Source organism: Apium graveolens, chromosome 10, assembly GCF_009905375.1.
Source record: "Apium graveolens cultivar Ventura chromosome 10, ASM990537v1, whole genome shotgun sequence".
Lineage (NCBI taxonomy): Eukaryota > Viridiplantae > Streptophyta > Magnoliopsida > Apiales > Apiaceae > Apium > Apium graveolens.
Window position 1 is genome coordinate 102015671 of NC_133656.1, and position 72089 is coordinate 102087759.

At 35.9% G+C, this 72089-nt stretch overlaps 3 protein-coding genes and 1 non-coding gene across 5 annotated transcripts; 2 read left to right on the forward strand and 2 right to left on the reverse strand.

Moving 5' to 3' along the window:
• Positions 1-25057: 25057 nt before the first annotated feature.
• Positions 25058-25164, forward strand: LOC141694901 (small nucleolar RNA R71). The gene has a single exon (XR_012564180.1). It is a non-coding gene; the product is annotated as a small nucleolar RNA R71 (small nucleolar RNA).
• Positions 25165-29859: 4695 nt separating this feature from the next.
• On the reverse strand, positions 29860-31633 carry LOC141693732 (tetraketide alpha-pyrone reductase 1). The gene is made up of 5 exons (XM_074498893.1): positions 31455-31633; positions 31113-31285; positions 30589-30940; positions 30293-30485; positions 29860-30212 (listed from the first exon to the last, which is right to left on the reverse strand). Exons 1-5 carry the CDS (start codon positions 31564-31566, stop codon positions 30071-30073), a joined length of 972 nt encoding a protein of 323 aa, XP_074354994.1. The 5' UTR covers positions 31567-31633; the 3' UTR covers positions 29860-30070.
• A 1503-nt stretch (positions 31634-33136) lies between these two features.
• On the forward strand, positions 33137-40842 carry LOC141693731 (calcium-dependent protein kinase 26). The gene is made up of 8 exons (XM_074498892.1): positions 33137-33349; positions 33677-34507; positions 34639-34782; positions 34863-35015; positions 35651-35766; positions 36053-36220; positions 39932-40156; positions 40432-40842. The coding sequence occupies exons 2-8, from the start codon at positions 33727-33729 to the stop codon at positions 40555-40557; spliced, it is 1713 nt and encodes a 570-aa protein (XP_074354993.1). The 5' UTR covers positions 33137-33349; positions 33677-33726; the 3' UTR covers positions 40558-40842.
• A 1153-nt stretch (positions 40843-41995) lies between these two features.
• On the reverse strand, positions 41996-50487 carry LOC141693733 (ACT domain-containing protein ACR12). Of its 2 annotated transcripts, none has more exons than XM_074498895.1 (10): positions 50224-50487; positions 50058-50112; positions 49304-49423; positions 47758-47852; positions 46969-47053; positions 46780-46839; positions 44057-44112; positions 43720-43825; positions 43048-43116; positions 41996-42391 (listed from the first exon to the last, which is right to left on the reverse strand). In XM_074498895.1, the coding sequence occupies exons 1-10, from the start codon at positions 50355-50357 to the stop codon at positions 42329-42331; spliced, it is 843 nt and encodes a 280-aa protein (XP_074354996.1). In that variant the 5' UTR covers positions 50358-50487; the 3' UTR covers positions 41996-42328. The 2 variants fall into 2 exon arrangements, with proteins under 2 accessions (XP_074354996.1, XP_074354995.1); XM_074498894.1 differs by having other exon boundaries at positions 49304-49426; positions 50224-50485.
• Between the last annotated feature and the right edge of the window lie 21602 nt (positions 50488-72089).

Below are 72089 nucleotides of genomic sequence, written 5' to 3' on the forward strand. Positions count from 1 at the left end.
TACAGTTCTAGTAGACATAAATAGGGGGAGATTGTTAGGAATATGTGTATTAGTTTGATGATAAGTTAAGCAAAATACTTAAGTAGAAATCTAGTGTTTGTAGCCTCAACGGATAAGACCATCTTGGCTATCCGTTGAAGGAGTAGCTTTACTTAGCAATAAGTTTAGTATTGTAGCACATTTCACTCTCTGGTTTCAAGCTGTAATTCTTAGATGTTGTTAGGAAATAATTAGTCATGTTGACTACTAATGGATGTACAAATAGGAGGGCTAATTGTAAATATTTCATGCCTTATAATTTTGTATAAGTGAAGAAGTGTCAACGGATATTGAAGACCTTCAAAGGATAAGAAACAATGCTTCAACGGATGTCTCTAATGCTTCAACGGATAATATCCATCAATGGATAAGTACTTCAACGGATAAAGACTTCAACTGATAATGCATCAACGGATAAAGCTTCAACGGATAAAGCCTCAACGGATAAGGCATCAACGGATGAAAGCTTCAACGGATGCTTAGTTCATTAACAGTTGATAGTGATAATTCACAAGCTGACAGAGGCACATGGGTTGACAGAGACATACTGGAATGTGGAAGCCTCTAGGAGGAATCAAGAAAATGCAGCATTTCCATTCTGATGCAAACAAGGAAGTATTCAAAGATTTACAGATTATCCTAGATTGCATTGGATAGAGAAATGAAGAAGAAACATGTGAAGAATCTTTTCAATTGTATTTTTACAGTTTGTCTTCACTTGTAAACTTGGTGATATATAAACCAAGTAGCAGCTAGTAATTAGACATGAATTTTCCTGAGCTGTTTAGAAAATATCAAAAGAGAAAATCATCTAGTTTGTACTAGGAAGCAGCTGTGATTTAATTCTTTGAATCACAGATTTTCTGAAATAACACATCTCTGGTGGAACAACAAATCCACCAGAAAAGTTTTTAAGTTCTTTGTGCTCATTACATTTGTGTTTGAATATATATCTGTCTGCATCAGCTTCAAGCAATTCACATACATTTGATCACTCAAACACTTAGCCTTAGAAACTGCTCAAAACTTGAAAAAGTTTTGAGATTTACATTCAACCCCCCTTCTGTAAATCTCATTGTTAGTCCACTGGGAATAACAGTTCTTCCTCTCAACAACACCATTTTGCTGAGGTGTACCAGGAGCTGAGAATTGTTGCTCTATGCCTTTGTACTTGCAGAATTCCTCCATCTTTGAGTTCTTGAATTCAGTGCCATTATCACTTCTCAGGATTTTCACTTTGAGAGTACATCCATTTTCAATTTGCCTTATGTGGTCCAGAAGAATTTCTGGAGTTTCATCCTTCTTGTGTAGAAAATAAACCCATGTATATCTAGTGAAATCATCAACAATTACAAGTGTGTACCTTTTCTTGTTGATAGACATTATGTTCACTGGTCCAAAAAGGCCCAGGTGCAGTATGTGATATGGCTCAGAGATAGAGAATTATGTTTTTCTTTTGAAAGATACTCTTATTTGTTTTGACTTTTGGCAAGCATCACAAAGACCATCACTTGAGTACAGCATGTTTGGTAATCCTCTTACAAGCTCCTTCTTGGCAAGTTTATTGATTGAGCTGAAATTGAGATGTGAGAGCTTCTTATGCCAGTTCCAGCTCTCATCTACTGATGCCTTAGAGATAAGGCAAGTAGCTTCCTTTTCAAGACTTTCATGTAGCCTTGCTTCATAAATGTTACCATGTTTGTATCCTATCAAGACAATTTTCTTTGACTTGTTATGAACAACTTCGCAGTGTGAATCATAGAATACAACATGATAACCTCTGTCAGTGATTTGACTGATGCTCAGAAGATTATGCTTCAGTCCTTCCACCAGAGCTACATTTTCTATTGCTACCTTTCCAATTATCAAGTTGCCATATCCCAGAGTATGTCCAACATTTCCATCTCCATAAGATACATCTGGGCCAGCCTTCTTCTCAAATTCTGACAGCAGGGATTTATTTCCAGTCAAGTATATTTTTCTTGTTACCTTGCAATCAGAAGAATAATTAATTAGAAGGATTTTTAAGGATCCACACTTGTTGGGTCCTCTTTTTGGACAACTTAAGCCTTTGTGTGTCAGGAGTATTTTTTACAGTCTTTCCTTTGTCAGGATTTATCTTGTCAGAAGCAAGTTTAGTAAAATCAACAGAAGTAATCACACAAGCAACTTTATTAAACTTAGGCAAAGGTTCATAGTAATTGTGATACAACTTATGAGAAGAACTACAAGTATAAATTGAATGCCAACTACTACCACAATGAAAACAAGGATTTTGTGGTTTATAAAATACTGATCTACCCCTAACATCAGACTCAGGAATAGCAGTTTTCCTTTTCTTATTCCTCCTGCAATCAATAGAAAGATGATTAGTATTTCCACAGTTAAAACAAGTTTTCCTAGGAGTATTGGGAACAACCTTGTAATTTGAATCCTTAGAAATACCTTGCTTACCATTCATGTTTCTTTTAGGACTCTTTACTTGAGGTTTGTCAGTAACCTCAGATATTTTCTTTTTCAATTGTATTGCTGACAAAAGTCCTATGTTCTTTTCTTTCTTAACAAACTTAATGGTTTCCTTGCTTTTCTTTCTTTGAGTTTTATCATTTACTAGTTTTTCTTGTGATATTGATGTTGAACCCTTTTCAAAAGTGGATTTGGGTTCATCATCTTCTGATGAAATAAACTTAACAGGAGTTTTAAGGGAAATTTTATTTTCAATGTCAACATCCTTAATTCCATCTTTATAGCCTAGGCATTCTTTCCCGTTTTTCTTTGAGATCATCTCACGAACCTTTTTTCCTGAATCAGTCCAGGATTTAAGGGTTTTTCTCTCATTTTCTAGATCATTTCCTAACATACTGTATCTAGACTCAAGAATATTAACTGTATGTTTAGCTCTCTCACATTCTTTCTTCAAATCTAACTGATGAATTAAGTCAGACTCTAACTGATCATTCCTAGATTTCAAGGTCTTAATTTCAGTTATAAGTCTATCATTTTCTAAAGTCTTATTCTTAAAACTACCATGCAAAGATTTAAGAATAGATTTCAATTCAGATATATTTTCAATATCAAAAGAGAAGAAATGAGTTTGTACCTTAGGCTCAGATGCAGCAGGATCATCAAGACCGGCCATCAGTGCATAACATGTGTTTTCATCTTCAGAGTCTGAGGAGTCCATCCAATTCTTTCTTGAAGTGATCAGGGCTTTGCTCTTCCCTTTATCATGCTTTATTTTCTTGCACTCTGAGGCAAAGTGACCAGGTTCATCACAGTTGTAACACTTGATCTTTGTCCTGTCTAGCTTCCCAGCTTCAGAGTCATTTCCATCTTTTCTCCCAGTTGACTTCTTTTCACCTCCAGTTAACTTCATCCTGAAGCTTCTGTTGTTCCTAGACTTCCTGAATTGCATTCTCGTGAAGCCCTTAACCAGCAATGCGACCATTTGCATGACATCAGAATCTGTCATGTTCTCATCCATTTCAGAATCAGTATCATCATCAGGAATTGATGATGAATCATCAATATCTGATTCTGGAAAATTGTTCTTCTTTCGTACAACTCCAACAGACTTTTTTTTTGAAGCTTTATCATTAACTTTTAAAGCAACAGATTTCCCTTTGCTGCTTTTCCTCTCTCTCCTTTGCTGAACCTCCAAATCATGAGTTCTCAACATGCCATAGACTTCATCCAGAGTAATTACATCTAGATCATACTGATGATATGATTGAAGTCTGAGTCTCCCATTCTTCACTCAAAGCTCTCAAGAACTTGTTGTTTGAATCCTCTCGATCATACACATTTCCCACCAAAGACAGATTGTTTAGCAGAGTCAGAAATCTGTCATAGATGTCAGTGAGATTTTCATCAGGTTTGGCCTCAAAGTATTCATATTCTTGAATCAGAATAGCCCTTCTGTTCTTCTTGATGGCCATGGTTCCTTGTTATTGAGTTTCAAGAGCATCCCAGATTTCTTTGGCAGTCTTGTAGGCTATGACCCTGTTTGACATCACAGAATCAAGACTGTTATGTAAAATGTTTCTTACCTTCACATTTTCAGCACAGCTACTTTCTCTTCTGGTGTTCATTCTGTCTTCTCCTTCAGTTGATAGTGTTCAGCAACAGTTGGAGTTGCAGGCACCAGTTTTGTTGGCATGAAGGGTCCATCATTGATTACGTCTAGATAATCTGGATCTGTAGCTTCCAGGTACATGAGCATCTTCACCTTCCATGTTGGATATTCAGTCTTTTTCAGAATGGGAATTTTAATGCTTTCATACTTGTTCAGAGACATGTTTAGATCGTTTCTGATTATAAATTTATCAGTGTAGCTCTGATACCAATTATTACCCAGTAAAGATTCAATTGTTTAAGGGGGTTGGATACAATTGTATAAATATTTCGAACAAGTAATAAAATATAACAGCTTTTTATATATCTGATAAAAACTGTTACAAAATCCTCTCAAGAAATACTGATGTTCTTGAGAGCTACTAGGTCGAATGATCCTCGAGTGTTGTTTACAAAGTGATGGCCTAAACTGTGTTTATATACTACACAGCTACAACGGATTAATCTAAGATATGCATTATCAAAAACTAACTGAAACTGATACATATCTTAAACTAAACAGACAAAGTCCTATCTCTCAGACGTAACAGATATCTGCTCCACATTATAAGGAACAAAACAAATCCTCTAATGCTGACTGTCTTCAAATACTGATGTCATACAAATCCTGATGACATACCAAATTCTGACGGTACATCAGATCCTGATGACATCCGAACAGACAGATCCTGAGCTTCTTCTGATCATTGAGAATTCAATATGTAACAGGCAAGATGAAGATGTAAATGACATATTTTACATTTGACATAATAATGTAACACCTTCATCGGTCCCACTTCCTTATAGTACTAAAGCCTTCTTTTTTGTTGTTGTGTGTAGATGAAAATTGAATGCTTAGATGTTACACGATTCATCACTATTCTCGATCCATATTAAGATGATAATAATATTATAGTACGCCTATATGTACATCTAAGAAATATCTATATGTTAAACAAATGTATAAGAAATCCCATAATATAATGCCCGAGAAATATGATCTCGTACTATGTCAAATGAACTTTTTTAAGTACCGTTGAAATAAAATATTTAAGTTATATATATATAATTTCTATGGAGACCACCTTTGTTCTACAATCAAAATACTATAAAATTTATTATTTTGTAAAGTATGTTCTACGAATATCCCCAATTCATTAAAATTATATATATATATATATATATATATATATATATCTTAATATGTATATTTGAAGTACTAAAATATGTATATTTAACAAAAAGATATGAATTAAAAAATAATACAAAATTTTGCAATTCACAATTTCGATCATTACATTTTATAAAAATCAGATCATGTCAATTTTTTGCTTATTATTTTTTTTTAAATAATTTTAAAATTTGACTAAAATCAAAATCAGATAGTTATTGATAATTACTGGTCTCGTCTTCGACGACGCCTCGTATTTTGTCACTAAAAGGGTATAATAGAGGATACACAATAATCTTAAAATTGGAATAAGTCAATATACGATATGTATTAACAGTTTCTCCGCATCGTTGGTCGGCGCCTTATATTCTGTAACTAAAATGGATTAAAAGAGGAATTACAATAATTTAGAAATTGGAATCAAAATATGTTATTAATTGAGTATTTTTCGACTTCGTTTTCAAGGACGCCTCATATTCTATAAATAAAAGTATAGTAGAGGATATACAATAATTTTAAAATTAGAATAACATCAAAATAAGAAATTTATTGATAGTTTCTCGGGATCGTCAAATACGACGCCTCGTATTATTCATCAACTAAAAAGGTATAAAAGAGTACATACAGTAATTTTAAAATTGGAATAAATTCAAAATAAGATATTAATTGACGGTACTCAACTTCCTTTTTGATGATACTTCATATTCTATCACTAAAAAGTATAACAGAGGATATACAATAATTTTGAAATTATTAATAAAATCAAGATAAGATATTTAATGATAGTTTCTCAGATGAAGACAATGCCACATGTTCAACAACTAAAAAAGTATAAAAGTGGATTTACAATAATTTTAAATTGGAATAAAATCAAAAGAAGATATTAATTAATTTTTTCTCATCCTCGTATTCGACGATGCTTCGTAATCAATAATTTAAAAGTATAATAGAGGATATACAATAATTTTAAAATTGAAATAATATCAAAATAAGATATTTATTGATAGTTTCTCGATATCGTCGAAAATGACGCCTCGTATTCTGTAATTAAAAAGGTATAAAGGGGATATACAATAAATTTGATATTGGAATAAAACCAAAATAAAATATTCATTGAATATTTCTCGGTTTTGTTTTCGACGATGCCTCGTATTCTATAACTAAAAGTTATAATCTAGTATATACAATAATTTTAAAATTAGAGTAAAATCAAAATAAGATATTTATTAATAGTTTCTTAGCTCGTATTCTGCAACTAAAGATATATAAAAAAAGATATAAAATAATTTTGAAATTGGAATAAAACTAAAATAAAATATTAATTTACGGTTTCTCAACTTTCTTTTCAACGCCGCCTCATTTTCTATCACTAAATATTTTAAGTGTAGTGCTAAGTACCCAAAATTGGTTTCAAAAATAAGTTCCAAAATGATGTGTCATTGGTGATGTGGCAATTTAGGCTATTATAATTGATATGATTGATATGAATGCATGAGGTCCATCTTATTTAATTATGTCATGTCATGACCAATAAACACGTGACACGTGAAATTTTGGAATGGTTTTGGGATTCAATTTTGGGTACCTGCATTTCTAATATTATATCAAAGGATATACAATAATTTTGAAATTGGAATAAAATCAAAATAAGATATTTATTGATAGTATCTCGGCGTCATTTTTGACGACGTCTCATATTCTGCAACTAAAACGGTATAAAAGAGGATATATAATAATTTTTTCATTAAAATAAAATTAAAATAATATATTAATTGATTGTTTCTCGTCTTCGAATTCGACGACGCCTCATATTCTATAACTAAAAAGTATAATAGAGGATATACAATAATACTGAAATTGGAATAAAATAAAATTAAGATATAAGACGCCTCTTATTATGCAACTAAAAGGATTTTTTTTTAATTTCAAAGTTATTAAATTAAAAATATAGCAAGTTGAATTCTATTTATGAATATTTAACAAAAAACATGAATTAAAAAAGAATGTAAAACTAATGATGCACAATTTCGGTCGTTATATTTTACAAAAGTCATATAAATTAATTGTTTGCTTAAATATATATTTATTTCTCAATATGTGTGCTTAAAGTAGAAAAATGCATATTTTATGAAAAAATATGAATAAAAAAAGGATGTGAAATTAATGTTATAGAGTTTCATTTATTGTATTTTACAAAAATTAAATCAGACTAGTTTTTTGCCTAAATATATTTCTAAATAATTTTAAATTAGAACAAAATTAAAATAAGATATTTTATTGGCGGTTTCTCGGTGTCGTCTTCGACAACCCCTCGTAGTTTATAACTAAAATGGTGTAATAAAAAATATGTATATATTATACTTCGTTGCATTATATAAACAATACTCTAATATTAAAGAACATAACAGAACGGAGTTACTGTAATCTCGTAGTATGTCAAATAAAAAATTATAATTATCGATGAAATACATATTAAGTTATAAAGAATCAAAATTAGTTGTTTCCCCTAATATATGTATTTATTTCTCAATCTGTATATTCAAAGTAGAGAAATATGTATAATAATGAAAAAGTATCAATTGGAAAGGATGTTAAAATAATAGTGCATAGTATCATATGTTAAATTTTATAAAAAAACGGATCAAAGTAATTTGTTGCTTAAATTTATTTCTCAATAATTTAGAAATTTAAATCAAGTCAAAATAATATTTTTTAGTGACAGTTTCTATTATGTAATTAAAAAGGTATATTAGAGAGATGTCAATTTAAGTTTCTCTCTACTTCCTCTTCTCTTTCTCAAATATAGCCGCCTTGGTTTTGGCCGTCTATTTGTTTTCTTAGTCTTATTATTAGATCCGGATTTATATCGTTTTTTTCAAAAATAGTTAAAAATATAAACATTTCAATTTCTATTATATATATATACATAGGTTTATATTAATATTAGTTTATTTTTATTAAACTATATGTAATATAATTGTAATATTTGACGGAAGCAAAAAAATTGAAAATGTTGTAAAAGGTGGCCTTACAACATATAAAAGAGAACATCAAACTACTTGATAACAATATTTTGATCCATTTATATTAGTATTGTTTAAAAAATTTACACTCAAATATGTGTTAAGAAATTTAATATGTACCGAGGATAAGCCCTATCTGAAATGAAATATTTATTATTTTTAAAAATAATTATTGAATTTGATGTATATTTTTTTATAGATAAATTTAAAATAATATTATTATTTCCTAATTCACTTCACAAATACTCAATTTTTTTATATGTATTAGTATGCAAAAAATGTGTGTTAAATAATAGAAAAGTACATTCAAGATATCAAGACCCCGGTTTTAGCTTATACTGGAAGAAATACATGTAAAAATAAAGCTAATGTTGATCTATGTATTAGTATCCAATAGTTACGAATTCTAAGATAACATAAAAATTAGGATAATGCACTTATACACTGTAATCATGTGTTATAATTTAGGTGATTAACAGGTTCAACTTAAATCATTAATATTGATATAAATATTGGCGATCAATAGAAAGTTTGGTGCTCATGCCATGGCCAGAAATAGGGTACTGATCGATGCCATTAAACATGCTGACAAAGATATGGTCCAAAATTGTTTGATTGAGTCTTTGATATGCATGCAAAAGGTCTGGTGTAGATGATAAATTTTGGAGTAATACTTGAGGTAGACATGACATATATGATAATCTTAACTTTACATTAATATTATAGTCTTGTAATACTCAATTTTAAGTTATTAGATCTATTAACTGAGAAATGTATATTATGAATGTTGGAATTTGTGAACGAAATATCCTTACAGAAATCAGAATTATAGTACTTTAATTTGAATAATTTTAGTACTTGTAGTAGCTAGTGTTGACATCACTACTATTTTCATTTCCGTTACCCCAAGGACCTTTATGAGTTTCTTTGTTGAGGTTGATAGTCATATTCTCATGGTATAAAATGGGACAATTTCATTAAGATTAATTTATTAAGAGTAGAATTTAATATTATCAATATATAAAGTTTCTTTCCTACACAATTATAGAAAATTATTACTTGTAAAATTATACCTCTCCGTCCAGTTTCTTGTTCTTAGACAAAAAAAGAATCATTATCAGCCCTAAGAGCATCATATTTTGTCTTGAGAATATTCAAGTCTCTCTCTAATTGCTTAGTCTTCCAGCTAGCCCTCCTGTTCTCTAACCAAATAGTAATTTATCTAGATTTTAGTCCTAAAGACCTAGCCAACTACATATTTCTCTTAGATTTAATCTTGTTACCAAACTCAAAACTCTTCTCAAGTGGCTTGAAGACCAAATAGGTGCCTTCTGCGCTGAATGATCATACAAATTTCATAGTTCTGTCAGAATTTTTTAAAATAAACTAAAAATGTGTAGTATTATGACACTCCTTTTGACAAATTTGGAGATTGATGTTTTACATTTGGACTATGAATCATACACTATGTCAATATAAATAATTAAATTATACTACTTCAAACATGCTTCAGATCACCAATATATACTAATCAAATTATTTTTAAATAAATAATAGAATATCCGACCAGCTAGTGAAGACCTTGAAGGCGTAATTTGCAAGTTTGGCCTTAAAAGAGTAACATAGATGTTTTATTGGTGAGTGGAGCTTGTTGCACCCCTCAAACAAATTCAAAGATCAGTAGAATGGAAGTCAAACTCTCCAGAAGTGTAATTATTAAATAAACCAGTTATATGAATATGTTCACACAAAAATATACATCAAGTGATAGTAATTGCAAGTTTCATTTTACACAACAGAGTTTGCAGTGAGGAATGTTCTGGTCAGTATGAAATAAAAAGTTGTAATAATGTGGTCAGTTGTCTAGAAGAAAGTAAGATGCAGGTAGCGAGATAATATAGAAGACTTAGTATATAGTTCAAAACTTCTGAAAAAGATTAATTGAAGAATAAACATATAAATGGTGGGAAAGATAATTTTAAACTTGCAAACCCTCTTTTTCTCCCGTATTTAAAATCTGTTATAAAAAAATATTTTTAAAAATCATATGAAACAAACATCAGTTACAAATTTACAAATATGTTTATCTGCTAATAAATATCTAAAATACAATTCTCCCATTATACCATTAATTGCAATGATTTGTCTATCATTCCCACAACTTATCTTTTTCTTTTACTCAACGACTACCAAAATCTATATAAAAAAAAGCAACTGATTTTAGTTCTCTCTCCAATCTTTATTGGACCAATATATTCCTTACTGATTTACACCATATAGCCTGATCATTTTCATAGGCCAGTTTCAAGACTTATCGAATTTATTATATTAAACATTTTTTACCGGGCAATTTGGATTTCCATACTTTACTTTCTGATTATATTTTACTCAATATTTCTTTTCATCTCAAACTTGTCGCATGTTGTGTTATGGAGAAATAACATAAATTAACTAAAATTATTTCTTATCAGACCTACCTAATGGAATAGTTAGACACATATGTTGCGAATATAGAGATGTTAGCACTGTTATCTTCCTAGCAATCATGTTTGTGCTTATGCTGGTGCAACCTTCTAAGCTACATAAGAAGCGAAAATGTGTTATCCAAGCAAAAAAAGAAGAAGAAGAGTTTTACCTTTCCAAGCCAACATAACATCCCATTAAAATAAACTTGCAAGTTGAAACATGATAATCTAGGTAATTACTAAATGTTGCACAAATGGAGTTGTTGGCAAACATACTAAATAGTCATCCCACCAGCAATATGCTAAACTCTGGTCTCTGTTTTATACCACTGAAAGTTTATATTCCTTTAACTTCCCTTCATTTTGCTCATCTGCCTCCATCTAACTCCTGCGAGAATAGAGAAATCTATAAATTTAAATATCTAAATACTTATGAATTCTATATCTTTCATGTAAAAAACTGAAGTATTTCTTGATCAACAAAATCAAATCCTTTTCAAGGTTGTTCAACTTACAAAAAATAAGGCTTACACTTTCTGAATTTGTTTAATTTATGATGAAATATGGCGATATGTAACCATTTCTAATTTTATTGATTCGTGATGAAATAACAGTCAATAGAAAATTATGATATTGCATTATAACAACATATAACCATTTCATGTAATTTCAGTTACAAATAGAGCCGAAATACAAACATACATAATATCAATAAATCTCCACTCACTAAATTTATACCATAACCGAAATACATACAAGATTAGATCTGTACCTTATCAAATAGAGCCGAGATATCTTATTCCCTTCATCATTTTTAATATTAATACCATTTTGCAAGAAAATAAAAAAATCAAAATAGAGTTATTTAGATCTAACATCAAACAGGTTGAGTGCAAAACTTAAGTTTTTACATAATCAAAAAATTAATTGAATCATATAAGAATAAAAGGTCACTCGATTGTGCATCTCAATCGCAATCGAGATATATCAAAAGATTCACGAAAGATAATAACACAATAGTATATAAAAAAATAATGATAACATGGCATGGTTTTAAATCATTAATGAAATACAATGATTAAACGTTTCTCACTAGAAGCCATTGGTACTCATCTGCAAAATAACCATTCAAAATTGTGAAATTGTAAGTATCATATAAGTAAAGAAAACAAATACATGGATAAACATTCATGTATGTACATATTGCAGATTCACAAAGATAATAAAGAAGAAATTGTGAGAGGTAATACAGATTCATGAATTTGAATATTTTGGAAAGATAAAACTGATACAATAATATCGCTCTAGTTTTAATTCAATAAAATTTGAACGTAGTAATCGGTTGCTATAATCAGGGAGCAGTTGAAGTGTATAGATGGATATGTGAGGTTAGTTTCTATATGTGTTAAGATGGATTTAAATATGAAAGATTCATGGATATATGTATAATATAAAGTTTTATGTGTAAAAAAATAAAGTGGGTCATGGATCATGGGTCATGGGTAAATTAGTGGGTAAAAGTTATATGGACAATATAGTAGGGGTGTAAACAAGTCAAACTGTTCGTGAGCTACTCGAGCTCGACTCATAAAAAATTCAGATTCGGCTCGACTGTAAAAAATTCGAATTCGGCTCGAAAATAGTCGAGCCGAGCTCGAGCTCGAGCTTTTCTAATTTTTAACTGAGCCGAGCTCGATCTTCAAATTATTCGGCTCGTAAGGTTCGTGAGCCTTATCGAGCCTCTATTATTTTTAATTTTTTTATTATAAATATATTTTTATATAAATATTTAATATTTTTTATATATTATTTATTTTTATCGAGTCGAACTCGAGCCGAACTCGAGTCGAACCGATCATATTTTGAATTTTTGTTAATATTTAGTGAATTAATTCGAGTTTTCGAGCCGAACTCGAGCCTACCGAATCTTTTACGAGCTGAGCTTCGACCTTGAAATTAAAGGCTCGGTCGAGCTCAAGCTCGAGCCCAAACTATTTTAATCGAGCTCGAGCCGAGCCTGTCAGTATTCGGCTCGGCTCAGCTCGGCTCGGCTTGGCTCGATTACACCCCTAGACAATAGTTGTGAACTACAATATGCGATTAATACAAATAAAATATACGAATAACAGAAAAGACAATAAAAGGATATAACAAGAGAAGTTCTCGAGTCTAGCGTATACTGTCTCCTTAAAGCTATTACGGCCCTCACCGTATATGCGAGTCGTTGGCCTCCCAGGATAAAATGAGAAAGCGGCGTTGTTGCACGAACAGCGCCTTCAGCGAACAAGAACGGGCAAGAAGCTATCACCGGAAGAGAAAAGGGTTTTTGTGTAGGAGGCGGCTGTGAGATATGTTTTGAATGAATAATATAACTCTAAACCTGATAATGATAATATATAGGCTCGAGGGAAACGTGTGCGCTACTTTACACGTTGATTAATAATCAAATCCGTAATTGAATCAGAATTATTATTTCACCAAATCAATTATAATAATTCATAATAAAAAATGAATTAAGAATTTAAGAGCCCAAGCCCAGTGGAAATTAAATTTAGCAAAACTAGTCTGTAATTATTCGGACCAATTTTTTTCTACATTCGTGTCCGCACGTCGCACATGCGGGCAAGCTCGAAGGCTTCGCAAGCCTCGGATTGCCCCTCAAAAGCCCAAGATTTGCACCCGCCCCCCCGCGCACGTAGGTGTTAGGGCAATACCTAAGTAACACATTTGAACACTACATATGTGTTTTACTATATAAAGCTATGCATTCTCCTTTGCAAAATCAATGTGGGACTTTCACAAATTTCCACAACTAAGGGACTAACTTTGGATGATCATATCTCATCAATCTCTTAGTCATTTTGAGTGATTCAAAGTGCCTCAGAAAGTTCTCGCGGAGGAGAACATGTTCCAAGTGTCACTTGCCGCGCGCACGCGACATTCGTCCACTCAAACTATGGCTCAAATTGACTCGACAATGTGGGGCTACTAACCACATTTTCTAACAATCCCCCACATGGATGAGATTGACATTTCAGTAGCACACACCATATAGACAGACACGGAGTTTGACTTGGTGATAGTTTCTTCGATCAGATATAACATACGATAGGTAGAGAATGCTCATTGAACCTTCGCTCAAAAAGCATACCGACTTTACTGGTAAACAGAAGACATGCTTGTCCTTGAACTGTTCGACCGTTTGTGTAAATGATGATATACTTATCACTATATCCTTTCTGACTCGTTCAGTTCTCATGTATGTCCATTTTGGCCATGGAACATCGTCCTGGTTCTGCAGGAGTTTCTAAAGAATTGTGCCTCGCAATTCTCCTTTGAAGCAGCCCCACTTCTCTCCCACATAGGTGATCCTTTCCTTATAGAGTAACCCGCATTTACTCAACTGAATTACATGTGTTCACTCCCGAACTCCATGTATTCCCCAAAAGATCATTAAAAGCTCAAAGACTTAACCTCATACCATACGGGTCTCATTGTTTCCTCACCATAGGAACAGGCCAGGGGTTTCCCCCACAGTGATTTGGTCATCATGATTTAGTTGGCCCATTGAACCAAGTTCTTGGGATCTCCAGTCAGCATTGGTTGGGTGGCCACCATGACGTCGTTAAGTAACATGCTTAAGGCCCATCCCTCTCGATGATTTCTCAACCACTTCTCTTCATAACCCTTTAGTTAGCGGATCCGCGATATTATCCTTTGACGGTATATAGTCAATAGTGATAATTCCGGTTGAGATCAATTATCTAATGGAACTATGCCCTCATCGTATATGACGAGACTTTCCATTATACATCGTGCTCTGTGCTCTACCAATAGCGGATTGACTATCATAGTGTATCCCTATTACAGTCACAGGCTTTGGCCATCTTGGAATATCATCTAAAAATTGGCGTAGATATTCAGCCTCTTCGGCGCATTTATCTAGTGCCACGAACTCAGCTTCCATCGTGGAATGAGTTATCACAGTTTGTTTTGAGGATTTCCATGAGATTGTCGCGCCAGCTATTGTAAACACATAGCCACTTGTAGACTTTAGAGCCTTCTTACTGGATATCCAGTTCGCGTCAGTATATCCCTCTAATACTGCTGGATATCTTTTATAGTGTAGTCCATAGTCTCGAGTTCCTCTCAAGTACCTCAGTACCCTTATGATCGCTTTCCAGTGATCAGTTCCCGGATTACTCGTAAACCTACTCAACTTGCTGATTGAGTATGCAATGTCTGGTCTTGTACAACTCATTAGTTACATCAGACTTCCAATTATCCTTGAGTATTCCAACTGGGAAACCGATATACCTTTGTTCTTGGATAGATGTAAAGTCTTATCCACAAGTGTCCTGACTTTCTCAAGGTCATCCTTAAGAAACTTTTCAAGGATCTTGTCAACATAATGAGGTTGACTCAGTGTCAGTCCTTCTGATGTTCTAGAAATTTGGATTCCTAGAATCACATTTGCTAGTCCCATGTCTTTCATGTCAAACCTTTCCTTTAGCATGTCCTTTGTAGATTTGATCATTTTGTCATTGCTTCCGGCAATAAGTAGATCGTCTACATACAAAGTCATCATGACATAACCATTGTCATTGTCCTTGACATAACTGCTTTCATCATCTTTATAATAGGAACAACTATCATATTCATTGATCTTGAAGCCATTGGCCAGTACGACCTCATCAAATTTCTCATGCCATTTCATAGGCGCTTGTTTCAAGCCATACAGTGACTTCACTAATCTACAGACTTTCCTCTCTTGACCCGGGATAACGAATCCTTCAGGTTGTTCCATATAGATTTCCTCATCTATATCCCCATTTAGGAAAGCTGTTTTCACATCCATTTGATGTACTACTAAATTTCGCATTGCAACGATAACAAACATCATCCTTATAGATGTTATTCTCGTTACAGGAGAATATGTGTCAAAGTAGTCAAGACCTTTCTGTTGCTTGTATCCTTTAATTACAAGTCTTGCCTTGTACTTGTCGATAGTACCATCAGTTTTCAATTTCTTCTTGAAAACCCACTTGCTGCCAAACGGCTTACAACCGTTTGGAAACTAATTCCCAAGTGTGATTCTACAGAATTAAATCAACTTCATTTTTATTGGCCTCTTTCCACATGGGGCCATCGGGTGAGGTAACCGCTTCCTTATAGGTTTTCGGGTCACCTTTCTCGAGCAAATATGTCATAAAGTCAGACCCATAGGATTTCTCCGTACGTTGTTGTTAGGGCGGAAACAAGAGCTAAAAATACACGCAAGTATACGCGTTCGCAAGGAATATAGAATACTTTCTAGTTCGTTCCCACAGAGACTCAGACTAATTATTGTTTAATTAAACTCACGCACCAACGTATGATTACTTCTCAATGTTAAAACACTAACACTTAGAATTGTTGACTAAATATTAACTACAATTAATTACTTAGTTTATCACTTAAATAACACTTCAATTAACAATATTAAAACACTCATGAGATCACAACTTCATTACTACTTCCTTCAATAGTTATTGTTATTACCTTAGCATGTGACAGTGATGATATTAATCGAATAACACGAAACTGATAAAAGCCAACTTTCATTGTACTCATACCATTCTACCAAGCATCCACAATTAAGATAAAAGTTGAATAGGCATCAATTATGTTGAGTTCCTATATGTCTACAGAAATTGACAACATAACGATTTAAGCACAAGTTATTCCTTTTGATTACACAGGGCAAATAAAACTGTTAGAGTTACCCACTAATCATGCACATTATACATGAACCTATGCTAGCATGACAAGTTCCAAATCTCAAGATCCACCGTCGCTTCACAAGAGATTAACACCCTATATTATATGTTCGCGACACACATAAGACGAATACGCACAACCACTACTAGATATCATACAATCATCACACACTAAGGTATTAAATAATTAACTAAAGAATTCCATAGCAAATCCGTTACGACCCCATGATCACGATTAGCCCATAATAGCACTTATCGTCATCATGGGTTCATATGAAATCATGATAAACAACACAAGAAAATAATAACTAAACTAATTATATTAAATCAGAGTACGTCACAAGAGTAATTAAGTTCAAAGTAAGAAAACTAGCATCCAACGTTACAACGAAATAAGAATCACAAGAAAATATGCTTCCTCTTCGTTGTTGTGTGCTAAAACGGTCTTCTTCCTTATCTCCTACGCTCCTTGCTTAATACAACGATCTAACCTCATGAAAACGTCTCCAAATCTACTTATATAATAGTCCCATAAAACTCAGATTATATAGAAGTGGAAGCCAAACAGAAGTAGAAGTCCTAAAATAAATTATCTTTTTTCCCGACCCTGCGCGGCAGCTCAGCATAGCTGAGCGGGCGCTCAGCTTTCTGCGCGGCCGCTCAGCAGCGCTCAGGACCCTACTGGAAAAATCCTGAGTTTGCTCCGTTTCTTCGCTGTAATCTGCCCATTTCCTTCCTCTCGCAATGGTGAACACATGCCAAGGCTTATTCTTGATGATTACTCCTCCGAAATGCAACTAATACCCTGAAATGCATAAACACAAGAAAAACGCATCAAATACACAAAATACTTGATTTCAAGGCACCAATTTAAGCTATTTTAAGACGCTCTAAGTGGTATAAAATGCCACTTATCACACCCCCAAACTTAAATCGATGCTTGTCCTCAAGCGTCATAGACTGAAAAATAAATAAAAATATGCATGAATGCAATCTATATGAAATGCAGCGATCCCCCTTACTACGAACAAACCAACTAATTCACAACATCTCAACAAATGCAGTTAGGCGACTAAAGATCGATAAACTCATGCAAACGAACATACAGCCAGAAACGTGGTGTGTGCAAATGCTTAACAGATATGCTTCAGAACTAGATCAATTATTATGACTCAACCATGATTAACAGATAGGCAATCATATGATTATACAAAGAATAAAAATTCTAGGCACAAAGTAACATATAACACTACAAGAATTCTGGAGCTTATTACGGAATCATGCTTTTATTCACAACAACAATGCTTATTTGACCGTGCAATGAGTGAGGTCCACAAAAGACTTATACAATGGCATCCATGTAGCGAGTGTTAGGTTAGCGGATCCCAGACTCTAAAAACCTTAGGACACTAGGCACAAAGTCCCCTAAGAACTTAATAACTCGAATACCAAAGAGCCCACTCGTGATCAATTATGCATAAACACATACTTCTTTTTTTTCCTTCTTTTTTTTTCTTTATTTTTTCAAAATTTCTGAGCAAGTGCGTTTCGCTCCGTCTTGCTCAACCCTAGACTACTCGCATAACATACGAGCCGGCTACTAGCCAATTGACGCCTAGCCACAGCTAGCAACAAATTCCATTTTTTTACTCCATTTTTTCTTTTTCATGCCTTTATCACTAAGAACCTATTATCAAATTCTAAGCATAATAAATAGATTAACCTCGAAAACAATCAGATCATAAAAACAATCTAGCCCTTAAGCATTCTTTAAGACTTAGTGAAAATACAAGTGCTTCTAGCATGCATATCAACCTACACGACTCAATATCACTTTAATGCTATCACTACACTCGCATCAATATCACAAATCAGTCGATAAATCATCGCAAAAGGGATCATGGTATATGCATGAGCTATATGACATGATAAACGAATAAAGCTATAAATAAAAAAAACAATAAAAAAAATTATATGGCAAAAATTATGCAACTATATGAACTAAACTATCATGAATATGCAGCTATATGACACACACAAAATATTCCTTAACTACCACCCCCAAACTTAAAATCTTCACTGTCCCCAGTGAAGGTAGTAGAAAGGAATACAGGGTATACCTACTCGGAGTCATCATCATCATCACCCTCAGTGGGTGGAGTATCAGGCGGCGGATATGCAGAGTCCTCACCAAAAACTGGCCACTGGATATCAGCTCCAAGGCCCCGAAAAGCAGTCCCTAACGCAAGGGTGAGCTCCTGAGCAAACCTGCTCTATGTCTCGTTCATGGCATCCATCCGCCGTGAAAGCCTCATATACTGGGCATCAGCCATCCCAGCACCCTCCTAAGCTCTCGAAGAACCAGCCTCATCACGCCTAGGCCTAGCCATAGTAGCACCTCATGCTGGACGCCCTCCTGGAAGATGATAACCCAGCCCATGCTCCTCGGGCTCACCACCTGTCCACTCCTGCATCCCATTCAGAGTCCCAGAATCAATCGGAGCGGCCGGAAACTACAACTGCTCATGAGACGGCCAGTTTACTCCCACTGTTCGGCAAAGCTTCATGACCGTAGATGCATAAGGGATGTTCATGTGCTTAGCTCCCCTCAAAAACTTCAGAATTCCTTGGTAGATAAACTCACCAAGGTCCACAGTACTCCTCATTAAGAATTCCCCACAACAACTGTGCTCTCTCAACCGTGACCTCATGTGAATGTGAAGAAGGCAAAATATTAGCACAAATAAATGCATTCCATGCACGGGCATACCTGTTCATAGCGATCGCCGGGAAGTGATGATACTCATTAGTGCCGATCTTGAAGGTCCACACTGTGCCCGGCCTACAGAGAGTAGCATAAATCATATCCAAGTCGAAATTCTCAGCAGTCTTCTCATTCCAGTTCTCCTCCTCGGGCTTCCTCTCTCGCTGCCCAATCACACGGCGAATCACCGCTGGGTGATAATCAACCGTCAGCCCTCGGACCACAGAAAACCCATTCTTCTCGGCCTTCGCGTTCGCATAGAACTCGCGAACCACACTCATCGGCACTGCTTCGGGCGACTCATAAAAAGCTATCCACCCCTTCTCTGCAATCATAGGTAGCAACTCACCATCCCTCCCCGATGGCAAAAACCCTCTCTCATTTAGAATCGGCTTCCCCAAAAGCCTAGTGTACTCCTCCTCCGCAGCTCTGTCATTCAACCGAGGCCTCGCAGCAGTACCCCTCGTTGAATCAGCAGTAGGGACTGTGCTGCTACTATCAATAGTTCATGCTCTCTTGGGTGTCATTGAATCTTGAATAAAAGTGTTTAAGAACTGAGTATTTGTGTTTGGGAGAGAGTTTGAGTGTAGAAAGTTTGTGGGGGATATGTAGGATAGGTGTATGTATATATAGGATGTGAATTAGGTTAAAACTAGATTAGGAGTGGGGTTGAGGGATAAAATGATGGGGTAGTAGGAAAAAATCATGGGTTTATGGGCTAAAATTGATTTTTTTTATTTTTCTGATTTTTTTGATTTTTTTCTGAACTTAAAAAAAAAATTCTGGCAGTCGACCCCTGAGCGGGCGCTCAGCAGCTGAGCGGGCGCTCAGGGGGTCACTGGAAAAAAAAAATTCAGTCCCTTTTTTCTGATTTTTTTGTGTTTTTGGATAGGTTATTAACTTTTAAGGGTTTCTGTAACAACAAATCATGGGTTGCCTCCCACGCAGCGCTTCTTTTTCGTCATTAGCTTGACGTTGCGTACCTTTCTCAAGTAGTCAATAAAATGGCACTAACCACTTCTCGGTTTGCCATATCCCCATAGTAGTGCTTCAAACGCTGACCATTAACCTTGAATGCTTGGTCCGGATCATTCTCAAAAATTTCCACCGCTCCATGTGGAAACACAGTTTTGACAATAAAAGGTCCAGACCACCTTGATTTCAACTTCTCAGGAAAAAGTCAGAGACGAGAGTTGAATAAGAGAACTTGTTACCCCGTCACGAATAACTTAGGATGTAGCTTCCTATCGTGCCACCTCTTCACCTTTTCCTTGTACATTTTGTTATTCTCGTACACTTGAAGTCGGAATTCATCAAGTTCATTAAGCTGAAGCATTCTCTTCTTACCAGCTGTATTTAAATCCAGGTTCAACTTTTTCAACGCCCAGTAGGCCTTATGCTCAAGCTCCGCAGGTAAATGACATCCCTTACCTTACATCAGCTGAAACGGGGATATACCAAGTGGAGTTTTGTATGTTGTTCTGTAAGCCCAAACAGCTTCATCGAGCTTTAAAGACCAATCCTTCCTTGACGGACAAATAACCTTCTCTAGAATGCGCTTGATCTCTATGTTAGACACTTCCGCTTGACCATTTGTTTACGGATGATAGGAAGTAGCAACTCGATGATTCACATTATAACGCTGCATCATAGAAGTGAACTTACGGTTGCAGAAATGCGACCCTTCATCACTTATGATTACCCGAGGTGTTCCAAACCTTGTGAAAATCTGCTTATGAAGAAAATTCAGCACTGCCTTTGCATCATTTGTCGGTAGAGCTTTGACTTCTACCCATTTTGAGACATAATCGACTGCCATCAAGATGTACTGATTATTGCAGGATGAGACAAAAGGCCCCATGAAATCGATTCCCCAAACATCAAAGACCTCGACTTCAAGCATCACATTTAACGGCATCTCATCCTTTCTCGTCAAATTTCCCACTCTTTGGCAATTATCACACCTTAAAACAAACTGATGAGCATCCTTAAACAAAGTAGGCCAGAAAAAACCTGCTTGTAGAATACGAGCTGCCATCTTCTCACCACCATAGTGCCCACCATAAACTGTGGAGTGGCAGTCTCGTAATATCCCCTCCGTCTCACAGAACGGGATACATCTCCTCATGATCTGGTCAACTCCCTGTCTAAACAAATATGGTTCATCCCACATATACCACTTCACCTCATGCAGAAACTTCTTCTTTTGAGCTGAGGTCAAATTAGGAGGCATTATATTGCTGACAAGATAATTTACAATATCTGCAAACCATGGCTCTTCCTCCTGAACTGCGAACAACTACTCATCCGGAAAAGATTCATTGATCAATGTCTTATCTTGTGAAGTAGACTCGGGATTCTCCAACCTAGAAAGATGGTCAGCTACTTGATTCTCAGTACCTTTTCGATCCTTGATCTCTAACTCAAATTCCTGAAGTAAGAGCACCCAACGAATGAGTCTCGGCTTCGAATCCTTCTTGGAAACCAAATAGCGAATGGCCGCATAATTAGTGAATACTGTCACTTTTGTCCCAAGCAGATAAGATCAAAATTTCTCGAAATTAAAGACTATAGCCAAGAGCTCCTTCTCCGTAGTGGTGTAGTTCATTTGGGCCCCATTTAAGGTCTTACTCGCATAGTAGACCACATGAAAGAGATTCTTCTTGCGCTGTCCAAGAACTGCACCTACCGCATAATCACTTGCATCACACATCATCTCAAACGGCTCTCTCCAATCTGGTGTTGTAATAACTGGTGCAGTGATCAAACTCTTCTTGAGAGTCTCGAATGCCGACAAACAATCATCATCAAATTTGAAAGGCACATCTTTCTCAAGCAAGTTGCACAATGGCTTAGATATCTTTGAAAAGTCCTTGATGAACCGCCGATAAAAACCCGCATGACCAAGAAAACTACGGATTCCTTTCACAGAAATAGGTGGTGGAAGATTTTCAATGACTCCCACCTTGGCCTTGTCCACCTCTAGACCCTTGCTAGAGACCTTATGCCCAAGAATAATGCCTTCACGCACCATAAAATGACATTTCTCCCAATTGAGCACCAAATTAGTTTCCACGCACCTTTTGAGTACGGCACGAAGATTATTCAAACATTCATCATACGAATGTCCAAAGACGGAGAAGTCGTCCATGAACACCTCGACATTATTTCCAATCATGTCAGAGAATATCGCCATCATACATCTCTGAAAAGTGGCCGGTACACCACATAACCCAAACGAAACTCTTCGAAAAGCGAACGTGCCAAATGGACACGTGAATGTGGTCTTTTCCTGATCCTCTGGTGCAATACAAATCTGATTATACCCTGAATAGCCATCCAGAAGACAATAATACTCATGACCAGCCAACCTGTCAAGCATCAGATCAATGAATGGGAGAGGGAAGTGATCCTTCCTCGTGGCTTTGTTCAACTTTCAATAATCCATGCATACTCTCCATCCCGTAACTGTTCGAGTAGGGATGAGCTCGTTCTTATCATTTGCTACCACAATAATACCTCCTTTCTTAGGCACACATTGTACGGGGCTCACCCAAGAACTGTCAGAAATAGGATAAATGATGCCTGCATCCAGCCATTTCAGAATTTCTTTCTTCACCACCTCCTTCATGATAGGATTAAGTCTGCGCTGCTGCTCAACAGTTGGCTTACTACCTTCCTCTAGCAGAATTTTATGCATACAATATGAAGGGTTGATTCCCTTGATGTCTGTTATGGTCCATCCAATAGTTGATTTGAATTCTCTCAAAATCCTTAAGAGCTTGTCTTCCTCACTTCCTGAAAGGTCAGATGCAATAATAACAGGTAAAGTAGATGCATCACCTAAAAAAGCATACCTCGAGTATTCAGGTAATGGCTTGAGCTCCAAGGTAGGTGCTTCCTCTATTGATGGTTTGAGCTTTCCTTCAGCATTCTTGAGGTCAGCAGTACCAAGAGATTCAAACGGCATGTCCAGCTTTCGCTTCCAGGGAGAAGCATTCAGATATTGTAGTTGCTCGTTGCCATCTTCATCATCACTGTCAAAATCCCCCACTAAGGCTTTTTCCAATGCATCAGACATTAGCATGTGATCGAGTTCTGAAGTAACCGCAGAATCAATCACATCCACTTTTAAACACTCCTCGTCTTCTGTAGGGAATTTCATTGCCTTGAACACGTTGAAGGTCACATCCTGATCTTGTACCCGCATAGTAAGTTCACCTTTCTGCACATCTATCAAGGTACGACCAGTAGCCAAGAAAGGTCTTCCCAAGATTATGGGAATCTTCTTATCTTCCTCGAAATCCAGAATAACAAAATCTGCAGGAAAGAAGAGCTTATCCACCTTGACTAGCACATCCTCCACTATGCCCCTTGGGTAAGTAATAGAACGATCAGCCAATTGTAGAGACATGTAGGTGGGTTTTGGATCAGGCAAATCCAACTTTTTAAAGATCGACAACGGCATCAGATTGATGCTTGCTCCCAAATCACAAAGGCACTTGTCAAAAGTCAACTTGCCAATGGTGCAAGGAATGGTGAAGCTACCTGGATCTTTAAGCTTTGGAGGTAACTTTTGCTGCAGAACAGCGCTGCATTCTTCCGTTAGAGCAACGGTCTCAAGGTCATCCAGTTTCACCTTCCTTGAAAGAATACTCTTCATAAACTTCGCATAACTAGGCATTTGCTCCAGAGCCTCAGCGAAAGGTATATTGATGTGAAGTTTCTTGAACACCTCCAGAAACTTACCGAACTGTTTATCCAGCTTTTGCTGCTGCAATCTCTTAGGGAAAGGTGGTGGATGATAGAGCTGTTTCTCCCCTGTATTACCCTCAGGCAGAGTGTGTTCAACAATAGTCTTCCTTGGTTCCGCCGCTTTCTCCTTTTGCTTAGCTTCTTCATCTCTAACTTCAGATTCTCCTTCTTTTGCCTTTTCAGCATCAGCAACTTTCCCAGACCTTAAGGTAATAGCCTTGACTTGCTCTTTAGCTTCCTTCCTTCCTGGTACTTCTGTGTCACTGGGAAGTGTGCCAGGTTGACGATTGAGCACTGCATTGGCTATTTGACCGATTTGATTTTCCAAGGTCTTGATAAAAACCGCCTGACTCTTGCATAACAGCTTAAGTTCCTCAAAATCAGCACTAGTAGGTGCAGCTGCACTTCCCTGTTGAGGATATGATTGCCTTTGAGCATACTGCTGTGGTTGCTGGAATCCAGGTGGATTAAACTGTTTACTCACACCTTGCTGATATGGTGGCTGAATAACATTCTGATTATTACCCCAGCTGAAATTTGGATGATTTCTGTTGTTAGGATGATAAGTTGCTGGCACAGGCTGCTGTTGTCACTGATAATTATTCACATACTGAACAGATTCGTTGACAAGAGAACACTGATCCATAGCATGAGAACCTGCACAAAGCTCGCAGACCATAGCTATTTGATTAACTCCATATGTAGCTAGAGAATCAACCTTCATCGACAGCGCCTGGAGCTGCGCTGCAATAGCGGTGGCTGCATCGACTTCCAGAATACCTGCTACCTTCCCAGGCATCATCCTCTGAGTTGGGTTTTGATGCTCATTTGCAGCCATAGTTTTGATAAGATTATAAGCCTCAGTATAGCTTTTGGCCCATAAGGCGCCTCCAGCTGCTGCATCGAGTATGGGCCGAGATTGGGCCCCCAAACCATTATAGAAACCATTGATCACCATGCAATCGGGCATTCCATGATGTGGACACTTTCTCAACATTTCCTTGTAGCGTTCCCAAGCTTCACACATAGATTCTGTAGGTTGCTGCGCAAACTGAGTAAGAGCACTCCTCATAGCAGCAGTCTTTGCCATCGGATAAAACTTCACCAGAAACTTTTGCACAAGATCTTGCCAAGTAGTGATAGACCCAGCTGGTTCAGAATGTAACCAGTCCTTAGCTTTGTCCCTCAGTGAGAATGGGAAAAGCCTCAGCTTGATAGCCTCATCAATCACGCCATTATACTTGAAAGTGCTGCAGATCTCGACAAAATTCCTTATGTGCATGTTGGGGTCTTCAGTCGCAGCTTCTCCAAAAGAAACAGAATTCTGCACAATCTGAATAGTGCCCGGCTTGATTTCAAAGGTGTTAGCTTGAATAGCCGGATGAAGAATGCTTGACTGAATGTCATCAATTTTAGGTCGAGAAAAGTCCATAAGAGCTGGATCAGCTTGAACAATACGATCACCCATGATTACTGGTTCTTTCTGCTCAGTTCCTGAATCCGAATCTTCAAAATCTATCTTCTCCGGAATATCAAGAACTTCGTCTGTCTCCTCAGCTGTATCTAAAGTCCTCTTGCGAGTACGAGAACGAGTTTGCATAAACGCTCGCTTAAGTACCTGAAACACAACCAGAAATAATAAGTAACAACTACGTCATAATCACTGAGTCCTAATGACCAATGATGGTAAGTATATAAACTAAATAAATACGCCGAGTCCCCGGCAGCGGCGCCAAAAACTTGTTAGGGCGGAAACACGCGCTAAAAATACACGCAATTATACGCGTTCGCAAGGAATATAGAATACTTTCTAGTTCGTTCCCACAGAGACTCAGACTAATTATTGTTTAATTAAACTCACGCACCAACGTATGATTACTTCTCAATGTTAAGACACTAACACTTAGAATTGTTGACTAAATGTTAACTACAATTAATTACTTAGTTTATCACTTAAATAACACTTCAATTAACAATATTAAAACACTCATGAGATCACAACTTCATTACTACTTCCTTCAATAGTTATTGTTATTACCTTAGCATGTGATAGTGATGATATTAATCGAATAACACGAAACTGATAAAAGCCAACTTTCATTGTACTCATACCATTCTACCAAGCATCCACAATTAAGATAGAAGTTGAATAGGCATCAATTATGTTGAGTTCCTATATGTCTACAGAAATTGACAACATAACGATTTAAGCACAAGTTATTCCTTTTGATTACACAGGGCAAATAAAACTGTTAGAGTTACCCACTAATCATGCACATCATACATGAACCTATGCTAGCATGGCAAGTTCTAAATCTCAAGATCCACCGTCGCTTCACAAGAGATTAACACCCTATCTTATATGTTCGCGACGCACATAAGATGAATACGCACAACCACTACTAGATATCATACAATCATCACACACTAAGGTATTAAATAATTAACTAAAGAATTCCATAGCAAATCCGTTATGACCCCATGATCACGATTAGCCCATAATAGCACTTATCGTCATCATGGGTTCATATGAAATCATGATAAACAACACAAGAAAATAATAACTAAACTAATTATATTAAATCAGAGTACGTCACAAGAGTAATTAAGTTCAAAGTAAGAAAACTAGCATCCAACGTTACAACGAAATAAGAATCACAAGAAAATATGCTTCCTCTTCGTTGCTGTGTGCTAAAACGGTCTTCTTCCTTATCTCCTACGCTCCTTGCTTAATACAACGATCCAACCTCATGAAAACGTCTCCAAATCTACTTATATAATAGTCCCATAAAACTCAGATTACATAGAAGTGGAAGCCAAACAGAAGTAGAAGTCCTAAAATAAATTATCTTTTTTCCCGACCCTGCGCGGCCGCTCAGCATAGCTGAGCGGGCGCTCAGCATAGCTGAGCGGGCGCTCAGGACCCTACTGGAAAAATCCTGAGTTTGCTCTGTTTCTTCGCTGTAATCTGCCCATTTCCTTCCTCTCGTAATGGTGAACACATGCCAAGACTTATTCTTGATGATTACTCCTCTGAAATGCAACTAATACCCTGAAATGCATAAACACTAGAAAAACGCATCAAATACATAAAATACTTGATTTCAAGGCACCAATTTAAGCTATTTTAAGACGCTCTAAGTGGTATAAAATGCCACTTATCAGTTGTCTTTTGCTCTTTCTCACTACCCCCACATTTCCATCCTCACTTTATTTATTCTCATTATTGTCCTTTATAGACTCATGAGCTCGTTTAGACGTTGTAGGGGGTTCGTTTCCTGGATTGCAAGGAAACGTCGTCTCAAAAAATGAGGCATTCCTAGATTCCATAATCGTATTCTTCTGAATGTCAGGAATCTTGGAATCATATACGAGAAACCGATATGCAGTGCTATGTGGTGGATATCCGATAAAGATACAATCCACAGTCTTTGGACCAATCTTTACTTTCTTAGGTGTGGGACCAGTACCTTTGCCAGGTACCCCCACACTTTCAAGTGTTGGTAACTTGGTTTCTTTTTCTTCCACATTTCATAAGGACTTACATCCATATTCTTGCGCATAGTAATATTTAAAATATTATTCGCGCTTAAGATGGCTTCCCCCCACATCGACTGCGGAAGTCCAGAGTTTAGCAACATCACATTCATCATTTCTTTGAGAGTGCGATTCTTCCTCTCAGCCACTCCATTTGAATGAGGGGAGTATGGTGCAGTGACCTCATAGATTATACCATGTTGTGAATATAATTCCCCAAAGGGTTCAATATATTCACCTCCACGATCACTTCGTATCCTCCATGGTCATCTCCTTTCGCTTGTGCTTAAGGTAGTTCTTGAACATTTTCCATGCAGGTGGCAGCTTTTTAATCAGAGTAGCAACTTGAAAAGATTCACTAATGGTCATTCCTCCAGCATGAATTTCATGAATAATCACCTGCAGTTCTTGCATCTGACTGACCAAAGTCTTAGAATCTGTCATCTTATATTCAAGAAAACGGCCAACAGTCCACTTCTTTGCCCCAGCGTCCTCGATTTTATACTTATGGTCAAGTGACTCCCATAAGGCCTTAGCTGTTGGCTTCGAGCTATACACGTTATACAACGAGTTAGCTAAACAATTCAGCACATAATTCCGACATATATAGTCAGAGTGCTTCCAAGCATCCACATCATACAAAGTCTGCGTGTTGCTCTCACCAGTGAGCAATGGTACATCTTCCTTCAGGAAGCGATCCAGATGCAACGTGGTCAGATAGAAGTACATCTTTTGCTGCCAACGTTTGAAGTTCGTTCCGTTGAACTTCTCAGATTTTTCAACGTGTGCAGCAGACATAGTTGGCATAACATGTGCAGCAGGCACCACATGTGGGACAAATGGTACGTGTGTCTGTACTACAGGTGTATGCACACTAGTAGGCACCGCAGGTATAATCGGAGGAGTGAATCCTGCCGATATCTGTCCAAGAGGCACACTAAACTGTCAAATGATAGTGTGTCCCACAGGCACATGTCCCGAAGGCACATGTCCAACAGGTGTTTGACCTCCATCAGATACCACGATTTGTGCGTTAGGGTTAATCGCCTGCTGGTGAACCCCATCAGATCCAACGATCTGTGCGTTGGGATCAGCCGTCATGTTTATTGTATTGTTCACAGTGTTATCGTCTATAGATCTGTTACTCAACAAAACAGGCAGAGACAGATGTATTAGTCACATATATAAAATAATAATAGATTTAAGATTGTGAACCACAATCTGCGATTAATACAAACAAAATATACGAATAACAGAATAGACAATAAAAGGATATAATAAGATAAATTCTCGAGTCCAGCGTATACTGTCTCCTTAAAGCTATTACGGCTCTCACCGTATGTGCAAGTTCCGTAATTGAATCAGAATTATTATTTTGCCAAATCAATTATAATAATTCGTAATAAAAAATGAATTAAGAATTTAAGAGCCCAAACCCAGTGGAAATTAAATAATTATTCAGGCAGCCTGCGCGCATGTAGTTGTTGGGCCAATACATAAGTAACACATTTAAATACTACATAAGTGTTTTACTATATAAAGTTATGCATTCTCCTTTGCAAAATCAACGTGGGACTTTCACAAATTTTCACAACTAAGTGACTAACTTTGGATGATCATATCTCATCCATCTCTTAGTCATTTTGAGTGATTCAAAGTGTCTCGAAAAGCTCTCACGGAGGAAAACACGTTCCAAGTGTCACTTGTCGCGCGCACGCGACATTCGTCCACTCAAACTATGGCTCAAATTGACTCGACAATGTGGGGCTACTACCCACATTTTCCAACAATAGTAACCTGTAAGATAATATTGATTCATATATTTCTGGACTAGCTTGTAGCTTCTTATACTAATTGCTTCCATCAATTTCCTATCCGGTGTTGGTTTGGTGTGAACTGTGGTTGCATTGTATGACAAGGCTCCTGTTACCCCTATTTTATCGCAGAGAAGACCAAGCATATTACCGGTGACGTGCAGTTTGAAATATATGGCACTACGTTCTTGTCTATGTTATACAGTATTTCTTTTATGATCCTGGACATGTTGTCAACTTTAGTTCATTAGGTTCCACCAGAAGCAGTTGAGGTTATGGCTTGTCTGATTATTTGAAAAGGATTATTAACTCTATCCTAAAGTTTTTCTTCTGTGATTCCTAATATCAAGCTGTTCACTGAGCTAAATATTCGAAAGTATAGCTCTGTCACTGCTGTACTGCTGTACTATGCTAGAAGGTAACTCAAAAGCTCATAAAACTGTAGGTTGCTTCCCTGTTTTTTTTTGTGTACACAGAAGTATAGAGCAATGGTTCTGGTGTCTTTCATTTTTCATATTATAATATTCTCATGCATAACACATTCAATCGTGAATGCATCGAGAAAGACCAGCAAGATCATTAATTGGCATATACATTCATGCCTATAAGATTGAAGCAGTGTCTGATCGACTACAGAAGCTGAAGATGGCCTTGCTCCTTTAGGTATGCAACACAATCGTCAAACATCTCTTCCAGAGACTTGAACTTGAATCCCAAACTCCTCAATTTGGTGGTGTCCAACTCATAATATGGCCGATCAAGCTTCTCAAACCTATATAGTTTAGTGGATTAACACAAAGATTTGTGCATAAAAACAAGTAATCATTTCTAATATTAAGTAGATTAACAAACTTTCTAGGAATAGGTAGGGTTGGATATCGTGCAGACAAAAGGGATGTGAGCTCTTCATTGTCGACAACAGTTGAGCTACACAAGTAGCGGCCGTGGGCATCTTTGTGCTCATAGACAAGGATATGACAGAGAGCCACATCATCTATGTGTACATATCCCATCCTTCCATGGTATTGGAATCTTATCGTCTCCCCTTCAATTTTTTACTGAATAATTAGTTCATGTAAACACTAAAATCTAAAGAAACTGAATTACATATGCTATACTATACCATACTAGTATATGCATCTATATACCTTTAAGTAAGCCAAGAACATCAGCTGCAGTTGAACACAAATGTTGTGGCAAACTAGGTCCGATGACAAAGGAGGGAAGAACGGTAACCAGGTCAATGTTATTGTTGTTGCAGAACTCCCAAGCAGCCTTCTCTGCTAAGGTTTTCGATAAGGCATACCAAATCTGATATTGTTCACACAGTTCTACTGAACTCCAAGAGGACTCGTCCAGAGCTACATTCGGGCTACTAACATCTCTTGCTCTTACAGTTGACGAGGATGAGGTTAGAACCACACGCCTTAATGATGGATTCTTTTTGCAGGAACGAAGCACATTTAAAGTTCCATCGATTGCTGGTTTCAAGATTTCTGCCTAAATGGACACATTTTGTTGCAACTTAATTACAAATCAAGCAAGCAAAGCAGATGGGCATGCAGTATGTTGATATAATGCACAACCAGACACAAATATGCCTGCATAATACTAAATATGCATCATGCTAATTAGCAAAAAGAAAAAGCAATTATATGCAGCATGTTCATGCCTTGGGATCAGAGGTAGGGCGTCCAAGGACCGGAGAAGCAGTATGGAAGACACCGGCACAGCCAAAGATTGCACTATCAAAGCTGCCCTCCTCTGTTAGCTCTGCTTTTACTAGCTGAAGTCTGTCCTTGGCTCCTTCCAGCTTCCACAGATGAGCAAGTTTCTTATCATCATCTGAATTTATAAAAATGTAATTCAGGTATTATTTCTGCATATGGGAACTTAATAATCCTGCTAAGTCCGCCTCCTAACACTAAAGTTTTTGACGAGAACTGGTAAGTGAACGTAGTATGAGAGTAACAGTGATGATGTATATAGTGAAAGGGAATATATAAGTAATAACCTGGATCTCTTACAGTCCCAATGACATGATAACCAGACAGGAGTAAGCGCTTGATGAGCCATGAAGCCAGAAAGCCAGATGCACCAGTCACACATACTTTCCCTTTCATCATATTCTTAATACTTGTTATTTGTTAAATACCTGTTTCTTCCTTAACACATGCATTTATAGATTGTTTGGCTCTGAAGGTTATATGTAGATCAATGTACATATTTATATAATCTCACACATCAAGTACATGATACAAGCTTTCATTTTTTTTAATAAGTTTTTGGTTTGGAGGTGGGAGGAATTAGCTAGGAAGAATGTAGGAAAGGTAAGTCATCATATACTTGTGATGGGGAATTTTTAATGCTCTACATATACTATAATTCCTGATTAGTGACCGCCAAAGAGGCTGTGAACTTATCATCAACTTGTAGTCATTATTTTGAGGTCGGTAAATGCAAAGATTCATATCACCGAGATAATGACTGGTCTGCTATAAATAAAAACAGATAAAATTAAGGTGATACAAATTTGATCAACAATTACAAAAACCTCATTTGTAATGCTAGAGGTAAAAAAATGTGTGTTTATTTTTTTTCAATTTTTACAAGTAAAAAAACACGTACTTAAACATGTGTACTTTGTTATTCCCTCATTTTTTTTGAATAAAAGTTTAAACATAACACTTTTATTTAAAAAAAATTAAAAAAATATTATGAAACTATACTTTAAACGAGTATTAAAAAATATGCCGAAAAATAACGTAAACAATTCAGTGGGACGGATGGAGTATTTTTTTAAAAAAAGATTAATACATATCTCTCAAATGTGTTTTTTGATGCTAATATTTCTCAAATATGTAGTATGTTGATATTTTAGACGAACTCATAATTTTCCGTAAACGAATAAGATCTTAACCGGCTGAACTAATGAGGAGGAGTTAATAATTATGATCACAATTAACCAAACTCACAGCAAATACACTGGGTACACTTAGTATATTCAGTTAATCGAATGGAAAAATGGAAACTATTTTTTTTAATTGGGTTTGATAATATAATAGCAACACACAAAAAAAGAGGAGAAAAAGAGAGGAATCAGGAAAATGGTAAGGTGTTAATTAAATATTGCGATTGATTGTATCCCAAAATTTTAAGTAGCTTAATTATTGTAAATTTGATTCAAAGTGATAATCGATTAATTTTATTTGATTATTCTGTTAAATTCGAAAACTGAAAATAGTCAAAACTGAAAAATGATAAAAGGGAGGGTATAGCTTATTTTGGACTTCAATATGATAACTAAAACTTTTTATTTAGCTCACAAATCATGATGAAATATGGCTTTAATTCTTCCTAAGTGAGTTATTTCAAAGAATCAAAACGTGATTTTATCATAATTTAGTGAGTCAAATACACAATTTCACTAATCATATTAAAGTCTAAAATGTGCTATACCTTCATGTATTATCATTTTACAATTTCAGCTAATTTCAATTTTCAGCGTGAACGAGATGATCAAATTAAAATAATTTATGATTATTTTTAATAAAATTTAAAATAATTAATCTATTTAAATTTTGTGAACGCATTTCGCGGCTTGACCAAAAGGCAAGGAGCACGGAGGGAGGGGGCAGTGGTCAGCACTAATAATCTACTAGGAGTACAACTAGACTCCAAATCATAGCCAACACATAGCTTCAGTTGAGACACGCTTACATACAACATTCATTCACATACATACATAATATACATAGACCATTGTTTTCTTTTTACATTCAATTCAGCCACCATCTTTGAATTGTCAATCCGTTTGATCTCTTCTCTCCCTCTCCCCAGGAACATCTCACCGTCGTCAACTTCCCCCCTTCCACTGCGTTGATATTTCTACTACTTTCTTCCCTTCCGGTACTCTCTCTCTCTCTCTCTCTCTCTCTCTCCCTCTCTCTCTCCCTCTCTCCAGTATTATCATTATTGTTTCTACTTTTCCAATACATGCTTACTACTACTTGTTGCTGTCGTTTACTGTTTAATTTTACTCCCTCTCTCTCTCTCTCTCTCTCATATTAGTCTTGAATACTCTACGGATCTGATCTAACTTGTTGTTTCAATTCCTTCCTCACTAAACTAGTCTAGACTAGATAACTTGTTTAACTCAATACTGTACACATTTCATTCCAAAGTTTCAGTTTTTACCGTGTATAATAAACATGCTCTTATTGTTGTCTTGACTAGAAGCACCTTGATGAAGATTAAGCTATTTCTAGAGGATTTGTGATTGTTTCATGGGCAATACTTGCCGTGGATCTTTCGGAGTAAAACAATACCAGCACGGGGGCCTTAATCACCCCCAAGATCGTTCCAACTCCAACCACACCGACACCAATAACAACTCTGCTCACTCTATTAACTCACCTACCACTGTAACACCTCAACAATTTCTAAAGGACAAAGATTCCCCCATTCCCGACAATAATCACAAGCACAATAATTTACCAATACCACTTGGTAGCCCTAAAAAGGAAACCACGATGAACCGTAGCAGCAACAACCTGTCTTCTTATGTCTTGGGTCACGTCACTCCTAATATTCGTGATCTTTACACTCTTGGACGTAAATTAGGACAAGGCCAGTTTGGAACCACTTATTTATGCACCGAGAATACCACGGGAACTGAATATGCTTGTAAATCTATCTCCAAGAGAAAGCTGATATCACGAGAAGATGTGGAGGACGTTAGGAGGGAGATTCAGATAATGCACCACTTGGCTGGTCACAACAATATTGTGACCATTAAGGGTGCCTATGAGGACCATTTATATGTCCATATTGTCATGGAACTCTGTAACGGGGGTGAGTTGTTTGATAGGATCATTCAAAGAGGACACTATAGTGAGAGGAGGGCTGCTGAATTGACAAAGATTATTGTAGGCGTGGTTGAGTCATGCCACTCACTCGGGGTTATGCATAGAGATCTAAAGCCCGAGAATTTTTTGTTAGTCAACAAGGATGATGATTTCTCTCTCAAGGCAATTGATTTTGGACTCTCAGTTTTCTTCAAGCCAGGTATATGATAAGCAATTGAGTTTATATATATTTTTGGCTGTATTACATTATCCACATTTCATGAAGATGTTCGGTACACATGTCAGTTCCACTTAAATACTAACTTTTACCAATACTTAATATTGTTTCAGGTCAGATCTTCAATGATGTGGTTGGAAGCCCATATTATGTTGCTCCTGAGGTGCTTTTGAAGCACTACGGGCGAGAAGCAGATGTATGGACAGCAGGGGTTATATTATATATACTGCTAAGTGGCGTGCCCCCATTCTGGGCAGGTATGCATATAATTTAGACCAAAACTCAGGATCAACATATGACTGATGGACTGAAACTTCTACTCCCTTTGTTGATGTAGAAACCCAGCAGGGGATATTTGATGCGGTTTTGAAGGGAGACATTGATTTTGAATCAGACCCTTGGCCCGTGATTTCTGATAGTGCGAAGGATCTCATTCGAAAGATGTTATGCTCAAGACCTTCTGATCGATTGACTGCTCACGAAGTCTTATGTATGTTTTTGTTGTCTGCTAAAAGTATCCAATCTTATTCTATTTCATCGGGATCAGCATTTGTAAATTTCTGTCCATGTGTCGGTTATCTAATAATTTGCGACACAGTAATGCAGCCAAGTTAGACATTTTTTCCATTCTTTTTCCTTACACTCTTACAAATGATATAATTGTGTTGATTAATTGGTTGACATAATACATGTGTGACGTAAGAGTGAAAAATTGTTGATTCCAGATTTTATGGCAGTGCCACTGCCATTCCAACTGTTTTAGTAATATGTTCCATATCCCATATGTAGCTAGTGACCTTGTTAAGTTTTCTATAATTAGATCATTGTACAGTTTTATGGTACTTTTCAATAGTTATTTTTTTATAATTAAGTAGAGTACTGGGAACAACATTTTTGTTTGTTTACATTAAAATCTATCCAAATCTTCAGCAATGTCCATTATAAACTAAATGCAGTGGCAGCAAGTTGATCGCATGCATTGTAACATGCAATTATGCATTTTGTATCGTTGAAGAGTACAGTAGTGACAAAGTTAAATTTATATATTTATCAGTTTATGTATATGTTCAATCGAGCTCATTGCTTTACCGTTCATGTTTGTTTCATTCATTAAATATAATGTAGGTCATCCTTGGATATGCGAAAATGGAGTTGCACCTGATAGATCCTTGGATTCAGCTGTACTATCTCGACTCAAACAATTTTCTGCAATGAATAAGCTGAAGAAGATGGCTTTACGGGTATGTAGATAATAAGCACGAGCATTTACGTTTAACGCAAGGATAATGTAATGGAGTGACATTTGCACTTCTTTATATAGTGGTGTTTATATGTTCATGTCTTCATGATGCCTCGAGTCCTCTCTAGTCTAATTTTTCCTGACCGACTAACAAACTTATGTGCAGAAGTTTAGACACTTAATCATCCATGTCTCATGTAGTGGAATATTTATTGCATGCATGTTCTGTCAGGTGACAAAATTTTTGCTCTAGAAGAAGCCTATTTCATCGTGTCTGCACTCTGCAGGTTATAGCTGAAAGTTTATCAGAGGAGGAAATTGCTGGTTTGAAAGAAATGTTCAAGGCAATGGATACTGATAACAGTGGTGCAATTACATTTGATGAACTCAAGGCTGGTTTAAGAAAATATGGTTCAACCTTGAAGGATACAGAGATACGTGACCTTATGGATGCGGTAAGATTTTGTTTAAGAAAGTATTATAATTGGTTTTCCTTCTGAAATAATAAGTTAGGGCTCTAAAAATTGAACTGAAATTGTAGATTAGGAAATCACAGGTTTAGTCAAATCTTAAGTACGACAGATTTTGGGGGAGAAGTATGAGCAGGAATGGGTTGGATATTAGTGAAGTCTATAAGAGCGTCAGATCATTTTATATATCATTTACAACAGACAATTACTGTACTTGATGACATCAGTCTTGCATCTATAACGTCTGTACTCACGCATCTCATGCTATGCATAACTATCTAGATAGTAATTGGTAACAACAATACTTTTTCTGCGGGTAGCAGCCAGATACTACTATAACTTCCTTGGTGTCTGAAATAATATGTTGGGGCTCTAAAAATTGAACTGAAATTGTAGATTAGGAAATCACAGGTTTAGTCAAATCTTAAGTGCGGCAAATTTTGGGGGAGAAGTATGAGCAGGAACGGGTTGGATATTAGGGAAGGCTATAAGAGCCTCAGATCATTTTATGTATCATTTACAACAGACAATTATTGTACTTAATGAGTCTCGCATCTATAACGTCTGTACTCACGCATCTCACGCTATGCATAACTATCTAGATACTAATTGGTAATAACAATACTTTTTCCGTGAGTAGCAGCCAGATACTACTATAACTTCCTTGGTGTCCGACGATTTCCTTTCCAAGGTAGTACCATAGCCATTGCTTATCCCCGGTTGTGTTAAATGCTTTTTCTCTGTAATACAATCCCGCCCTGATTTTTAAAGATATTCGCTTTCTTGACTCATATTTGGGCATATGATCAAACATGTCCTAGCCATAAAAAAAAATTAAGTCCTATGTCCTCCATCCTTAACGATCCAGAAGCTCTCCTCTGTCATGCACATCCACCCAGATCTTCTAATGATTGCTTGAGTGTTAATTTGTTGATTCATGATTATCCATTTATTGTTTCATGAGTGGCCATGATTGAAACCTGGCCCTTCAGTTTTACAGATTATGAAGGAAGTTTTGCTTTTTAAAAATGTCTAAATAGAAAACAGGTGGATCCTATTCTGACAATTCACCCCACATATTCCACTTTCCAACACACAGACAGAACCTTTCTTCTGAAATTACTCTTATTATCAACGTTGGTTTTCCACCAAACATCATTCTTTGGATGCATCACTTAAACTTATGGACGCTGCTTTGCTGCCTCCTAATTGTCGCGTTTCTTTGAAACATATTTACTACACCGGAGTTATTTAAAATGTTATTCATCATATTTTTAGCTTATGACTTCAGTAGCTAATCTGCTTTGTGAACTGCTACATCTGTGCTAGGTATATTGCAAATGTACCAAGACAAATTTTAAGGTTCCAGGCATAGGTTAGTGCCTTTCAGATATGTAACTTTAAGACGATGTCAATGGCATGTTGCACATTTCGTAATATCTTTCCACAGTTCTTTAATATTAAGCAGTAATTTGATTGCTGCCGTCTTCATTCTGGCCCACTTTGTTTGCGGCGAGTCTGGCAATTTTAAATTTGTCAATTGACAATTTTTTAAAATTAAAACTAACAAAAAAAGAAATAAAAAGTGGAAACAGGAAAGCAGTTGCACGTGGGGAGCTAGTAAGCACTAATCTACTACAACTAGAATCCAAAGTAGAAAACAAAACGGATACATACTGACATACATACATAGAACGGATACGTACTGGCATACATACATAGACCGTCGTCAAATACAGCGATCCATCTTTGACTTGTAAATAACTCCGCATTCCTTAGTGATGCAAAAAAATAAGAGATCTTGATTAGTGGAGAACTTTTTCTCAAATTTAGGTTGATGATTTAACTTAATAAATCTAAGCCTTCTTGTCTATCTTCTCAGTTCCAAGTTCCAACTTTAGAGGTTGTGGACCTAAATTTCTTTTGCTCATCAGGACTCTCAGGATAAAATGAGATAATACTACCCTTGGACGTTAATGAAAAGATTCTTCTTCCCAAAATGATAAACATCACAACTGAATAGCCAAGTTTGTTGACCGAGTAAGCTGTGATTGACATTCACAGGGACAACATCACATTAATCACCAGTCTTTTTGGTGAGTAAAAAGAACTGAGCAACATTAAGATACCAATATTGAAGTTGCCAATCCAAGCAACATGATGGCTTCAGATGGGATCTATAAGAATATAGAACGAAGGAAGAAGTTCCTTTAAATCAGCCCAGTCATCAACCATTAGTTTAAAGTATTATCAACATTATTATTATCTTTCTTGCATGCTACACCCAACATGGTGATTAGTTCTGGTGGGACATTTGATGTGCTTTATACCCCTTTCCCTCGCATCAAAAGAAATGACCACCATTATCAGCCTTCTCGAATTATAATTATACGGCGATTCAGTCGTGCGAGGGTGGTTGAGTATTCTCCTTAGCGCCTCTTTTAGTTGAATATCAACTTTCTTAGTAGTATGGTAGTTTAGATATTTTTGATATCCGATGCAATTTTAAGAGCATTAATTCCACACTGTATGGAGCATATCTATCTTCTTATAGTAAATCTAAGCCCAGATATAAGCCACGTGATGATAGGGATCGTCAACAATCTGACTCTGTACTTCATCAAATTTCTGCATATACTCTACCATTGTAAATGTCCCTTGCCTTAAATTAGCAAGTTCTTCAGAAAGTCTGTCCACACACCGCACAGGATGTAAAACAACAACATTTCCTTATTTGAAATTGGTATGTTACACTACTAGGTCATAAATGACAAGTAAAAGCAAATTAATAAATAAATGCAAAAAAGTAAATATGTCGGAAGTAAGTTGAAAATATCAATTAAACTAAAAAAAATAAAAAGCTATATCATCTCACAAAATTTAAAGGAGAGAGGAGGAAATTCAGTGGATCATGTTATAGTTTTGATACTTTGTTCGATGAACAAAATAGCGCACGCGTATTTGTTTTTTGGCTCCTCCCAAAAGGCCTCATATTGATGACATTAGCATCGGTTATTTTAACACAATTGTTCCTTATATTCAAGACCATTGTCCCTTGACTTCCTCGATGTGGGGCTTGGGATGACACTCCTACACTAACAACTATGTAGTTAAATTGCTGACTAAATACGCATTAGTACGATGTACTCTACTAGCACCACAGACATGTACTGTGTTCTAGATGGGACTAGTAAAATTGGGCGAGATGATAATTTGACAATTCAAAGTTTACATAAAAGAAGTTAAATACCTGGTACAAGCTTAATAGCTTTGCGATCTGAGTAGGTGGTCTTGTCTGAGAATGGCTTGTCTTTGTGGTGATGAATGTTTGTATAATGTTCATTCGTTGAGGTATAATAATCCTCGAATTTTCGTTTAGGTGTAATGTTTGTATAATTTTGTTAATCATAGAAAGCACAAAATATTATTTGTATAGTTTAGAATGCTGTTTTAGATGGAATTTCTGATATTATTTTAAAATGAAAAATGTCACTGCTATCCCTCTCCGTTCTTCATGTAAATTACTTACAATGGCACTTATGGCAACTTGCCATGCCTCTGTTTGCAAATTTAGCAGGTATGAAGTATAATTGATTCTCATATAATTGGAGACTTTGATAAAAGAGTTCTTATGGATAGTTTTGCTGTAAATGTCAGTACATTCTGAATCATCTGAATAGTTAATTTACTTTTCAGGCTGATGTAGATAATAGTGGGACTATAGACTATGGAGAATTTGTAGCAGCAACACTTCATTTGAACAAACTTGACCGCGAGGAACATCTCGTGGCTGCATTTAGGTATTTTGACAAAGATGGCAGTGGTTATATTACAGTTGATGAGCTACAGCAAGCTTGGGCAGAACATAACATGACTGATGTTTTCCTCGAAGACATTATTAAAGAAGTTGATCAAGATAATGTAAGTTCAAATACTTTAATGAAACTAATTTTTTTTAAAAATATTGGTAGCGTTTGTTTTATTTAAGTAGGTTGTTATCAGTAACAGAAAGGGATTACTTGACCTTACTGAATAAGCCACCTCTTAGTCTATTCTGGGTGATTATGTAATCCGAATTTAAATCTGGAGGCTATATGGGAAAAATGATATCAAATTTTTTATTTAATTTCCTGTAAATGTAGAAAGAATAATCAGAATTGGGTGTTATCTATAATCTGCTGTATGTATTTTTCCAGGATGGGAGGATTGATTACGGTGAGTTTGTTGCTATGATGCAAAAAGGCAATGCAGGAATCGGAAGACGGACCATGCGTAATAGTTTGAATATGAGCATGAGAGATGCACCCGGAGCTCATAGTTGATATAAATTGCACACCATCCTTATTTTGCTGCTGCAAATAATGCAGGTTGTACAGCAAGGACATGTCGGAGGTTCCACGGCTAAGTTAAAAGATTTCTGGATGCTTGCATCTACTTTATCAATTTGTGTGTAGAGTTTTTGAATATTTGAAATTATTGATCTGTAACTTGATGACATGTGAATTCATAAACTATACAAGCTGCTACTGGATGAAGATGTTTCCCACTTTAGTTGTAGTGAATGCAGAAGTTTCAATTATTGATCAATCGTAGATATTTTCTTTTTATTCTTTTTGCCAAGTGAAATTTTAGATATTTATGGCACAAATCCGTGTGATTTTGGTCCACATTAGTGTGCAAAGCAACAGTTTTCCCCCACCCCCTTCTAATTCATGAATATTACATGCAATTATGACTTGTAATCCGCTGTTCATGTGCAAATTACAAACAGTTATAGAATACAAAATTACAAACTACAAAATCAATTTAACAATCTGTTGTGTAGTTCAATAATTGTAGTTCCTTGTTTTTCATGATCCTATACGTAAATTCATTTATTTTGAACACTTTTGGTTTCCAGAAGCGGTATAACAATTTTAGCGATCTGATCAATCCAATATCCTAACCAAATTTGAAAACCAAACTCGCCCTATTTTAGTTATATACATCATTATCATATACAACGCCACTACGATTTTTAACAATTTTTTTTTTTTAAGATCAACCCCAAGTAAAAGATTAGAAGTTCTCTCTTTCATCTGAAACAACATATATGTAAGTTCTCCGAATCGAACTTTTCCAACATAAAGCAAACATTTTATGTGAACCGGCCATTCTAATTCTTCAAAAATATGTTCCAGTAGTTAAAATAATAATAATAATTTAGAAAAGTAATTAATTATCCCGCATATTGTAACAGAGAAACTAATCACGGAAAACTGGCATTTCATTATCTTCAAATTTTCAAATCGAAACCTTGGCATTTCAACTTTGTTTCTTGGTAAAAAAAAATGAACACAAAAAAGCAGCATGAACCTAGAATTATACAAACATAACCACCAACATTCGTAGCGATTAAGCTCGAGTTAACATGAAGATTATAATCGATAGTTCAATTTAGCGAAAGTCCTTCAAGAGCATTGAAGAAAAAAAAAATTAAGCCATCCAATTCACTCATTTTAATATTATAAACATGAACCTATACTATAAAAATTACTCCAAAAGGAAACTATACACCACACGAATTTAAATAACACTGTGTTTGTATTTGGACTTCTTACATGAAACACGACATGATTGTCAAGTCTAATTACTAACAATTAACGGAGAAAGATCTCTAGTTTAAGTTTTAAAGTTCAGTGTAGATAGTATTGATACACTTCGGGTCCGTGGATAACAATTTTAGCGTGACCACATCCAGGTTGTGTTGTTGAACTAGGAAACAGTTAATACTTTGTTTTTCTTTTAATATATAAATGTACTTCATGACAACTAGCTTCACCAGGACAACTGGAAATGTAGCCTTAGAGTCTAAGTAACAAGTACCCATTCTTCTCTCCAACAATATACTAAAGTCCCAATATTCTTTAGGTGAACCATAGAAATTAGATATACCATTGGTTCACCTTTTATTTTTGTAGTCACAAGCATGTGGACCGGGACTGCTGGCAGTGTCCAAGCAGAAATCAAGTTTTAAGATGCATCAACAAAGAGTATAAAATCTAACATAGCAATGACATAGAAAATTTAATCAACCATCGCTTTTCAGTGTCTTTAATAACTATCTTCATCAGTCTCTGGCCTCCGAAGATAGTAACGCAGGCAGTTAACTAAAACCTGCACGATAAAAGATTAGGATTATAAAGTTGGCATAGATTACTTACTAACAAGCAGCAGCGGCGACTTTAAATATATCCTACGTACTGCCACAATAAAAATTACCAAGAACCGCAATTCATTTCCATACATTATTGTATATTCTGTTTGCTCAGTAAAGAATACAGTAGTTTGACAAGCCCCAATGGATGTTCTTAACACGACATATGAAGGAAAGTTAATCTACTCATCCTAAAACTACAGTCTACAAGAGTTTGGTTCACCTTACTTGAGAACTACAAGCCAGCCAAAACTCATCAATTAAACTTTAATAATATATACTGAACCTGATATCTTTCCTCGCATTAATTATAGGACACTACAAAGCAGTTTTATACCCTGAATTTGGCAGAAAAGACTAAAAGCAAAGAGCTTAATTATCAACACTAGAAGTAGAATATAAGAAGCTACAAAAGGAAGTTAGGACAGTCAAACACCAAATTGTCAAAGAAATAGATTAACAAGAGAGGCCATACGAAATTTGTCCCTTCTGAAAATAGATATTCATTAGGCAATTGTGTGAAAGAAAAGGTATACACTGTACAAAACAAATTATTTATAATAATACGGGGTAGAGTGACTGGGTTTAAATCATTAAATTACATGTAAAAAGTTACCTGGGATAAGGAAGTGTTTAATGCTGCTCCTCGGTAGCTAACATGAAACTTATCTTTGGCTACCAGACCCTATATAGTACAAGAAAACCAACATTGATGCTACAAACATATAAAAAATGAGGACAAAGATATATATATATATATATATATTAGGGAACGGATCAAATAGAAACTTACACTTTTTAACATGTTGAACCTTAGTAAGAAATGTGTTGAACCACATGTGAGTTCACTAAAGTATATTTAATTCCAACAATTTTCTGGGGTTCACCTTTTCAAAATTAGGGTATAGAAATACTAAGTTTGTTAACAAAATTTATCCAAGTGTCGCGTTCTTTTTTATGGTTAATAATTAAAACATTCGGATACCTAAGTTTTAGTTATTAACAAAAATGCCACCATTTTCATCATTTGGAAGATGTGTTGAACTGTAGTTACGTTTGACTTGACCCAGTTGCACGGAAATTTTCACTTATATACAAAAATGTCATTGTTTATTTCTCTAGCAAAAAGGTCATAATTGTCAAATAATTTTATAAAGCCACTGCACGTAAGGTTCAACACATATATACCTACAGTCCAAACATGTTCAGAGGAGTTTTAAAGTTTATATTTAACAAAATTACTACTGGAACCTCCCCCTATATATATAAATATGACGAGAAAACCCACTTCTGTGTCAATCTCTGCCGATTCCACAGTAACATTCGTATCAGCCACAATTTTGATCACTTCCAGCAACAATCCAGGTCGATCCGCTGTCTCTATTGAGAGCAAACTGAAAAGCACTAAAAGTGATTAATAAGAAGTTGATAGTCCTAAATGATTTGTATGGTTACCTGTACTGATAATCTAGGCCAACGTAGATTAAATATCAGGCGGCATCTCAACTGGGGAGATAAAAAAGAAAAGTATGCACTTCCATGTGTATAACTCTAATCGTCGTACAAGTATCTACCACAATTCATGATTATTAATCTTTTAAATCCAAGTCTTGCATGTTCCATACCTCCTTGTAGGTCCATCGTCCTTGACATGTATATGGGTCGCAATATCAACGTCAAGCTGTCACAAACATATGAAAACTTAAACAAGAGGTTAACCATAAACATATGCAAACTAGAGATCATGTCAAAATATGACAATCATGCCCCAGACCAGAAGTCAACATTAGAGTACAAAGTGAGAACTAACTTTACCTGTGATCACTAGCTAATTTTTATTGAAATAATTAATGTGGAAACATACATAGCAAATAACATGTTGGTAATAGATCATCACTAAATAAGAAGAATGCAGCTGGGTTCTCCAAATTCTAATTATTCTGCCTATCAATTCAAGATAGTTTCTTCACCTTTACATCATAAAGTTCTTCGAAAATTAAAATTTGATATCATCACTTTTAGGTAAGTTATACTGAGATCAGTAATGGTGCTTGTCCAGAGTATAGGGTGTCATCAAGATGTTAGTTCAACATTAATGAGGAAGCATGTGATTCTTTCTTGTATGTGCAGGATTATTTGCATATAGAAACATTCCAGTTACTATCTGTACTAGATAAATAATGTACAGGGGAACACTTCGTTTCTTAACTTCAGTGAAGGCAAAAGGAAAACCAAGGCCCAAGATCCTCCTACAGCCTAGGTGCAAGGCACTGAAGCCTGAAGAGGGGTGGAAAAAAAGGATAGAAGAGATGAGAAGAGAAATTTAAAATTTTCTTTCCGAAGTGTGCTCTTGAGTTTTTTGATGAGAGAAAAGAAATGATCCGCCTACAATTTTCTCCAAAGACTTTCTTCCCAAAAATGAGAAGATTTGGAAATATCCTCTCATACAACTTTATGAATTATACACAACATGTCCTTTTTTCATTACTTTCTCTCCTTTTTTACACGGAACTCAGGAGCATATGAGGAGATTCATTATTTTATTATTATTTATCTTCTCTTCTCTCCCAAAAAATCTCGGGAGCACAACATAATTACAATATAGATGCATTTACACACATGCAAATCTAGGAAGCAAGGACACGGGTGAGGGAGTGCGAGTGCGCAACGCAGTGATACGGGAATTCGACAAATATAAAAAATATGGGGATACGGGTGCGGGGGGACACGGGGAAAAATGAACAAAAAATTCATATATATATATATAATGTTAAACATAATGAAACCCACTAACAAAATCAAATTTGTATGAAAAATGAATCAAATGCATCATTTATTAATCTAAATCACAAAAATAAACGTAAAATCTTTTATTTTATGCAAAAGTGAACATGATAATCAATACCTTTGTAGTAAATAATAGATATGGATGTGTAATTTTGTGAGTGTAGTTTGCTAAATAGATTTTGACTACAATTTCTAAAGAAAAAGTTTCAAATTAGTATCGTGAAAGAATCCGCGTGTCCGAGTATCCGACAAGGGAACTCGGCATGCAACTCAAGTGTCCCTGCTTCTTGATGCAAATACTAAATCGAATTCCAATCTTAAAATGCAACTTAAAGAGGAAAACCGCATTATAATTTTAAGACTTTAACTTATAAACATATATTACTACAAATACCAATAAGTATATACACATAATGTATACATGATAAACATAAATTAATATGCGGCACCCAGCAGATTTGGTTTTATCAGTAATTACAAAAAAATAATCCAAAGATCCAAGAAAAAAAGAAGTATGTGACAGTTTTATTTTTTGTAAATATGGGGGATATGTTGGCTAGTTTAGATCCAATAATAAGAAAGTAGAAAAGAGAAGAAATGAAAAACAAGCATGTTAACAGGAGTGGGATGTCTTAACAATTAGAGTTTCATAGTCAGATGTTAGTAATATGTTGATGAATGGCTGAGACTAAATATTACTTTTAATACACAAATCCAAAGGTTATTAGCTGATGCACGCGCCTCGCTAAAGTGAGGAGTGAAAAGCATCTCACATGCCTCAAACAACACTCATTATTCTTTACTTCAATTCATTAGGACAAGTAGTGCATGCTGCGTATGTAATGCATTGTCAAAAGAACACGGTTATGTCAGGAAGGATCCTAAATTGGACTTAATAATTATTCTCATATTTTGATATGTTTCTACTTTTTTGCTCCTGTATTTAGGATGATACAACCTTAAATGTATCTCAATTAGTTCAATAGTATATGTCTGTAGTCTCTCTTGTAAATATTAATTCCAGTAAATTTGTTCTTCATAGGGCTTTCTGATTATTGTTTGGTTGCTCTCAGTTATTTATTTTCAGAAGTTTTTCTCCGCAGAACTTTTAATTATCGTTTGGTTGCTCTCACATATTTGTTCTTATTAATCTGCCTTTAGCAAGGAAATGGCATCTCATGCTAGGCTCTTGGCCTTTTGGAGACTCAACTGCATACAGATTATGCAAAGTCAACTTGCATACAAATCTCATTCTTCTCTGACTAGTTTTCTTCATATAACTATCATAAAATAAAAAATAAATATGACCAAAAGTGATCTTTCAGCTTCAAATATGTCATTTTATGATGTAATTTTAGAAACAATATACATAAGACATTAACCCAACAGATGTATGGTCAAGGACAGAGAGAAAAAATAATGCAACAAAGGTGCTTAGGTGCATATATATAAGCTTATCTATGAAAGCGTTCCACTAGAAATAATGCAACAGATAACACTTGCGTCGTATATCGCAGCGTGATATGTGACTGACAGAAGTATACTTCATTTAAAATATTACCTTCTTTTCTGGTGCTTTAATGCCAAAAGCCTCCCCCATTGCTAACCTCTCACTAGATTCCTAAAAGTTCACACATTGTTTAATTAGGTATTAGTATAAACAATGTACAGAATATAATTACCACAGAAATATGAAATTTATTGGTAAAAATAAGGACACAAATATTTAAGAGTAAAAAGCTTAACATACCGGATGATACTTTAGCAGGTTGTTGATAATGGTCAGTCGAATTCTTTCTAGAAGATCCGGATCTTCAACTTTGCGCCCAGTTTCTCTGTCACATAAATGAAGGTAAAACCACAAAGGCTAATAACATTCACAACAGTCATTTGATTTGAATCTTAAGTTTTACCAACTAATAGCACTCTAATTTGGTATCAACTAAAAAGATATAAATCATCCCCATTTTAGTGACAGCAAAATTATAGTTAGGAAATCGCTCCTCTATTATCAGGGCAAAGGAAAAGTAAGAAATTTTTCCGCAAGCTACTACGAATATAAAATGATAATATAGAAATCATAGATGTTGGACGATTTCCTATAAAGAAATGTTATCCAGGAAGAAGGATATGTTATTTCATTTCACAGAATTAGACCAGCGTCAATATGTTATGTCTTGAATCTACTATGAATCCGCTTCAAGTCAAAATTAATAAACTAGTTATAATTATCAAGTACTGAAGATAAGCTGGATAAAAAATCCCATATTTGTGGGGGAAGGGGAGGCAAGTTACTGCTTCTAAGTTTTCATGGTATTAGCAATCACCATATCATTATATCAATATACTGAACTGCATGTGGCCTAACAAAATAATAATTTATCAAGCTTGTGGCCAGAAACCAAAAGAGTATCTTCATCCACATATAAATGGAAAACAATATGGCTTCTCATTCAACCAACTTCCGGAGGTTGTAGAAAGTTCATCAACTTGTAAGGTCCTTTAACAAATATTAGAGGATAATAAAAGGATTACTTACAGGCGTGTAATTAAAAATTTTGTTTGTGTGACTGAGCCTTCTGTGCTAACAGTCCCTTTAACCACATCCAGGCCCAAATCTTTTAGTGATTTCATCTACAGAAAAAAAAAACAGGACTAAAATATATGTTACTAAAAGGTCAGAGCAACAGTTCCTCGCCCCTTTAATGCTGAGAAAAAAGTAGCTAGGGTTCTAGAACTAGAGAATATAATAATAAGAGAGAATGCTTGTATAAGGAGATCAATTTAACATCGTATATGTGAATTATGCATATAGGCATCCAGTCCTTTAACTTAAGCATAAAGAAAAATCAGGTAAATTAATCGACTTTCTATAGAAAAAGTTTATTGAAATTGATCCTGGCGCAAAGGACATAAAAATAAATTAACAAAATTCTTGTAGTCATCCACAATTAAATTTATTCAATTTTTTGTAATGTCTTTACTTTTCCGTAATTTATCATTTTCTATTCTGCTAATGCGGAGGCTTACATGGAAGCAAAACCCCACACGATGTCTTTAAAGAGTTTGTTCTTCCTATAAGAAGGCCATGTGAAATCGAGGTAAAATGCTAAATTATTAATCTTTCACATAATTTAAATATTTCTTTTATTGGATATCATAGTCTACAAAGTTAACACTTAGAGAACCTCTTGGTTTTTGTATACAGTTAGAGGCACACAGACACCGTAAGAATACTGAAAAAGAAACCTAAAGTGAACACACTGTGTTGAAATCCTTATAAAGTTGCTTCCATGCACGATAAATAAACGTAATTATTAATAAATATAACCACAAAATGATTATCTAAGGAGTAAAGTGACACTTTTTGTACCTGCACTCATGGTGTTAAACCACTTGCACGACTGTACTTTTTTAAGTACCAATTGCTATACAGAACTTTAGTTTTCATTACACTTTGTAATATTCCCGCAGAAATACCTGACAGTGCTTGTACATAAGGCTGAAATTCAGGGGTAAAACAGTCATTTGACTGTCATATTCTTCCCCAAAGTCATAAACTTTGTCAAAAATTGAAGCTCAAATATCATTTAAGTTGCAAAAAGATCATATTATTCTCCCTGATATCCATTATGGTCATCAAACATATAGTTTAATAAATTTGCATGTTCAGGATAGTAAGAACTTATGAATTTCAACAGTAACAAATAAATATAAGTCTTAATTTGATGGTTTCCCCTTCAGTTCTCAATCCAAATAGGTTCATTTAGATGGCCTGCATTTAAATCATGGGAAATTACAATTATGACCATATCGATTGAGTTATAAAACTTTTTGATTTTGGTGATTGATTTTATCTTTAGGGTCCAGGCTGTAATAAAAAGAGAATCTTAGTACTAGCAACTGGTGCTTTTTGAAGTACCATATTGCAAGTTATCTGACACTGTGCACTTTACTAAAATTTAAATGTCGCCATTCTGTAAAACAGAGGCTGTCTATACTCTATAAAGAACATAGTAATTAATTTCCTCTCAAGATATACAAAACAGGAGAGCGAACAAATTCAGTTCAGAAATACACTTCACCGTATCAATTAGAGCGCCAAGACGATCCCCAAAGCTCACTTGCACCATTGTGGCGTCCGAATCTGAATCTTGATCAATATGAACAATTGGCATTGGCACATAATCAGCATCTAGCTCAGACTTCTGAAAAGAATAACAAAATTTCAGCACTTGAACAATTATAATTGCGTAGGTAAAACAATACCAAATCAGCTATTATTAGCATATCGATGATAATTAACAAAAATCTAATACATATTATTAGCATCTTTCTGGCATTTTGTCGAACAGGCGCTAAGCTTTTTAGAGAGAAGAGATTGTTAGCACCTAATACACATGAGGCTCGAAGCATTGTTATTGTGAGCAGCAGAATCAGGACTTTGCTAGCACTCAGCATTAATTAACTTAATTTGCTAAATTGTAGTAGCATTACCTCGTAAATGTTAAATTGTTAATTACTTAAATAAGAACGATTCCAATAAAATGAATTTGTTGGAAGTAGTTGCAAGTATGCTATCATAATATACAAATCCAAGTTAATATTTTATTACGCGTGGCTAAGACTTATTAGTACGGAATCACAGAATCATTAAAATCAGGTGGAAATTAATCAAATTAAAGGATAACCGAGGTTTAACAATTTTTCGATATGTGCAGTATGTCATATAGAGTAGCACATAACAAAACTCTAAGCAGTATACAGTGAACAATGCGATCGCGAGTACCGATAATAACTTGCTCAGCAACAAACTAAAGAGTAAAAGAAATGACTAACCAGTGAGGTAGAGCTAACAGAGTCAACACCATCAACAGAAGCACAATAAATCATCCTACACAAATATTTAAATATTAAAAAAAACTGAATTGAAAAATTAAAAAAAGAAATCGAAATCAAGTAGTGAATTAAATAAAATAACAATCGATTAAGTAGAGGAGTTTACTTTTTGTAAAAATGAGGGGATGATCGGAAGTGAGCGAAGGAAGAAGAGAAGCTTTTAGAGTTGAAGAAGAGGTCTTTGCTCCTCGTCGTCGATGATGATGAGAATAGAGCAGTGTTGTTGGCGATTGCAGCCATTGAATTGACGAAGAAATCTTAAGAGAGATGAAGAAATTTTTATTCGGCTGATCCTCTCTCCTCTCTCCTCTCTTTCTCTCTCTCTCTCGCTCAGAAGTCTTGTCACTTGGTTTTAAAATATGAAATATATTACTCATACGGCTATTTAGGTGCATGATTGATTTTAGAATGGCCTTAAATAATTGCCCAATTGCTCACGTATGATGCCACAAGAGGCTATCACAAAGTTTTCCCTTTTAACTATTCACAAACTAAATTACGTTACAATTACAGTTAATTAATATTATAGTAAATGATCTTTTTAATGGTAAAAATTGCATTAAATCATCAATGTATCATACAAAATATTCTCCCTCTAAGGAAGTAAGCGTTTGAGAAATAAAATACTTTCAACCCATTTTCGTAACAAAATTTTGGAATAAAAGTGTGTTAAATTTTTATTTATCACCACTTACTTTCGTTTCTTTTTAAAATTTGGGAGCCCGATTGTGAGGGAAAGTAAAATTACTCTTACCTGACATTTGATTTCTTTCTTTTTTTAAAATCGGGAGTAAAGGATAGTTGTGGAGGTGAAAAAAATCATTTATACGTGCGACATTGTTGGCTAGCTTTTTCACAAAAGAGAGATAAATATTCGGTCACTCGCTTACTAAGACTCGACTTTCGTCAAGAACATTCCCCACTTCAAGATACTTTTCAGCTCCATTTTGAATTGCTTGTACTGTGAGAAATAAATCACATTCGATCTCTATATTTGAGAGTTCAATACTCCACCTTATAGCCTACAGAACTCATCGAGCTTCGGCTTCGAATACTGATACATCTCCCTCACATCTGAGATTGCGAGCTTTACAGAAACCTCCTAAATGGTCAAGTAAAACCATTTCAATGGCATAGTCTGATCTTCCTGTAAAGACAAAGGCATCTACATTGACTTTAAGCTTTTTCATAGCTGGCGTTGTTCACTTTTCTGTAACCTTTTGTCGATTTTGGTCATTGGAACTAACCTTTCTTGATCTCAAAACCTGCATTTCACGCCACTTAGTGACCTGCTTAACACTCCATTGCATTGCTAATTCCGGGGTTATAGTTTTACTCTCCCAAACTTTCATATTTCTAGTTGTCCATATATCCCAAGGAACCATGGCCACTAGCACCACTACTCTCCACTGCTAACCACCTCAGCAACCGGTCTGAGCACGACTTTACTTCTGTAGTATCAAATTTCAAGTTCAGAGCTCTCTAACATTCTTTTGCAAAGGTATAGTTTAAAAAGATGTGTAGAAGATTTCCAACTTCGTTAATGCATATTGAGCAAATGATTGTCGTCCAAACACCTTTTCCTTTAAATATATTGCGAACCAGTACATTATTTCTGCAAATCCTCCAAAAAAAACTTTCATCTTATGAGGTATCTCCAATTTCTATAGTTTAGTCCATCCTAGGCTGCTTTATTCATTTTTGTATTCGCTAAAGTGCTCATGCCAAAATTTATAGCCAGGCTTTACATAATACCTTCCATCATTAGTAAATGTCAAAGCGATGCGATATGGAACCCGACTTCTTTGGATAGGTATAGCCAATATTTTCTTGACATCACAAGTCATAATCATACTGTGAAACTTACTAACTTCACATTGTCTTATGTCAGAAAGAAACATCTCACATACTTTCACATCCCTTGATGCACCAGTAAACGTGTTGTCTACCATATAATTTTCCTTACCTATAACCCATGAATATTCAAAAATTCTAATATCTTCCCCATCTCCAAGTACCCATTTGAACCCTTTTTAAGTACTTTATTTGCCTGCCACAGACCCGACCAAATAATGATGACCCCCCCTCTAGTAGCTTCAAATAAACCAGTATTAATAATGTACTTGGCTTTGTAGACTAGTGCAACTAACAAGTTAGCCCCACCAAAAGAAGTTTATCATACGTTCTAGTTCTTTATATAAAGACTGGGGTAGCAAGAAGCACGATAGAGCATAAGATGGAACTGCTTGAGCTAGATTACGAAGAAGCACAATTTTTCCCGCTTTTGAGAGGCACTTCACACCCCGCCCTTAAATCTTATTCCAGAGATGATCTTTTAGAAAATCAAATACCTATTTTTTAGATCTACCTATGAGAGAATGTAGTCATAAATACCGACCTTCACTTAAATCATTTTTCCCCTCTAAGAGATTTTTAATTTTCACTTGTTTGTCCAACCTCATGTTTGTACTAAAATAAATTTTTGACTTCAGAAAGTTGATTGTTTGGCCTGATTAAGCTTCATATTTATGTAGGAGATTGATTTTACAGAAAGGAAGCTATCATCCGTAAATAATAAATATGTAACTGCTGGAGCTTGAACATGAATATTGCACCCCATTAGCTTCCCTTGCTCAGCCGATTTCTCAATAGGACACGACAACCCTTCTACACACAATGGGAAAAGATAAGGGGGGATAAGGGGTCCCCCTTATCACAGTCCTCTCTTTGGCATAACTGTAACTATATGATCACCATTAAAATTCACTGAATATGAGACCGTTGACACACAAAGCCTGATCCAAGCAATCCATTTATTGGAAAAACCCATATGCTGTATTTGATATTTCAAGAAATTCCAACCTACTATGTCCTATGACTTGCTAACATCAAGCTTTAGGACTACTTCTCCATCATTATCTCGCTTTTTTTTGTTTCATATAGTGAAACATCTCGAATGTTACGAGAACATTTTCAGTAATGCTTCAACCAGGAATGAACGTAGATTGGTTTTCTGTAATTATACTTGGTAATATTACACACAACCAATTTGATAAGACCTTTGCTATGATTTTATATAGTATGTTACATAATATAATTGGTCTTAAGTCATTCATAGCTTCTGCATTCTCTTTCTTTGGGATCAAGACTATTATTGTGTCATTTAGATCAACTGGGAATGACACCTCATTTAACCACTTAGTATAGCACTCAAAAACTTCTTTCCCCAGCAGATTCCAGAAATGCTGATAGAAGGTCCGGTTAAGGCCATCTGGGCCTGCACTCTTGTCTGGATGTATTTGTTTAGCAGCCGCTGAGAACTCCTCGAACGTAAACTCCTCTACCAACTTCCTATTATGATCTTTTGAGACTATAACTTCGTATCAGTCTAAATCCCCTTGTAGATCCTCAGTCTAACCAAATAATTTTGAAAAATACTCCTTTATTATTGAACACATTTATGCATGATCTGACACTATCTTCCCATCTTTATTTTTTAATTGAGTGATCTTGCTACTTTTCTTTCTTGAAGTGGAAGATGCATGAAAAAACTTAGAATTAGAATCACCTTCCAATAACCAGAAAGACTAAGCACGTTGTTTCCAATAAGCTTTCTCAAGAATTAACATCTCATCCAATGTACTCTTTTCCTCAAAGTACTCTCTCGTTTGGTCTTCATCTACACAAATCTCATACAATATCAAGATTTCCTTTTGTTACAAATTTTCTCCCAAAATTTTGTGAAAAACTTACAACCCCAATTCTCCATGAATTTTGACAAATCCAGCAACTTTGGTAAGAAATGGATTGGTGCTAATTTCCCCAAAATCTTGACACTTCCTCGTGAAATGTTTTTCCTAGAAATGACTAGAGAAATAATTCAAATTTTAAAAATTATATACATTACATTCCAATACATTACTAGAAACGGCACGTGCTTTACACATAGGGGTGAGTAACGGGTCAGAACCAACCCCAAAAGAACTGAAAACCGAAATAAGTAAAATTTTAGAACTGAATAGGAACTGTTATTATAAAAGAACAAAATCGAAACTGAAACTTAAATTGTTGTTCGGTTTGGAACCAAAAGAACGGTCGAAATATAATTTTAAAAAAAATTCCAACAACCTACTACAAATTATTTTTTTAAAATAAACATCAAAACATCATTAAAAATTAAAGTACATTATTATATATTTGTATCCTGAACATGGTATATTCTGGATACCAAGCTAAATATAACGGTAGGTAATGACACTTGTTGTAGTCATGCAGACTTGCAGTATTATGTAATCATATTTTTCTTTTTCTTATCCAAGTTTGGAAATATCTAACATTAGAATATTGTTTGGATTTAAGCATAATGGGCCAAAAAGTGAAGCTAGAGTTAATTGTTTCCAAGTCTTTGAAACTCATTATTCTTCTGAATGTTCATCCCTCCGCTTATGTATCATGGAAGCTAATAGCTCAAAAGCATGTTGTCGCAAATTATGAGTTTTGCAACATAAACTTCTATTACATGACTTGTCAAATCTTCTTAACAAATTAAAAGATTGATAGTTAAATAATTGTTAAATATTTAGTGCAACACGAAGGGGGATGTGTTTCTTGGATTTTTAGCCTTTTTAAACTTGTTTGGATTTTAGGTGAACAAAGCAGTTTAGATTTGCAGAGATATTGTGTTTATAGAAATAACAAACAAACACAGTATTTCAAAACTCACTTAATTTATATTAATTAAGTTTGTCTTGCTACAAATTCGGGGTTCTTAAAAAGATAAGAACACAACTTCTATCTTGAGAGAATACAAAAAAATTTGATCTATTTTGTTACATGTGAACTAAGGACTAGTGCATGCTTTAGACTAGCAGCACGGGTTTACAAGAATTGCACTAAAATGTACCAAACTACTTTCAAAAGTAACTTTTTTCTATTTCCATTTATAGCTTAACAAATCTGTGAAGTATCTTGCAGGTTTGTGACCATCCTTTGTCCAGTTAATCTTGGCCCTTAATCTTGTATTTTTTAAGCTGCTTTGTAGACTTTTCAATCTAGTTGATAGATTATTTGTTGACTGATAATCATGAATGTTAAACTTTTCTACATTATGTACTTGAGAAGTATGTCGAGATCTCCAGTTTGTTCTATAGAGAAGTGACATCTCGATAAGTATAATGACTTATCGAGATCTCTGAGTTCTCTATAACTATACTTGATTTTCGAGGTCTTTAGATCCTTGCATGTGAAATGTCTTGTCTATATGTCTGAGATCTGTTAGGAAATGAATAACACACAGAGGGGGGGGTTATGTGTTTTACTTTTTTTGAGCTTTTCTTGATCTTTTATGGTTGAACAAAGTAAATTAAATCTTGTAGGAAAAATGTGTTCATGCAGAAATTAAGCTTGCAGAAAATAAAGAACATAAATATTCAAAACTCACTTAATTTTATATTAAAATTAAGAAAGTTTTGCTACAAAATTTCTAGGCTCTTTGTTGATAAAGAGCTTAGCTTCTTCTTGAGAGAGTTACAAGATTTTCTATCTAAATTGTTACTTTACTTAAGGACCAGTGTTAACTTTATAATTTAGTTAACTGCTGGTTTACATAGTGTACAATAAGACATGTTATTAGTTTTTGTAAACAGTCACTTATCATTTCCATTTATAGAAAAGTATATCTTCTATTTCTGGCTTAGCATATCTTTAGCATCCTGCGATCATCTTGATCTTCCTTTGTCAGTTAATCTTCACCATTGATCTTACACATCCTTCAAGCTGCTTTTTATAGACTTGTCAATCCAGCTATTTGGATTGTTTGTTGATTGTTGATCTTTGATATTGAACTGATCTGCAATTCTGTACTTTGAGATTTTACCTCGAGATCTCCATTTGGTCTATAGAGAACTTGGTTTCTCGATAAGTATATTGACTTATCGAAATCTCTAATGCTCCATAGTAAATTTGACTTGTAGAGGTCTCTGAATTCTCTATAAGAGAATTTGGCTTGTAGAGATCTCTAGTCTTCATATCTTCACTTTGACTTATCGATATCTCTGAGTTCTCTAATGGTTCATTGACTTATTGATAACTCAGAGTTCTCTAGTCAAATTTGACTTGTCAACAACTCAGAGTTCTCTAGTAAATTTTAGCTTATCGATATCTCTGAGTTCTCTAGTGGAATTTGACTTACCGATAACTCAGAGTTCTCTAATGAATGTTGACTTTTCGATAACTATGAGTTCTCTAGTGAAGAAATGACTTGTCGATATCTCCAATCTTCATGTCTTCAATTCGGCTTGTCGATATCTCTGTGAGTTTTCTAGTGCCTTTCCTGACTTCTCGATAAGTCACTTTGAGTTCTTGAATAACTTCTCTATAACACTAAATCTGTGACTTGTAGAGATCTTGACTTAAAATATTTTTCTTAAAACAGATTTATTCAACTCCAAGCTTCTTCATAATTCTTCTGAGGCATGATCTTCTTGATCTTCTTCTAGATAGAATTCTTAGGCTTGACACTGTTTATAGAAAAAGACTCCAGTCTGCTTTTTTGACATTTTTATAGACTTTAAGTGTTACAAGTACAGAATATAAATTAAGATAACAATACAACTTACTTAGGGTTGACAAATTGTCTTAGTCTTGTTAAAGTACATGCATGTCTTGCACAACAATCTCCCCTAATTTGTGAGAAATTTGCTTAACACAAATTCATGCCTGTTAACAAGACTAACCCCAAGTTTAAAAAAATGAACAATTAAATTGATACACAAAGCTTGATCAAATTACAACTATTTGTACATTAGGAAATTTACAGAGTTTAATGGTTACAAGTGTCAAGTAAAGACATTTTTTACATCAGCTTGTTCTCTTTGTAGGTCCTTTAAGTAATCAAGAATTTCAAGTTCTTCTATAATAAGTGTCCCACTTAGAACTTCTATGAGTTCCTGTCTTGCTGCTTTTGAGTAACCTTTGTCCAGTAAATCAATCCGGAATTTTGAAAATTGACCAGCTTTAATGTTGAGAAATTTTCCATCTTTGGAGATTCTGCTCATTCCTTTGGCCTTCAGCTCTTTTGATCTTTTTATGTACATCTCTATTTCTTCATCATACTTCCTCATTCTCTCTTCAGCTTCAGGCTCTTCTTTTTTTTACATCCCTTTCAATCAACCATTCAGCTAGAACAGATCTTCATGCCCTTGTAGCAGTATCCTTGTCCTTTACCAAGCTTATTATTCTCTTAATTTTTGTGGTTGAAAGAGAGTCCATTAATTTGCTGCTAAGAAAGGTGAAGGAACCATCTTCATAGAAAATTCTGACTTCCCTAAGAGATACAATCCAAACTTTGAATATTATCTCAGCAAGTTGTTGAAAATGGTCTTCATCTGAGATGCACCAATTTAGAGGTAGAAAGTTAGATTGCTTGAAAAAGTTCCAGATGGCCCTTTCAGTGACTTCCACTTTTTTTGTAGGCTTGACTCTCTTAGGCTTTCTCCCAACAGACTTGTGCTTGAATTTAAGTGAAGATTTGGCTAAAGGCAGGGTCATCATTTTCTTGAGATTTGTCTGGCTTGTGGTGATTGGTATTTTTAGAAGAGAGTTGGCTGTTGTTTGTACATAAACTTTGGCTTTGAGGTTTGAGGTGGTTTGATGTTTGAGATAGTTGATGTTTTAGGTTGAGCTGTGGTTTGAGCTAGTTGTGTTTGGATTTTTAGGGTTTGGTATGGTTCTGAGCCATCATGAAGCTTTTTGCTTCTCCTCTCACTTCTTCTCTTCTTTTCTTCATCTTTCTTGTCATCCTCCTTCTTCTTCTCTCCACTCTTTGTCACACCCCCAACTTAAATAGCGAAATAAATATAGTTATTACACCATTTTAATGAAAGATACACAACCAATCCAAGATCTTACAGTTTAGGGTTTGGAACAGCCCATCACTACCAGCTATTACATCTGATTACAAATACCGAATCCTCACAGCTATTATTACTTATTCTACCTGAGCTCGAACATAAGCATCAGCATCACAGGTCTTACGGGCAGTCTGCTTGAATCTAACCATAGCTGCTAGCTGTAATATCAGGGTAAAGCAAGAAGTGAGCCAAAAGCTCAACAAGTGCTAACAGTACAACGCAAAACATAAATCGAGATATACCTTTAGGAATGACAATGGAAAGACATAATCAATGATAACGAGAGATAAAACTTATGTGAGTTGGCATCATTTTGCTTGCATCAAAACAAATTTTAAAATCATTCTTAATCAAAATCATTTTATGACGCTACGGATTACAGCCGGTGATCAGCCGCGAAGTAATCCCGAACCTCGCTGGGTTCTAAAACATTATTGGGAATCCCTAGGCAACTTTTAAGCCTAATATAAGTGTGGAAAGGACTCGCGTCTCAGTCCAGATCCACCATTCAAGAAAACATTTATCCCCCTTTGGGACTGAAAATCCACATTTTATTTATTTCAAAAGCTGATGCCGAATTGTAACAAAATCTCTTTTAACAGTAAATATTTTTATTAAGGAATTATAGATCAACTCGAAACACGGGAAACAAGGTACTGAATATCAGAGCCATGATTCACAAAACTATTCTATATTCAAGTAATTGAATGGTTTTCATATATCAAAGATTGGACAAGAGGATTTAGTGAGGCTAATGGATAATATGAAGGGTAATGCCAATTTGGGCTCAAAGTAATGGTTTCTCATCAAGGTTCAAGTGCTGGATCATTAAGAATGTAAGCTTCATGAATATTAAGGGTGTTAAGGTATGAAGAATGATTTTTTTTTAGCTCAGGGTATATCAGAATTTTCAAGCTTTAGGATAAGAAAGAGGGTATCAATTAATGAGGAATCAAGCTAGGAAGTATCTGACTATCAGAATTCAAAGTAAGGTTCTATAGGGGTTCAAGTATCAGGATGAGATATCAATGCATAGAAAACATCAACATGTTAATCAAAAGGATCAATCAAGAAATATATCAACTCTTCATTTTATCATGGCATTAAACTATCATGAAAGACTTTTGAACTACTTGCGATACGTACTCGAGGGTTCATGGCATCTCTATGTAACTCAAAGATAAACAAAAGATACGCTTGATTTAAATATATCAAAATGACTCAGGATAATTGCATCGATATATATATGAACTGTTTACAGTAAATACGAAGGTCAAGTTGAATCACTTGCCTTGAGATAGACTGGTCTGGTCTGACTGGTAGGAGCAACAACTGGAGCTTCACTCGACTTTTATGGCAAGTTTTCCCTCGTCTCGAGATCCTACATAAATAATAATAATCCTCATTATAATATATTCTTACCATCTTAACCTATTTACAACCCGAAATTAAACATGGATGGCACTTAGGCCTATACGCACTTAATTCATATCCACCATTATATTTTCAAATGTACACACGTAGCCACATAATCACATATCGTATATTAATACCAAATAACATCATATACACCATAATGCCATACTAGGCTTGGATGATCTCGACTCACCACTTAAGTCACTTGGTCACTAACTAAACAAAGTCTTCAAATTTGGGCTTCCTAACTCAATGTGCCTTTCCTAAATTATCCAAAACCTATTGATCCTCACTTGTGCCTTTTGCTCTACTGACCTTATACTATCTTACAACTATGGTGGTCGACCTAATACTCACTTCTAAGTGTTCTAAAGCTATGTGATAAGTGAAAGTGCTCACTGGTGCAAATTTCAGAATGGTAACTAAGGTTTCTTGAGTGCATTAGACACTCTTAAACTACAAGTTTTTCTTCAAAATTTTTACACAAGACTCTCCTGACCTAAGGGCATCTCACAAGCTTGATGTGGCTCAAAGGCCTGGCTTGGGCCTTCTTGGGCCTAAGCTAAAAGTCCAAGGTTCCCCTGTTTTTCTGGGCAGAAAATGCCCTGACTTGAATTAACTTGTGACACATGGTTCTAGCTCATATCCTATGAACTATGGTTGGAAAAACTTCTCTGACATACCCTCTGACTAAGGCCCAATTGGGCCTAATGAGGGCCTACCCATGACATGGCCAAATCTCCCTATTTCTAAGTTGCAACAAAACTGCCCCCTGCTGGACAGATTTTGTTATTCTACTTGTACACTTAACCAATTGACATGCAAACCTCCAACCAACTCCTAGAACCTATTATATACTCCCCATACTAACTTCTGGTAGCTTGGGCCTCAAAGTGCACATCAATGACATGGTCAAAACTCACTCTAAACCTCAGGGTACTAAACTGATTTTTCTGCAGAAACTATAACTCTCATTTTCCAAGGCTTTGACTTGACAAACCTATCTAACAACAACTCAAAACTTAAACAAAGACTTATACATGGTATTCTACTGAACTAACTCCCTTTTTCTCAAAATAACCTTGGTGAGATCATCCTTACCTAAGGTGCAACTATGGCAAAACAAAAGAGACTACTCTTTACAAATCACAAACCTTTATGCTCTTGAAGCAACAAGATATATATATTTTTTTTATAATAGATAACCACGAATTATTACCATGCAATAAGAAGTATAAATCAATATTAATACATTATTCCTACTGAAATTAAGGCTCACTAACAACATGAATCTAAATGATCAAAACTTCCAAAAAAATCAAAAGTGATTTACATGCATGCATGCTTTCGGATCTTTCAAGCCAAAGCAACATAATTTCCAAATAAATTTTTATCATAATTCAACATGCAAGCCTAACATGGATTACAACTAAATGATCAACTAGCATGCAAAAGGATTTTATCAAGCTTTTACTATAAAATTCACGTTATCATCACAAAATACACAAAAATGTAACAAGGCAACAAAAACACCATCCATTCGGCTCCTATCAAGTCATGGCCGAATGGATTAGGGTAAGAACAACATTTCATAAGTGTAACAATCTTATGTCTAGCCATTCTTGACCCTATGATACTATATCTCATGGTGAAAGCCTTAGATTCACAAGAATCAAGGAGGTTCACTTTGAGTTTAACAAAAACATCACCATGCAAGGTCAAAACATAGGTTTTTCACTCTAAACTTTTGAAATATATATAAGAATAACATATAGGGAGTAAAATTACTTGGATATAAGATGATTGTTTGAGTGAGAGTTGAAGAAAGAAGGGGATGGGGCTCGGTTTTGGTGGTTGCCGAGAGGGGAGGGGAAAAACCGAGAGGTGAGGGAGGAGGGAGGGAGAAGAGAGTGAAGTGGTGGGGTGAAGTGAGGTGATGATCACTTCTTGGACTTGTTTTTATGCATTGATTTGACTATAATGTGAGTGGGTTTGAGATTTTACAAGAATAACCCTCCAATATAGTTAGGTAGATTTGCATGCAAGGGTAAAGGGGTAAATTGGTTAGCAAAATGTGAGTTAGTGGGGTTGAGAATGTCTTCTTTGCCCTTTGATTAAATAGAAGAGAGTTTGCATGCAAGGTTATTCATGTAATTTGATAAATATGACAACTAAAATTTATAATGATTTATTTTTATAAAATAAAATACAAGTTCAAAAATTATAAAATTTATACCATAAATTAACTTGTATTTTTAGAGACTTTATAAAATCATTTTCAAAATTTGTGAACAAAATGCCTTTTAAAAGAAGATTTTTCCAAAGCTTAGAATATTCCTTATAAATCAAAAATAAAGAAATTAAATAAACTCTTGCTTTGAAAAATCATATACTACCCAAAGCAAATTTATAATGCAGAAATTTTCACTCACACAAACGTACAATCATTGAATATATTTTCATTTGACTTAATATTATACCAAATTCACAAATAATATTACATAAAATGCCGGTCGTAACATCCTCTCCCCCTTAAGGGATTCTGTCCCCAGAATCTAAGAGAACAGATGAGGATACCGGGAACGCATATCAGACTCTAACTCCCAAGTCGACTCTTCGACCTTAGGGTTCCTCCAAAATACTTTTACTAACTTTACTGACTTATTTCTAAGACTCTTTACTTGCCAGTCGAGTATTTTAACCGGTTGCTCCACAAATGACAGGTCTGCCTGAATTTCTACGGGTTCATATTCTATCACATGGCTAGTGTCAGGATTATATTTCTTAAGTAACGACACATGGAACACATTATGCACATGCCGATACTGAGGTGGTAAGGCCAACTCGTAGGCCACCTTTCCTACTTGACTCAAAATCTCAAAAGGACCTATGTATCTAGGTGCTAACTTTCCTTTCTTGCCATATCTCATCAACCCTTTCCTAGGTGACACCTTTAGCAACACAGCTTCGCCAATTTGGAATTGAACATCCTTACGCGCTGGATCCGCATACTTCCTCTGTCTATCTTGAGCAGCAAGCAACCTTTTCTGAATTAACTTGACTGAGTCATGCAACTGTTGTACCAATTCTGAGCCGAGAATTCTTCCTTCTCCTACTTCATCCCAACTTGTTGGTGATCTACATTTTCGCCCGTACAAAGCTTCATATGGTGGCATGCCGATACTGGAATGATAGCTGTTGTTATATGAGAATTCAATCAATGGCAGGTGGTCGTCCCAACTTCCTGCAAAATCGATTGCACAACTGCGCAACATGTCTTCGATTGTTTGAATCGTCCTTTCGCTCTGACCATCAGTCTGCGGGTGATACGCCGTGCTCATATTCAACTTCGTGCCAAGACATTCCTGGAATTGCTTCCAGAATCTCGAGTTAAATCGGGGATCTCTGTCTGAAACTATTGATACGGGTACTCCATGCCTTAATACGATTTCGTGCACATACAGATGAACCAACTTGTCCAGTGACGACTTCTCATTTATTGGAAGGAAATGCGCCGACTTCGTAAGACGATCAATTATAACCCATATGGCGTCATGTCCGGATTTTGTTCGCGGTAGTCCTACTATAAAGTCCATAGCGATATTTTCCCATTTCTATTCTGGAATCTTCAGGGGCTGAATTAATCCGCTTGGTCGTTGATGTTCTGCCTTTACTTTCTGACAAGTATAGCACTTCGCAACCCATTCTGCCACGTCTTGCTTCATATTTGGCCACCAAAAGTTCTTCTTTAAGTCTTGATACATCTTGGTGCTTCCCGGGTGGATTGAAAATTTCGAATGGTGGGCTTCACGGAGGATCTTATTCTTTAATTCAGGTACATGAGGAATCCATATTCTGGATGAAAACCTTAGTATTCCTTGCTCATCCCTTTTAGTATTAATCTCTTCTCCAGATAACTGATTTTTCTCTTTTTCCATTACTTCCTCTTGACACTTCTTTATCTTTTCCATTAGTGTTGGCTGAAAGGTCATTGCACGACAAACTTCTTTGACTTTCCCATAAGCACAAAGTTCCAATTCCAATTTTCCGATTTCTTCAGATAACTCTTTTGATGTTATCATCATATTCAATCTCTCCTTCCGACTCAGCGCATCGGCCACTACGTTCGCCTTTCCAGGATGGTAATTTATCGAACAGTCATAGTCCTTGATCAATTCCAGCCATCTCCACTGCCTCATATTGAGCTCTTTCTGAGTAAAAATGTACTTTAAACTCTTGTGATCCGTGTAGATTTCACACTTCTCTCCATAGAGATAGTGTCTCCAAATCTTGAGTGCGAACACTATGGAGGCTAGTTCCAAGTCATGCGTCGGATACTTTAACTCGTGCGGCTTCAACTGTCTTGACGCATATGCTATTACCTTACTGTGTTGCATCAACACACAACCCAAACCCTTATGTGAAGCGTCGCTGAATATTAAAAAATTCCCTTGATCATCTGGAAGTACCAACACCGGAGCTGTTACCAACTTCTGTTTTAACTCTTGAAAGCTATTTTCACATTCTGCACTCCATTCAAACTTTTGATTCTTTCTGGTTAACTTGGTCAATGGCGTGGCGATCTTCGAGAAATCCTTGACGAATCTTCTATAGTATCCGGCCAATCCTAGAAAACTTCGCACTTCCGTAGGAGTCTTTGGCCTCTCCCAACTCATAACTGCCTCAATCTTCGCCGGATCCACTTTAACTCCCTCATTTCCAATAACATGCCCCAAAAATTGAACTTCCTTTAACCAAAACTCACATTTGGTAAACTTGGCATACAACTTCTCTTGTCGGAGTATCTCCAATGCTATCCAGAGGTGCTGCTTATGTTCTTCTTCCGACTTAGAATAAATAAGGATGTCATCAATAAATACCATGACAAATTTATCCAAATACTTCTTAAATACTCGATTCATCAGATCCATAAATGCGGCCGGAGCGTTGGTCAATCCAAACGGCATTACTAGGAATTCATAATGCCCATATCTGGTCCTAAATGCGGTCTTGGGAATATCTTCTTCCTTGATCTTTAATTGATGGTATCCCGATCTCAAATCAATCTTCGAAAAGCATTTTGCTCCCTTTAACTGATCAAAAAGGTCATCTATCCTTGGTAGCGGGTAGCGGTTCTTGATCGTTACTTTATTCAACTCCCGGTAATCTATGCATAGACGCATACTCCCATCTTTCTTCTTCACAAAGAGAACATGTGCTCCCCATGGCGACGTACTTGGTCGTATCACTCCCTTATCCAATAATTCTTGTAGCTGGCTCGCCAACTCTTTCATTTCTGCTGGTGCCATCCTATACGGAGCCTTTGAAACTGGTTCCGTGCCTGGAGCAAGGTTGATCTCGAACTCAATTTGTCGATCTGGTGGTAAGCCTGGTAGTTCGTCGGGAAACACATCGGGGAACTCATTAACTACAGGAATATCTTCCATGCTGGGGCTGCCTCTCTCTGAATCCACTACATATGCTAGGAACGACTCACAACCTTTTCTAAGTAACTTCTTAGCCTAAATAATTGTAAGAAATAGTTGCTCTTGCCTCTGCCCCTTAAATACTACCTTCTCTCCACTCTTCGTCTTTAAATACACTCTCTTGGTCTTACAATTTATCTGAGCGCTATTCTCTCCTAACCAATCCATTCCTAAAATTATATCAAGCTCTCCCAGCTTGAAGAGTATCAAGTCGGCTGAGAACTTATATCCCGAAATATCAATCTCACATTTTGGACAAAATTGATTCACAGGAATCTTCTCTTGGTTCACAATTACCACATTTACTACCTCACTCATAACCGTTTTATCACATTGGAGCTTATCAACAAAAGATTCTGATATGAAAGATCTTGTTGCTCCCGAATCAATCAATACTTTAGCTTTGACATTATTGAGTAAAAGTGTACCTGCTATCACCTCAGAATTCTGAACAGCATCTTTCATCTTTAGATCAAATGTCCTTGCTGTTGCTTGCGGGGTTGGTGCGGGTGGTGGAGGTAATTCCAATACCTCAGCTGGCACGCTTGCACTGGTACTTGCCACGTTCATCAGAGCTCTGACTGGTCCTGTTGCCTTACACTCCCTAGCCATGTGTCCAGTCTTCCCACACTTGTAACACGTAACTCCTGGCTTCGGCATCTTGCACTCGTTTGCCAAATGTCCCTTCTGATTGCACCTATAACAGGTCATACTCAGCTTATTGCATACTCCGGGGTGCCTTCTTCCACAGTGCTTGCATTCTGGCCTCTGAAACCTGTTTTCTCCAACTTGCCCTTGGCTTGCCTGATTGTTCCCTTTTGATTCTTGCCTTTTGCCCAAATTTCCCTTCCTTTGAAAATTTCCGCCCTTCTGGAAACCAATCCTCTTTACATTCCGATCTTGCGAACTTCCAGCTTCAGACTTTTCTCCATAAAATGGAACCTTCCTCTTCTTGTTATCCCTCTCTTTCCTTGACTGCATCCCATTATTCTCAATCAGAGCAGTTTTCTGTACTACTCCCGCATAAGTTTCAAGCTCAAACATAGCCACCCTATCTCTGATCCAAGGCTCCAATCCTTGCTGAAATTTCTTTGCTTTTTCCTCCTCAGTGCTGGTATACTTTGTCACAAACCTTGACAACTCAGTGAACTTCTTCTCATACTCCAATACAGTCACGTTCCCTTGCTTCAACTCAAGAAATTTTAGCTCCATCTGATTCTGCATGTACTTAGGGTAATACTTGTCCAGAAATAACTTCTTAAATCTCTCCCAAGAAACCTGCTGAGTGACTTCCATAGCCTTTACTGATTCCCACCAATGGATGACTTCTCCCTTCAAGAAGTAAGTGGCATACGGCGTCTTCTGATCGTCTCCTAACTGTACCAACTCAAAAGCCCTTTCCATCTCCTTGATCCATGTGTTTGCTATCACTGGATCAGTGGTATCATGAAATACAGGTGGATTCACATTCTGAAAAGCTTTGAAAATGACAATTTGTCTAGGTGGTACTGGTGGTTCAGGTGGTTGGTGTGGCTCACGGTTATCTTGGTTTTCAATTCGTTGTTAAAGAGTTAGTTGTTGTTGAGCTATAGCATTGGTTTGCTGTTGCAAGGTTTCCAGTAGTCGAAGAATATTTGGGTCTGTGGTGAAGGTGGTTGTTGGGTTCTTCTTTTTGGGAGGCATGATCCTGAAATAAGAGTTGTGTCAAAACAGATATGAATGATAAAATGATTCGAGGGTATCGCATGGCATTCTCATTTACATATGGGGTCAAGTTTCCAAATTAAGCAGATATGATGATAAAAACATAAAATAACAGTTGAGAGCAAATGGAACGATAGCACATAATTATTGAAATTTTAAAGGTCACAGTACATAGGATTGGGACATAGTCTGATTCTAGGAATAACAGGCTTATTTAAAGGAAAGACGGAAACAACTGGGGATTCCATAGAGTCTGATAGTACAACAACATGAAAGGTAAACGGAAAGAACTAAGGCTCCACTCCATCTGAACGGGGCTTGGTAGTCTTTTCCTCTCGAAGCGTCTTCACAATGCTCTGGAGCTCATCCGCCACCATCTGAATGACATACTGGCTGGTACGGTCCCGGTGCGCTGGCATCTCCTCAAGCTTAGTGTTGACGTACTGAACCAAGGTCTCAAGTCTCGCAGTCATCTGCTCCTTGGGCTTCCCTTCGTAGTTTCGGCTGTCCGGATACACGTTCTTCAGTCGGTCTATCAGTCGGTCGTACTTGCCCTGAAGCATGTCGAACTCGCGCCTCAACTCAGCATACACGAAGAAAGCAATAGTGTCGTCCAACCCAGAGGATGACGAGGAATGCGCCCTTTGCTGACAACCAATAAGAGGAGTATTAATAATAATTTACTTAACCTACTCTCTCGCATAATATCTATAACCTACACACAAATCCTATAACCTATTTGGGCTGTCCAGGGACTCTAAACCGTAGCTCTGATACCAAAATCTGTCACACCCCCAACTTAAATAGCGAAATAAATATAGTTATTACACCATTTTAATGAAGGATACACAACCAATCCAAGATCTTACAGTTTAGGGTTTGGAACAGCCCATCACTACCAGCTATTACATCTGATTACAAATACCGAATCCTCACAGCTATTATTACTTATTCTACCTGAGCTCGAACATAAGCATCAGCATCACAGGTCTTACGGGCAGTCTGCTTGAATCTAACCATAGCTGCTAGCTGTAATATCAGGGTAAAGCAAGAAGTGAGCCAAAAGCTCAACAAGTGCTAACAGTACAACGCAAAACATAAATCGAGATATACCTTTAGGAATGACAATGGAAAGACATAATCAATGATAACGAGAGATAAAACTTATGTGAGTTGGCATCATTTTGCTTGCATCAAAACAAATTTTAAAATCATTCTTAATCAAAATCATTTTATGACGCTACGGATTACAGCCGGTGATCAGCCGCGAAGTAATCCCGAACCTCGCTGGGTTCTAAAACATTATTGGGAATCCCTAGGCAACTTTTAAGCCTAATATAAGTGTGGAAAGGACTCGCGTCTCAGTCCAGATCCACCATTCAAGAAAACATTTATCCCCCTTTGGGACTGAAAATCCACATTTTATTTATTTCAAAAGCTGATGCCGAATTGTAACAAAATCTCTTTTAACAGTAAATATTTTTATTAAGGAATTATAGATCAACTCGAAACACGGGAAACAAGGTACTGAATATCAGAGCCATGATTCACAAAACTATTCTATATTCAAGTAATTGAATGGTTTTCATATATCAAAGATTGGACAAGAGGATTTAGTGAGGCTAATGGATAATATGAAGGGTAATGCCAATTTGGGCTCAAAGTAATGGTTTCTCATCAAGGTTCAAGTGCTGGATCATTAAGAATGTAAGCTTCATGAATATTAAGGGTGTTAAGGTATGAAGAATGATTTTTTTTTTTAGCTCAGGGTATATCAGAATTTTCAAGCTTTAGGATAAGAAAGAGGGTATCAATTAATGAGGAATCAAGCTGGGAAGTATCTGACTATCAGAATTCAAAGTAAGGTTCTATAGGGGTTCAAGTATCAGGATGAGATATCAATGCATAGGAAACATCAACATGTTAATCAAAAGGATCAATCAAGAAATATATCAACTCTTCATTTTATCATGGCATTAAACTATCATGAAAGACTTTTGAACTACTTGCAATACGTACTCGAGGGTTCATGGCATCTCTATGTAACTCAAAGATAAACAAAAGATACGCTTGATTTAAATATATCAAAATGACTCAGGATAATTGCATCGATATATATATGAACTGTTTACAGTAAATACGAAGGTCAAGTTGAATCACTTGCCTTGAGATAGACTGGTCTGGTCTGACTGGTAGGAGCAACAACTGGAGCTTCACTCGACTTTTATGGCAAGTTTTCCCTCATCTCGAGATCTTACATAAATAATAATAATCCTCATTATAATATATTCTTACCATCTTAACCTATTTACAACCCGAAATTAAACATGGATGGCACTTAGGCCTATACGCACTTAATTCATATCCACCATTATATTTTCAAATGTACACACGTAGCCACATAATCACATATCGTATATTAATACCAAATAACATCATATACACCATAATGCCACACTAGGCTTGGATGATCTCGACTCACCACTTAAGTCACTTGGTCACTAACTAAACAAAGTCTTCAAATTTGGGCTTCCTAACTCAATGTGCCTTTCCTAAATTATCCAAAACCTATTGACCCTCACTTGTGCCTTTTGCTCTACTGACCTTATACTATCTTACAACTATGGTGGTCGACCTAATACTCACTTCTAAGTGTTCTAAAGCTATGTGATAAGTGAAAGTGCTCACTGGTGCAAATTTCAGAATGGTAACTAAGGTTTCTTGAGTGCATTAGACACTCTTAAACTACAAGTTTTTCTTCAAAATTTTTACACAAGACTCTCCTGACCTAAGGGCATCTCACAAGCTTGATGTGGCTCAAAGGCCTGGCTTGGGCCTTCTTGGGCCTAAGCTAAAAGTCCAAGGTTCCCCTGTTTTTCTGGGCAGAAAATGCCCTGACTTGAATTAACTTGTGACACATGGTTCTAGCTCATATCCTATGAAATATGGTTGGAAAAACTTCTCTGACATACCCTCTGACTAAGGCCCAATTGGGCCTAATGAGGGCCTACCCATGACATGGCCAAATCTCCCTATTTCTAAGTTGCAACAAAACTGCCCCCTGCTGGACAGATTTTGTTATTCTACTTGTGCACCTAACCAATTGACATGCAAACCTCCAACCAACTCCTAAAACCTATTATATACTCCCCATACTAACTTCTGGTAGCTTGGGCCTCAAAGTGCACATCAATGACATGGTCAAAACTCACTCTAAACCTCAGGGTACTAAACTGATTTTTTTGCAGAAACTATAACTCTCATTTTCCAAGGCTTTGACTTGACAAACCTATCTAACAACAACTCAAAACTTAAACAAAGACTTATACATGGTATTCTACTGAACTAACTCCCTTTTTCTCAAAATAACCTTGGTGAGATCATCCTTACCTAAGGTGCAACTATGGCAAAACAAAAGAGACTACTCTTTACAAATCACAAACCTTTATGCTCTTGAAGCAACAAGATATATATATTTTTTTTATAATAGATAACCACGAATTATTACCATGCAATAAGAAGTATAAATCAATATTAATACATTATTCCTACTGAAATTAAGGCTCACTAACAACATGAATCTAAATGATCAAAACTTCCAAAAAAAATCAAAAGTGATTTACATGCATGCATGCTTTCGGATCTTTCAAGCCAAAGCAACATGATTTCCAAATAAATTTTTATCATAATTCAACATGCAAGCCTAACATGGATTACAACTAAATGATCAACTAGCATGCAAAAGGATTTTATCAAGCTTTTACTATAAAATTCACGTTATCATCACAAAATACACAAAAATGTAACAAGGCAACAAAAACACCATCCATTCGGCTCCTATCAAGTCATGGCCGAATGGATTAGGGTAAGAACAACATTTCATAAGTGTAACAATCTTATGTCTAGCCATTCTTGACCCTATGATACTATATCTCATGGTGAAAGCCTTAGATTCACAAGAATCAAGGAGGTTCACTTTGAGTTTAATAAAAACATCACCATGCAAGGTCAAAACATAGGTTTTTCACTCTAAACTTTTGAAATATATATAAGAATAACATATAGGGAGTAAAATTACTTGGATATAAGATGATTGTTTGAGTGAGAGTTGAAGAAAGAAGGGGATGGGGCTCGGTTTTGGTGGTTGCCGAGAGGGGAGGGGAAAAACCGAGAGGTGAGGGAGGAGGGAGGGAGAAGAGAGTGAAGTGGTGGGGTGAAGTGAGGTGATGATCACTTCTTGGACTTGTTTTTATGCATTGATTTGACTATAATGTGAGTGGGTTTGAGATTTTACAAGAATAACCCTCCAATATAGTTAGGTAGATTTGCATGCAAGGGTAAAGGGGTAAATTGGTTAGCAAAATGTGAGTTAGTGGGGTTGAGAATGTCTTCTTTGCCCTTTGATTAAATAGAAGAGAGTTTGCATGCAAGGTTATTCATGTAATTTGATAAATATGACAACTAAAATTTATAATGATTTATTTTTATAAAATAAAATACAAGTTCAAAAATTATAAAATTTATACCATAAATTAACTTGTATTTTTAGAGACTTTATAAAATCATTTTCAAAATTTGTGAACAAAATGCCTTTTAAAAGAAGATTTTTCCAAAGCTTAGAATATTCCTTATAAATCAAAAATAAAGAAATTAAATAAACTCTTGCTTTGAAAAATCATATACTACCCAAAGCAAATTTATAATGCAGAAATTTTCACTCACACAAACGTACAATCATTGAATATATTTTCATTTGACTTAATATTATACGAAATTCACAAATAATATTACATAAAATACCGGTCGTAACACTCTTGCTACCAGATGGCTTACTGGATTGACTTGGATTTGAGCCAAAAGGATTTTGATCATATTTCTTCTGCTCATCATCATCCAAATCATCCTTGTTGATCTGTGTTTTGGGCAAGTTGGCTTCTGCATTATCCGGATATCTCCTTAGTAGCTTTATCATTTCCATATCATCATTGTTCTTGTTCTTCTTGGTTTTTAAACCAGTTCCAAGGATCATGATAAGCTTCTTATTACTCATGACACACTATTTGGGGATCTGAAAATGTTTGAATTATTTGGTGTTTGGACATATATACTATACCCTTGCTTGGCTATAGATATGCTTCTAGAAAGGCAGCAACTTGAGCATCTCTCAATTTAGTTAATAGCAAGGTATCTTCATGAGTTATAACTTTAACTTTGTTGATGAAGATATCTAACTCAGATGCACTCCTTGAGACAAGGTAATTGAGGGACACCTGCATACATCTGTCTGTCCCTTAGTCATTTGCATTGATCACTATCTTCTTCTGCAAAAAGTTGTCCTGATTGACCATGATCACTGTTATGAAATTAATCGTCTTGTCCAGGGCCTTTTTGTATGTGAAGTGATTGTTGTTGAGAGAAGCTTTTAGGGCTTTGAGTAGTTCATCAAACTCTCTGCT

What these genes read in the sequence shown, in the direction of transcription:
- LOC141693733 (XM_074498894.1), bottom strand. Translation starts at nt 50,357, where the DNA reads ATGGCTGCAATCGCCAACAACACTGCTCTATTCTCATCATCATCGACG. An exon ending in TCCCCTCATTTTTACAAAAA is followed by an intron (nt 50,113 to 50,223) that starts GTAAACTCCTCT and finishes ATATTTGTGTAG; the next exon opens with GATGATTTATTGTGCTTCTG. An exon ending in ACCTGCTAAAGTATCATCCG is followed by an intron (nt 46,840 to 46,968) that starts GTATGTTAAGCT and finishes GTGAACTTTTAG; the next exon opens with GAATCTAGTGAGAGGTTAGC.
- LOC141693732 (XM_074498893.1), bottom strand. Translation starts at nt 31,566, where the DNA reads ATGATGAAAGGGAAAGTATGTGTGACTGGTGCATCTGGCTTTCTGGCT. An exon ending in GCCCTACCTCTGATCCCAAG is followed by an intron (nt 30,941 to 31,112) that starts GCATGAACATGC and finishes GTGTCCATTTAG; the next exon opens with GCAGAAATCTTGAAACCAGC. An exon ending in TGTTCTTGGCTTACTTAAAG is followed by an intron (nt 30,486 to 30,588) that starts GTATATAGATGC and finishes AAAAAATTGAAG; the next exon opens with GGGAGACGATAAGATTCCAA.
- LOC141693731 (XM_074498892.1), top strand. Translation starts at nt 33,727, where the DNA reads ATGGGCAATACTTGCCGTGGATCTTTCGGAGTAAAACAATACCAGCAC. An exon ending in CTCAGTTTTCTTCAAGCCAG is followed by an intron (nt 34,508 to 34,638) that starts GTATATGATAAG and finishes ATATTGTTTCAG; the next exon opens with GTCAGATCTTCAATGATGTG. An exon ending in GACTGCTCACGAAGTCTTAT is followed by an intron (nt 35,016 to 35,650) that starts GTATGTTTTTGT and finishes AATATAATGTAG; the next exon opens with GTCATCCTTGGATATGCGAA.